The sequence below is a fragment of the Lytechinus variegatus genome, chromosome 11 (genome assembly GCF_018143015.1).
Source record: "Lytechinus variegatus isolate NC3 chromosome 11, Lvar_3.0, whole genome shotgun sequence".
Taxonomy (NCBI): Eukaryota; Metazoa; Echinodermata; class Echinoidea; order Temnopleuroida; family Toxopneustidae; genus Lytechinus; species Lytechinus variegatus.
The window spans coordinates 16872300-16934464 of NC_054750.1; the positions used below are offsets into that span (position 1 = coordinate 16872300).

General features: G+C 36.2%; 1 protein-coding gene across 1 annotated transcript; it reads left to right on the top strand.

Moving 5' to 3' along the window:
- The first annotated feature begins 4473 nt into the window (after positions 1-4473).
- Positions 4474-58675, top strand: LOC121423626 (receptor-type tyrosine-protein phosphatase T-like). Its single transcript, XM_041619018.1, has 29 exons — positions 4474-4592; positions 6921-7199; positions 9035-9295; positions 10184-10318; positions 11686-11835; positions 16039-16167; positions 16945-17112; positions 17823-17951; positions 18765-19034; positions 23122-23264; positions 23621-23813; positions 25489-25660; positions 26967-27052; positions 27835-28091; positions 29463-29550; positions 30800-30876; positions 31432-31468; positions 39579-39676; positions 39854-39976; positions 41285-41436; positions 42345-42480; positions 44445-44594; positions 45692-45785; positions 49206-49285; positions 50107-50235; positions 51349-51474; positions 53341-53516; positions 54747-54882; positions 57988-58675. Exons 1-29 carry the CDS (start codon positions 4520-4522, stop codon positions 58135-58137), a joined length of 4197 nt encoding a protein of 1398 aa, XP_041474952.1. The 5' UTR covers positions 4474-4519; the 3' UTR covers positions 58138-58675.
- Positions 58676-62165: the final 3490 nt, after the last annotated feature.

Below are 62165 nucleotides of genomic sequence, written 5' to 3' on the forward strand. Positions count from 1 at the left end.
GTGTGTCACCCCCCCACCGAGAATGTTATTTTGCCTCCTTATAGGATAAAAACCCTTGTGCCATTATTGTTCCGGACCCCATCCGATAACACTGCCCCAAGCCCCCCAAAAAGTTCTGAAACTGGGAACAAAAAAGAAATGACAAAAGGAAAGAAAGGAAAGGAAGATGAAAGATATATGATGTTCATTTTCTGCACACCATGCATGTCTAAAACAATCTCAAAGTTGCTCGGGGCACAATCCTAAAGTATCCTGTTCATACTATTATGACCTCTCCGTTCTCCCTATTTTTCTTTATATCCCCCCCTCCTTTTCTTTGCTCTCTCTCCGAGTCCCTTTCCCTTCTCTCTCTTCTATTTTTTTATCTTTTAAAGTTTTTATTGTTTTTTCATAATTTTGTATAAAAAATCAAATATAATTAATACAATATAAAAGAGTAGAATAAATGATATCTTCTATTTCATTTTCTCCCTTTTCTTATTGTTTTTTTTTTCTACTCTTCCCATTGCCGGCACTAAGAGATAGGGAGGAAGTCGGGGCAGTAGTTCCCAATGCTCTAAATAGCCCTTTATTCACTTTAATTTTGTTAATTTGAGCCCCCTTAATGTACATGCGCCGGGTCAAGCAGGTGTTTATCTTGTTACCCGAATCGAGTTCTACAAGTTAGGATAGGTGGTTACCCTGGCTAGGCCGTCGGGATATCCCTGGGGGCCCCTTGAAAAAAATACTTTTTTTAATTAAAAAATGGTCTAAATAGCCCTTTATTCCCTTTAATTTTGTTAATTTGAGCCCCCTTAATGTACATGCGCCGGGTCAAGCAGGTGTTTATCTTGTTACCCGAATCGAGTTCTACAAGTTAGGATAGGTGGTTACCCTGGCTAGGCCGTCGGGATATCCCTGGGGGCCCCTTGAAAAAAATACTTTTTTTAATTAAAAAATGGTCTAAATAGCCCTTTATTCCCTTTAATTTTGTTAATTTGAGCCCCCTTAATGTACATGCGCCGGGTCAAGCAGGTGTTTATCTTGTTACCCGAATCGAGTTCTACAAGTTAGGATAGGTGGTTACCCTGGCTAGGCCGTCGGGATATCCCTGGGGGCCCCTTGAAAAAACAATTAAATTAGAAATTTCCAACCCTTTTATTCACTGACTTTTGTCCCCTAAAAAATCCTCGTATTAGGGCAAGCCAGCTATTTTATGGTTGCCCGAGACGTGTTCCACCTTTTAAACCCCCTAGCTAGCTTTCAAAACCCCTAATTTTTTAATATCGAATATTGAATATCTGTCCAACTTCACACGCGTTTGAATATCGAACCTGAATATCCAACCAACTTCACAGTTTGAATATCGAATATCCAACCAACTTCACGCCGGTCATCGTAGATTAGACATCATGGGGCCCGTTTCTCAACACCGTTATAAGTCTAACTTCTTGACTGAATCGGAGATAGTGAGCTACTTGTCCGCTGTTTCACGAAGTCCTCTTTACCAAGTTCAGGCCCAACAAACGTAATCAACCATAGAGGTTGAAATTAAATCCCAAAACAAGTGGGATAATGTAATACAAAATACCGGTAACGATGAAAACCATAGCACATCACATGCTCGATCGCACTCGTCGCATGCATGCATCATACACGTGCGTGGTGGTAGTACGCCCTCTATTGCCCTCTCATTTCCAGTATGTTTGACGTGCTGTACTTTTATTTCTCAGCTCTACAGAATTTCTGTGCTCTCCAGAATTTCTGCAGTCTCTATTTTCGACGAGGTAGCGCTATTTGCGATGGACTATTTAATTTTGCGGTTGTCTGTATTTCTGAGGTTGCCTCTATTTCTGTTGTTGTTTATGTTTCTGAAGTTTTTGTGTTCTGAGGTTGTCTATATTTCTGTTGTTTATGTTTCTGAAGTTTTCTTAAATTCTGAGATTGTCTATATTTATTAGGTTGTCTACAATTCTCTGGCTGTCTATATTTTTGAAAATGTCTTTATTTCTGACGTCTCTATTATTCCTGTAGTTCTCTTCAATTCTGCGGTTGTCTATATTTCTGAAGTTGTATTTAATTCTATGAATGTCTTTACATTTCTCAGTCTTTCTCTATTCCTGCATGAACCTATATTTCTGTGATTGTGTTCAATTATATGGTTATCTACGTATTTTTTTATCATTTATTATTCTTTGCGATTGTTTTGTTTTTGTGTTTGTCCTTATTTCTGCACTAATGTTTGATTCTGTGAATTTCTATTTTTTTGTTATCTTAATTATTTTAAAAATTTCTTTATTTTTAGATATATTTCTGCATTTTAGTTTATTTTCAACGGTACATATATATTTCTCAAATCGGTAATTTTGGCACTTATGGCCGCCCATATCTTTCTGTCTCACTTCCTGGATGGTAGCCTATTCAGAACTCACTGCCAAGTGTTCGTTGGCTGGAGGTCATTTTTTTCCATTGAATGATTACCAAGAATTGACTAATTATGATTATGATCTGTTGAAAAAAATGAATGTTTGATTAATCATATCTGATTGCCATACATTGCACATTGATTGAGTTGATTTATTGAAGTTGATGCCCCGGCCAATTTTCTGAATTCATCATCAAATCAACATTCTGCACGATCTGGAATTCATGCGTACATGATTGTAATAGCAATCAGTCTCTTAACAGGAGGGGAGGAAGAGAGGGAGGGCCGGGAGGGGAAGCTATAAATGCTCTGTTGACCCTATTATTCCATCAACCTATACTTCTCCTACCTAAGTCCTATATTCCACCCCCTATTCTTCCGACTCCCATGAATTACATATGACTGAGATCCACATGATAAAGTTAAAATGCTTCCCCCAATTGTGTTCACTCATGCATTAAAGTTCAATTTAATAATTTATAAAATTTGCTTAAACAACCAAGACTAGTCACGATTGATCATTCATTTTCACAACACACTTAACTTTGCAAGATCCAAAGAATTTGCCTCTGAAACAGACAGAAATTGGAAGGCTAATTCCAGCCCAGCCTAATGGTTCATTACCTTTTGTGGTAAGTTATTGCTCGCTCAAACATGAAATTAGTTTTCCAACTTTTTGGTGTCATTTGAAAGTTGACTTTATTGGCTTCCATTCCCCCAAAGTGATATATTTTTGATATGGCAGCGGGTGTATAGTTTTTTTTTTGACGCACTGTAGAGAAATTTAGATAGATTTAGGGTTAGTCACCGTGTAATCATTACTTGGTTCTGCTTATATGTATATTGCTAGGACCGTTCGATAAAAGAACCAATATTCATTTCCTGGTATAATGTGCGGTCTACAACAAAAGTGATTCTGTTACGTAACTATAGGATCGTCATTCAAAATGGATCCCCAACCGAGATGAATCATACTAGGCCTGATCTGTATTTGTGCTAAAACTATACTTTATATCGATGATTTACCTCGCACCCTTACATCTACATTGTAAACACATCATAACAAATTTCTTGATAATGAAAAATAAATTATCCTGGCTTTCAGCTTGCCAACAAGGGGCATTCGACTCCACATGCGCAGCAGCAGTCGAGAGCGATTATTCAGCTTGAGACTTGGGCTCATACCCTTCCAACGTCACAGTCTAATTGTTCCAACGAAGAGCCGGACATAAACAAATGAAGGGGCACAACATATAGCTTCCTGAGCGACCAAAGCTAGCGAGTAAAAGTTTTAACATACCCTTTTAAAATGATGTTTTAATATTTGTGATAGATTTTGACACTAAAATACCGTAGAAAATAACATCACATCTTACCATTTGTCCTTTAAATTTCTTTCCTTTTACAACTGAAAACTTCTTTCCCTTGATGACTCTCATCAAACTTTTTGGGGCCATGCTGGCCCCATGAGCCCCGGCCGCCTTTATTCATCAATCAGTCCTTTAAGAGAAGAGAATAAACAAAAAATAATGATCGAAGGAAAACGTAATTATATTTGATAATATAATATCTGAATAAATTAAACTCGCAAAGTTAGATTTTCATTAAATATTATCATCGTTTTGCTCACTTTCGGCGTTCTGGAAATTCTGCCGGGAAATTCTGCCACATCCCTATGTGCCCCTCAATCCCTCATCATTTTTAATCCACATAATGCCCGAATACCGGTAAGCATTTCTTTTATTTATTCGACAGCTTCTTCAAAAGTGCAATTTTCTCTTTAGACACAAACCTCGAAGTCTCTATACCGGTATAACCCGATTGTACAGTTTCATATTTTGAAAGTGCTTCCATAACCTTTGATCCTTTTGCAGAACATTATACTTTCATGCAATGGACTATGATAATGCTTTTAACCTAAACAACTTGAACTTTTGATATTAAATTGTTCAAAATGTACATTTAAGGATTATATGTTTATTTGACTTCAAATCTCTTCATTTAGACGAGGTCATCAAAAAGGTCTCGTGGATGGAAACAAGAGACAAGAGTTGAATACAGAATTACAGACCAAGGAAGCTCCTTGTACAGACTGAGAGAGAGAGTGAATTCACGATGGAGATGCTGGTCCACCATTTCCGGGTGATATATTTACTGATTTTGAGCATTATCATATTCTTTATACCAGGTAAACCTTATAGATAAGTGTAAATCTACGTGACTCGCTTAAGGTATTAATAGAATTCGGTTGAAATCATCGCGTTAATTGATATTCAGCCACTGAAAATGTGACATCCCGAGTCATCGTCTCGAATTCTATAGCACGGTCCCACAAGTTGCATTTCGTGTAACGCTACTTTCCAGCTAACTTAGGTCTAGGGCCTTATTTGTTACTGTTAAGTGTTCGTTAGAAATGGCGGCTTACCTCTAGAATCCAATGTCATGTGATAATAATGACTTGTATGTGTGTTGCCTCGTTCTAACAATACAGTTAATATCCATCCATGATCTCCTATTCTCGATTATTACATTGGATTAATTGTAAAGTTACTCTGAAAAAAAAATGGTAAAATGCCAAAGTAGCCTATGAGTACGGTAACTTATTTCGATTTGGCGTAGCAGTTGTCTAGACTTCCCTGATCTGGCCCTTGTTTAATGAAACTTGTTACATTAAACAATGTGCAATAATAGTTTATAGCAGTAAATGAAATCATTCAATTTGATTGGCAGATACTAATCTAGATGTAGAAAATGTGCATTCTATCATGTCTATATGGGGCCCCTTTTCATGTTAAAGGCATTATTGTGGACTTTGTCACCATTCTACTAACTGGTGTTTATTTATTCAATTACGGGTGACAGTTTTATATGTCAGGAACTCTGCACCCAAGGCGAGCTCTGTTGAAAAGAGAGATGAAAAATATCACTGTGGGGTCGCTTCAATGGCTCAAATTTTCAGAGTACTTGTAATCGGGCCTGGGAAGAATGTCATGTGAATGAATCATCCTAATCTTTGGTCTAATTTACATCTCTGTAAACAACTCATTCATGAAGTATTCTTAGAGACAGACAGACGTACACGCACGTGGTGCCTTTTACTCAATGAAAAATTTCATCCATTGCCCACACCATGCCCCAACCCCCGCCTGTGGCACTGCCCATGATGTGAATAATATTTTGCACAATATTTTTCATTTGAAGTACCTCTCAAAATTACAATTTTTCATCATTTGAACATACAACTGGGTCTATTTTGGGAGACTAGCGACATCTGTGATTAGGTGATGGCACAAGTTGGAATGTTTTTTTTATTGTGTGAGTGGGGGAGGGGCCGGGCTGGCAATTTAAAGAGATTGAGTTGTTTTGCAACATGAAAAGAATCTTTGCTCCCACCGCTATCTTTCTTTCTTTCTCTCTCTCTGTCTCTCTCACACCAACACACAGTCAGATGGGGGAGGGGTCAATTTGTTTCGGAAGTCACGACCTTAATTGGATCAACGCACGTGGCATTTTCTTTTTCTCCAAAAAATTTAATTGGCCATCGAATGTCCAATCACATATCAGCTCAAGTCAGGTAGTTTTGAGTGTGTGTGTACTTTCTGTTTTAAGAACACAGACATGCAACCATTGAGGGAATGCAAGACCGGGTGGGATTAAAATTTTCAGACCTCTTTCAGGTTGGTGTTGACTGTGAAGCTAATACAATCATTGTTCATTTTTGACAAATTACATCGGTAACATCATTTCTAAACCTGTATCAAGTGTTAAAAAACAATTGTTATCATTGTTATCTTCTCATTTTGTTACTATTACTTGAGTATTCGAGTTATCCCAAGTGTCTAATCAGGATCTGCCGAACATTTGAACAGTGTGAATTTTGCTTATAAAAATCGATTAGCGATGATCGGCAGCAAGCCATTTGAACCATTCGATCAATTGATGTTTACTCCCAGGCATACTTGTAATTATAGATTGTCACCGTTGTCTGACAGTGACAGGGCCTGTGAATTAAAGATACAATAATGTGATTATCTTCACCCTATTCTCATTAATTTTTTATTATTTCATTGATGTTTCTAGTGGTACTTTTCCAATAATTTCGAATTTCATTTCAACATTAAAAATACATTCTCAGGCGTTTTGTTTCATATACCGGGACACAAAAGTATATAAACAGTATGTAAAAAATCACGTTATGGATAAACTTTTTTATCATTATTACATTTCTTATCAAGCCTCACATAATTGGTGTCTCTTGAATTGTATTTACTGTTCAGTCGGAAAGTACTTTGAGATTGTTCTCTCTTTATTTTGACAAAGACTTTATTGAAGTGTTTGTTTTATGCCTGTAAAAATCTCTAAAAAATTAGCTATTTATTATCTTAAAAAGCTATTTATCTCCGTGAAACTGACTAACCTTTTGATCATTCCTGTTAATACTCTTCCTAATAAGAATAAATAATCAATTACTATAAATTCACATTTGTAATTATAAGCCATTGATTTTCATTTTTAGGTGAAAGCGTATCTTTTATTGGCGTTACTTCCACACCGTATGGAGCTGGTCAGGTAGCAAGGTTTGCCTTCCTTGTAAGATCAGGCTCTTCCACAGCCTTACGAGCTGTCAAACTCGGTGTTAATCCACCATTGGAGACTGTATCGACATTGGACTATATATATGATCAATCAACATCCAACTTTGTAAGCACAAGTAGTAATGCAGTCGGAGCCTTTCTTGGAAAGGCAACAGCTGGTGATAGAGAAGAGACAACGATTATCATTCATGCTTCAAATAGTAAGTGAGATCACTGGAAACCTACAAGAAAAGCGATCTTCATGAGAAAGTGGTCTTTGTGGACTCTAGGCCCTTCTTTAACCCTATCTAGGCCGGGGGGGCCTCGGAGGCCCCCCTCAACAAATCGCGCGATATTTTCGCCGTGCGAAATTTTTTGACCGCGCCGCTCGCTGACTTTTTACTTTCAAGTCTTGCGCAACTTTTGAGACCAATTTTGCGTCACCCGGGTATGTGGTTCCGAAATTACGCAACATTATGTAAGTGCATGTCAGACCGAAAATTGCTCAAAAACGTGATTTCGTGTACAAAGTCAATGCAAATTGTGTTTTTAACCAAAATTCATAAATGTATGATTATTTTTAGTTTTGCTTATCTAAATGTATCCATTTTATGCTTTTTATGATCACAGAAGAGTCCCCAACAAATTTCATTGAAAAAAACAAAAGGTCAAAAAACAAAGAAATACATAAGAAATTGCAAAAAACAATATAATACATAAGAAAACGATTTGATATCACAATTTTTTTCATGTACACTTGCTAAAGACACCACAAACAGTTTCTATACCAAAAATTAGTACATTTGGAGCTTTATTTTGGGAGTTAGAGGAAAAAGTATGATTTCGCATACTAATTACGCATAAATTAGCATAATCACTTAATAACAATTCGCATGAAATAAATTACTATACGATCTTGTAGATTATGTCCCAGGCGCGATCGCGCGGTCGACGGCTGAGATCTTGGGGGGGGCCTGGGAGGCCCCCCCGGCCATAGGAACTCCCAAAATACCCCGGCCTAGATAGGGTTAAAGGTGTTTGTTATAAAGAAGATTTGTCAGTTTGGATAGATCACTGCACCATGTGTCATGTGGTGCAAGGTTTAAAATCTAATTGTCACCATATGAAAATAAATTAGTAAGAATCTGTATTTTAAATTTCAACCCAGTACTTATAGTCTGAAAGTGATGATAAAAACATGTTTCATATTAAAGGTCAAGTCCACCTCAAAAAAATGTTGATTTGAATCAATAGAGAAATATCAGACAAGCACAATGCTGAAAATTTCATCAAAATCGGATGTAAAATAAGAAAGTTATGACATTTCAAAGTTTCGCTTATTTTCAACAAATAGTTATATGAACGAGCCAGTTACATCCAAATGAAAGAGTCGATGATGTCACTCACTATTTCTTTTGTTTTTTATTGTTTGAATCATACAATATTTCAATTTTTACGAATTTGACGATTAGGACCTCTTTGCCTGAAGCACAAAATGTTAAAATAATGGAATTCCACGTGTTCAGGGAGGAATGAAACTTCATTTCACATGACAATGAGGAGAAAATAAAAATATTTCATGTGTTAAAAAACAAAAGAAATAGTGAGTGATGTCATCAACTCTCCCATTTGGATGTAACTGGCTCAATCATATAACTATTTTGTTGAAAATAAGCGAAACTTTAAAATGCCATAACTTTCTTATTTTACATCCGATTTTGATGAAATTTTCAGTGTTATGCTTGTTGAATTTTTCTCTGTTTGTTCAAATCAAGTTTTTGTTGGGGTGGACTTGTCCTTTAAGTTTTATTGAAATTTTACTTTTGAACTTAATTTCTGAGAAGTCATTCCAATGGATGTGCGATTGATGGTTATTATTAATGTTGGCTTATAGGAAACACTTTAATGTCCCTAAAACCTTGTATGTAACATACCCTCAGTGCATTAGAACCATGGATATGCATATCCCATGATTAGATAGACCAAACTCTCTTTCAAGTAAGATCTTGACCATGATATTTTATTTATTCTTAATCTTCTTTCTTTTGATAACCAGGAGCCTTTGAGCCATCTGGTGGAAAGGTAACAGTGATGGCCAACATAGGAGATAACATCACACTTTCAGTAGTGAATCTTGAAGGTGTTAATGAGAGTACTGTAGAGTGGCAACGCTTTTCGGACTTCTCGACTGTCCAGATGGGCGGTGTTGATTATACCATTGTAGATGTTAGACCGGAGGATGCTGATTATTATGGGACGTTTCAGACAGGCCAGAGAGCATTACTCAGATATAGTCTCATCAAGCTTATTGTCAGAGGTATGTGGCAGGGCTGCTCCAGCGTAGAAAAATTTTGCGGCCAAAGGGCAATTTCGACCTCATCACAATCCAAATCACCCCTCAAATTTCGCAAATGGAATGCTTTTGGGGTGACTCTTTTCTAGAGTAGACTCAAGATCTGTGACAATCAATATAAAAAACATTCAGATTTATCAATATTCTTCACAAAGCCAAATGATTATATTTTGCAGAAGTTTACCTTGTAGTTGGTACTAGTTGGTAGTTGGTACACAAAATGAAATCCTTTAAATGGAATAGCCCATAAATTCTACAGTTGGCCAAATGCAAAAAAAGCCGTAGGAATAAAAAAAATATACCCTGAGGTACACAATAGTATATATTTTTTTTAGATTATTTGCATTTATTTTACTCTGTAGAAAGGTTGGAGATAAATCTGTGACCTGTGCACTGCTTGGTCCAAGTTTGAGTCCCACTGTGGCACTCGTTTTGCCCGTATTCTGATAGCAAGTTTAACTTAAACTCAGGTTTGAAGTTGTGGTTTAAGTATGGACAGGCAATTGTTACATAAATCACTAACAGTAGAGATATACTTCAGCTCACTGGGCTCTCAAATCATTCATAATTGTCTAGGAAGTATAAATAGATGATTGGCTTCACCATCGATGAATCAGGAAAGAGCACAGTAAACACAAGAAACGTTCAACTTGTTGAAAAATTTGGTACTTTTGGCTTCCCATACTTAAACTACAACTTTAAACCTGAGTTTAAGTTAAACCTGACTTCAGAATACGGACCTTTGAGTCCCATTGTGGCACAAGTTTGTACACACCACCTCTCCTATCTTTGCCTTATACTGTCTTTCTGTGATCATATTACCATTTCTATTTTCTCCTGCTTTCTTCACAGCCTGTCCAGCTGGTTTATACAGCGCACCATTGTGTAATTTGGTGTGTCCAAACTGCTACAATGGAGGTGTATGCAGTGATGTCACAGGAGAATGCATATGTGCTCCGGGATTCGATGGACCAAACTGTCGTACAGGTAAGCATCTGTGTGTGTGTGTGCCTGGGATTTTATGGATGAAACTGCCTATAAAGAAGTAAGCTGTGTGATATCAGAAGGGAATGTAAATGTGCTCCAGGATTCAATGGACCAACTTGTCTTACAGGTAAAGAACATGTGATGTTACAGGAGAATATATATGCCCTCCAGAATTTGATGGACCAATACAGAGTAGAGCTAGAGGTTACTATGAAATGAAGGAAAAACAAACCCCCAATATTGAATTAAAGGCTGTGGTTACATCTTGACTAATGTCCCCACTTCTTCCTGCACTCCTGGGCTTATCCATATGGAGATGTATATATACTCTGGAATAGCAGTATAGTTGAGAGTTTCATTAGCTGTTTTTAGCTTCTTGTCTAAACTGATGCCATTCAAGTTAAAATCTGGACTGGAGCAAGAGGCAAGTTCTGAATATTTTTCGCTGCTGGGAGCACCAAACAACTACCACTGGTCATTTGTGTGACCCCATCAATGCATAGAATCCTTTGGCAATGCATCAGTCCACATTTGCCACCCTTCACCCAGGTGTGCTAAATGGGTACCTGGTAAGATGTAAACGTTACTGTAGCTTGTCCAGCACTGTGAGCGCCTCACACGGTGACTGGATGGAATACTCCCTAGGGAGTGGAGGATGTGCATATATTATGTGTGGGTATGATCGATTGAATCTGATGACCAGGGTAATTGTAATCTGCAAGTGCTTACACATAGATGTCCATGTCCCAAGTGCCATTAACCAATCTATTCTCACTACTAAATTCAATCTTGTGTGCTCATGGCAGTATGTAATTCCAAGTTCACAGGTTTATAGTAGAAACCCAAAGTTAGTTCAACTTAGCAGTGGCAGAATTCACTTTTATATACATGATTTTCCTGACTGTATGGCCTAAATTCACAAAGGTGGTTTTGAAAACCCACGGTTGAGTCCATGGTTTATGCAGATTTCCTGTATAAATTACGCTTATTTTACCGCGTATGATGAAAAATGTCCACTGCTGATGCGCGCTTTTGCCACAGTGTGCCAAATTGACGCCTGTTGCCGTGGTTATCCACGCTATTTTATTAATGAGTCCACTGTTTTGAATAATGAGTCCACTCTTCAAACAGTGGACTCATGAATAAAATAGCCTATATAACCATGGTAACAGGCGTCAATTTGGCGCACTGTGACATAAGCGCGCATCAGCATTGGACATTTTTTATACACGCGCCCGATACGTGGTAAAATAAGCGTAAAATTTATACAGGAAATCTGCATAAACCATGGACTCAACCGTGGGTTTTTCAAAACCACCTTTGTGAATTCGGGCCTGTATGTTTGGTCTCCTTATCTTTATTTTCAGAATGTGGCGAGTCTCAGTTTGGTTGGGACTGTAGTCAGTCATGTGGAGTAGGGAATACATTATCCTTGTGTTCAGGGAGTCATGTATGTCTCCCTGATCCGTACGGGTGCAACTGCCTCGCGGGATTCACCGGAAACCAGTGTGACCAACGTGAGTATTAAAATGAATCAAGTGATAATGATAATACTACGAGTAAATAGGAAACACTATTCACATATGTGTCATTACATGTAACATTTAAAAAAAAAGGTTGCATTGAACACATCGATGGATAACATTAACATATCAAACCATGCAGATGAAATGACATGCAATGACAAATAGAACTTCTGGTGCTTCTTGAAAGTGGGGATCAGTGTTGTAGTCAAGGCTCAAACCTTCAAGGCCAAGGCCAAGGCCAAGGCCAAGGCCAAGGCTTTAATACCCAAGGCCAAGGCTTCAATAACCAAGGCTGAGGCCAAGGCATGGAAACCCAAGGCCAAGGCCAAGGCCTGAAAACCTCAAGGCCAAGGCCAAGGCATTTCAATTGTACAATACATGGAAAAAAAAAATTAGACAACAATGCTTAGGCGGCATACATGACACACAGGACCAATGTATAAAAGGTGTGAGCGAGCAAAATTTTTGACCCTTGTACATTTAAAACGAAAATAATTTCATGATAGATCATGTAGATTTAGACATAAAAACATTTAATTATTGTTCTAGGCGATTCACATTGCAATAATTATTATTACCAAGGTGATCTGATCCTGGCATGCCCATTCTCAACATATGTCTTTCTCCTCTACCTGGTACAGGGGAGGCAGAATGTAATTTTTTTTTTGGGGGGGGAGGTCAAAGCAAAAAATGCACTTACAATATAAGTCAAAATGAAAATTTTGGTGCAGTTCAGCAAAGCTTTTATAAGGGATTTCCAATTGATAAGACAGATATTTTGATTTAGGCTTTAATTTCCCGCTATAGAAAGCATAGCGAGCAAGTGGTTTTGAAAAAAAAATCAATTTTGAAGTTGTAAAACTTGATTTTGGGTCAATTATGGTGCTAATCACTGTTAAAGGGCATCCTTGCGAGATGTTGTAATAAGATGTAATAAGAAATGAAATTTAAATATTTTGAGCTGTTTTTGTAATCATGAAAAAGGTGTGCATCTTACTAAACAAATTAACGCGAGCACAAAACACAAGCTGAAATTTTTACTGACCAGAAAAGGAAGCTGTTCTGGACTGCATTTAGTGACTCATAAATAGGATACATAACTTACCAATTAAATAATGCGAGCGCAAAGCGCGAGCTCAAAAATTTGTAATATTTCGACCTAAAAACTAGACATTCTAAGCATTTTTTTGTGTAAATTGAATGCGAACCTTACTTAACAATAATTTATGCAAGCACAATCCAAAATTTGTTGATTTTGAAACCTACAATTTTGCTCTGTATGCCATGCTTGGCCCCTCAAAATTTTTGGCTCATCATGCCATTGATGCCATAGCCCATTTGGAAATGACGAAATTGAAGTTTGTGTTCAAGTTTACCGAATCTTTTCAGAATATCATTAAGACTTAAAACATTCTTGTTGGTCAAAGAAAATAATACAAGGAAAACCTAATGGAATAGAAATCAACCTTGTTATCATTCTTTAGAGTAAGCTATTTTTAAAGTATGAAAATTGTTGTCAAAATTGCAGTCAGATCTGTCAGAATTATTCCTGTCATAAAATCAGTATAATCAGTGGTGTACCGTGGGTCACGACATTGGGGGGCACCAGCAAAAACTTGGAACTGCCTAGTGAGCTCGCAAAGTGCGCCCAGTTGCCAGGTATACTGACCTAATAGAGATATTTTTATAAGGACAGTGCCAATAAACGGACATGTATCTCACTAGTCAAATAATGCGAGCGCGAAGCGCGAGCTTAAAATTTTTGATATTCAAACCTAAAAAGGGACATTACAATCAATCTTTTGTAATCATGATACGTACCTGTCTCGCTAAATAATGCGAGCGCGAAGCGCGAACTGAAATTTTTGTAAATATTGACCCCAAACAGGAAGATTTTAAGGACTATATTTTAGGAATCTTTTATCTATTAAGATTATACACATCTCACCATAGTCATTTAATGGGAGTGCCAATAAGCGCTTCCTGATTTTGTTAGAATTACATCTAAACATGCACATAAAGCACTTGTAATCATGATTAACATACCCATCTCACTAATCAAATCTTGCGAGCGCAAAGCGCGAGCTGAAAATTTAGGAAATTCAGACCTGAAGAGTGGCATTTTAAGGCTTGTTTGTAGGAATTCAAGAACACCTTACGTAGTTCACTAACCAAATGATGCGAGCGCGAAGCGCGAGCTGAAAATTTTTGATATTCAGATCAGAAAACAGAAAAAGAGACATTTTAAGGACTCATTCTAGGAATTGATGGAGAGCAGACATCTTTCACCAATCCACTACTGCGAACGTAAGCACAGACAGGAAATGTTTTATATTAAGACCTTAAAATGGGACAATCACTTAAAGTATTCATGAAAAAGAAGCATACTATTGTTCATGTAAAAGAATAACTCTAAGTGCGAGGAAATATATTTGGTAGTTTGGTGTATATTGACTTGAAAACGGGAGGTTTTAGTATTACAGGATTATATATCTCGGTAAACAGACAATGGGAGCACCAGGAACAATGAAGACATAATATATGCCCTGAGCCAATTATGTTTCATTTATATGAAAAAAATGTTTCTTATGTAATGTAACATAACATAATTATGACATTATAATGAACATTAATGTCTTCTTTCCCACTACGTTTCTCTTCCTTTCTCCCTCTTTTCCTCCTTTTTTTTTAGTCAGCCGATAGGGGGGGGGGGCATGTTGGCACGTGCCCCCATGCCCCCCCTGTAATTACGCCACTGACTATAATCCTAATCATAATTATTATTGATATTGTCATTATCCTTATTAGTCATGATTACATCATATTACCAATAAATAATATTAATTTTCATCATTTCTCTTTGTTACATAATTATGTGATGATAATTGCAATTGATGGCACTGCTAAGTACACTTACTGCTTCTGCTGCGGCTGACTGGTAGTATTTAGTGTCATTAGATGTACAGAACAATTGAAACATTTATAATTACTTTTATAAAACAAATGAAAGTACAAAATACAAAATGCCTTGAAAAAGCCTTGAAAATGCCTTGAAAATGCCTTGAAATTTCAAGGCTCAAAATCCTCAAGGCCAAGGCCCTCTCAAGGCCAAGGCTTGAATGTTCAAGGCCAAGGCTTTGAAAAAATAGGCCTTAAGGCGCCTTAAGGCCAAGGCCGAGCATCAAGGCACTACAACACTGGTGGGGATACTAAAAAATTCATTAATACTCTTTGGTATTTTGTTTCATTGTCATCAAGCTCATTCTGCCCCACTGTTTCTAAAAATAAAGTCTCTTAATATTTATGATTTGTATTATTTTTCTATTGCATTAATTGGTTTCTTTTATTTCCAGAACAAACTACCTCTTAATATCCATAAAATGTTTACCCTTAATCACCGGATACATAATCACAATACTCGTTTTTAAGATTCATTCCACCTATGGCCAGTTAAAACTAATAACGTATTGAAATGTGTAAGACATAATTTCCCTGTAATTTGGAACTCCACCTCTCGAGATGTAATTGAAAGCAAGTCTGTTAGGTCATTCAAAAAAAGATTGAAGCAGTTCCTATATCTTAAGTATGTATAGTTATTTTTTTCTTGTAGATTGACACCTTTTTATGTTGTTTTTCTGTTTTTTTTGTTGTTTATATATCCTGTTTAATTCTTTATCTTATTGTTTCTCTATTTTATGTCATGTTATTAATGTTTTGGGAACTGCGCTTACACAAGGCCACTTGGCTTTATTTATGCAGTTCCCCATTTCATTTTCATTTTTACTCTTGCTTGTAAATATATTGTTTCTCATACCTTGCTTTATAATTGTTTTTATCGAGAATGAAATAAATATAAATTGAATTGAAAAAAAAAAATATGGGATACTGTGATTCTGAAGCGTTTGACGCAGAGTGTGAAGCAGAAGCTGGGTTTGACCAATTAGTAGCTCAAAGACCAGGTGGGTGTTTCATAAAGCTGTTCGTAAGATACAAATGACTTTATGCACGACTTGTGATCCTTTCTTGTGCTATCTGATATCCCTATGTAATTGAGTTATGACCCAAGAACAGGTTCCGGTCGTGCGTAACTTTACGAACAGCTTTATGAAACACCTACCAGTAGTTACATGTAAGTTGACCATTTGGTTTTAGATGAAGTGAATATAACTCAGTCTCTTGGCCTCTATCTCTTAGCTTGTCCTGCTGATACGTATGGAGCTGGTTGTAGTGAGACCTGTCACTGTATATCATCATGTGACAGGTTTACTGGTCAGTGTTCGGACGGTCAGTGTCAAGAAGGATGGTCAGGATCAAATTGTCAAGGTAACCCTAAACTCTCCTTCAATGTGCCTCAGTTTTAGCGTCCCATATATCCATTAATGGGCATTGTTTAGATCTGTTTACAAGAAAATCATAGTTTGGACTTTGGAGTAAAAAAAAACAGTTTAGCCATTCTCTTTAGCCATCAAACAGAAGAGCAATCCTTGCTGAACATTACAATCACATCACAAATTCTGCCAATTTGAAATCCCATTTGGTATGATGATTAGAATTTTTTGAAAATTAAAAAATAAAAATCAATAATGTTATGATTCTTTGTGCAGTCCTGTTCAAACATTCACCAAACTGCTTGTCTGATATTTCTTTCTCCCCCCTGATATATTCTCTTTGGGTTGGATTTGCCTTCATCCTTAAACCAATGGGTCATTAATTCAGTCTATAATAATGACATGTTCTATTGGTAGTTTCTTCTACATGTTTTCATGGATAGTATGGTTAGAAAAGACTGTTTTTCTGTTCTCCTCTTTCTCCTTTTCTTCCTCCTATATATTCTCCTCTTTATGCTCCTCTACTGCTGTCTTCCTTTCCTCATCCTTCTTATCTATCTCCTCCTCCTCCACCCCCTCCTTCTCTTTCTAATTCTCCTCTTCAATTATTTTCCTACTCCGCTTCCTCCTTCTGATTCGCCTTCTCCATTATATTCACTTTCTTGTCTTATTTTTTTCATATCTTCCTTGTTCTTGATTTTGTTCTCATTCTTCTTTGTATTCTTCCTCTTCGTCTTCATTTTTGATTTACTATGATTATTCTCTTTGATAGTTCCTCCAACATGTCCCGATGGTTACTACGGCGTGAACTGCACAGACCTGTGCCATTGTTTGGATAATGGTCCGTGTGATAGAGTCACTGCTATCTGCTATAGTACAGGTGGTCTCTGTATGCCTGGGTATGCATCCAATCAAGTTCAACTAGCCGACTGTCTGTCATGTAAGTATATGATTGTAAAGAGCATTGGAAAAACTGTGCAACCAATTGCAAGTCTGTTAAAGTGCTTCAGAGTTGATTGTTCGTCTTATATATCAGTTGAAAGTGATTGCTATCCTACTCTGTGCAACATATAGACCAGTATACATATAACTTCAATGTCTATAGCGTAAAGGGTTGTATTTATGCAGTACAGATTTTTAAAATTGATTGCAAATAAGCTTCACTGCAACATCCCGTGTGACAACGCATGGATGGGATTTGAACCCATGACCCTCTGTTTCCAAGTCCAGAGACTCGTCGGCTTCCAGCAAGAAGGGACTTAGGGTAATTTTTACAATCATTTTTTTGTTTTCAATATTGAAAAATAAAATCTTAGGTGATTCAATATGTAAAAAAATTACTTCAAAATTTCTAGTAAAACTCAAAAGATCAGAAAATTAAAAAGGGCATAACAAAAAAAAATGATTATAAGAATTACCCAAGTCCCTTGCGGGAAGCCGACAGACTGATCCACTGGGCCACAATGCTTTTCTCTTCTGCTCACTCGGTTGGATACCTTTAAAAGTTTTTGTCACCTAGTTACATCATCATATTAATGAACTTTTGTTTGGATTTAAATTGTGAAAAGTCTTTCATTTCATGGGAAAATGTTTATCACCCAGCAAAATCATAATCGACATTGAAAAATTCTATTTGTCTTTTTTTCTCAGACGAAGGATGTTTTGATGATTGTAGTAAGACCTGCCATTGTCAAGGTGGTGCCCAGTCATGTGACAATATGACAGGAGTATGTGCGGGAAGATGTCAGTCTGAATGGATAGGACCTTCATGCCAAACAGGTACATATCATCTTCACTCTGAAATAGGCTTGTTCAGACTAGGGACAAAAAATGTTTTCTCTTATGTTTTTTTTCAACTCAATGTTAATTTATGGTGACTATTTTGAATTTACTAGGGTGATATAGGACATATTAGTGGCTAATTATCCCTCTCTGCTCAACCCGTGTGGTTTTGTTTTTGTTACATCTTTTGGCATGCTGTGACAATAAATCAGCTATCTTTATTTTTGTGTGAAAATTTGGTGGGATATGAGGCAAAAACATATATATTTATATTTGCATCGCAATAGATAGCTGTGGACCATTTACTTTTGTCGCAAGGCAATAGTAAATTATTGACCAATCGACTTCTTCAAAACGTAGCATGTTATATTGGTACACAGTCAAACTCATAATACCATGAAACATGACACATGTACATGACACATGTCAATCATCTGGCCCATGCTTGTAGTTGGGATTCATTTTCTCAATCGCGATATGACTTTTACATTTTCGGGATGTTCAAAGAAAATAATTCCAGTTACAGGTAATTGAAAAATTTTCATTGAAAATGTGCAATTGATTAATCAATAATAACTTTAGGAAAGTAATCTCAACTTCCTTTTCAAAAAGCAAACCAGCAATTGAGTGCAAATTCGCAGGTAGTTGCAAGGCTTATGATTGATTTTCAGACCCAAAATTGACTTGCGATTGATTGCAAGTTTCATGCAGCAGCCCACTAGACAAAATTAACATAGTTACAATGATAATGTTACATGTAATTCCACAGATGAGCTTTTATTTTGGTTTCAATTTATTTTTAATCTTCAGGTGTTGTGCACTCGTCATATAAGAAGGTAAACCGAGGCCAGCCTCTCGATGTGATGTGTGTGTTCCATTCCCCAAAGAATATATCATCCTTGACTATGTCTGCCAGGCTTGGTACAGCCATTGGCCCTGTGGTAGACTCCGCTGACATCGAGACTGATGGACAGTTCTACAATGTGACGTTCACGATTACTAATGGAGAAACTCTGGTCTACTGTGAGGTGTCCGCTGATGAGGAATTCGCCTCCTCCGGAGTTAATCTTGATTATTTTGGTAAGATAGAATCAATGATGATTATGAATTTGTGATATTTATTTTTGTCTCACCTGCATAGCAGAGTGAGACTATAGGCGCCGCTTTTCCGACGGCGGCGGCGTCAACATCAAATCTTAACCTAAGGTTAAGTTTTTGAAATGACATCATAAATTAGAAAGTATATGGACCTAGTTCATGAAACTTGGCCATAAGGTTAATCAAGTATTACTGAACATCCTATTAGAGTTTTGTGTCACATGACCAAGGTCAAAGGTCATTTAGGGTCAATGAACTTAGACCATGTTGGGGGAATCAACATCAAAATCTTAACCTGAGGTTAAGTTTTTGAAAAGTCATCATAACTTAGAAAATATATGGACCTAGTTCATTAAACTTGGACATAAGGTTAATCAAGTATCACCAAACATCCTGCATGAGTTTCACGTCACATGACCAAGGTCAAAGGTCATTTAGGGTCAATGAACTTTGGCCGATTTGGGGGTATCTGTTGAATTACCATCATAACTTTAAAAGTTTTTTGATCTGATTCATGAAACTTGGACATAATAGTAATCAAGTATCACCGAACATCCTGTGCAAGTTTCAGGTCACATGATCAAGGTCAAAGGTCATTTAGGGTCAATGAACTTTGGCCGAATTGGGGGTATTTGTTGAATTACCATCATAACTTTGAAAGTATGTTGGTCTAGTTTATAAAACTTGGACATAAGAGTAATCAAGTATCACTGAACATCCTGTGCTCATTTTAGGTCACATGACCAAGGTCAAAAGTCAATGAACTTTGGCCATAATGGGGTATCTGTTGAATTACCATCATAACTTTGCAATTTTATTGATCTGACTTTTGAAACTTGGACATAAGAGTAATCAAGTATCACTGAATATCCTGTGTGAGTTTCAGGTCACATGATCAAGGTCAAAGGTCATGTGAGGTCAATGAACTTTGGCCACATTGGGGGTATTTATTGAATTCCCATCCTATTTCTGTAAGTGTATTGGTCATGTTCATAAAACATGGAAATAAGAGTAACCAAGTATCACTGAACATCTTGTGCGAGTTATAGTAGTTTCCAAAGTCAGCACTGCTGCTATGTTGAATCGCATGATGCAGGTGAGACGGCCAGAGGAAATCCATGTTCAGAGATACATATCACAATCATGAAATTGAATTTGACATTAGAATTTGACATAAGTAGTAGATATACATGTTTCTTCCTCATCTGGACCCCATAGCATGAACATTTCTATAAGGTTAACTTGCAATCCAATGGTAATAACTACCGGGGTAACAATGCCCACCAACCAATCAAATTCAAGGATTTGGTTGTTACAATTCAAGTCTAAGTTGTATCTTTTATGCAACCGGCGCCCAGACTGACTGCATTAATAATACAGAGATGCCAACCAGTACGATTTTATCGTATTTAGTACGATAAAACAAGTAAAATACGACAGTACGATTTTGGCCATCAAAAATACGATTTCCCGACTTTCTGTCATAGTCCAGTTTTTGTCCCATATATGTGTGTTGTGTATGTATGCGCCCGCCCGTGAGTGAGCTAGCAGTGAATCCATATCATACATGTAATTTAAATATCTGAAAAGCCAATCAAGTAACTTTAAATTTACGATAAGCACAGTTTCAAATTGCCAAGTGCGTCTTTTTTTCAGTACCATAAAAAGTGAGCTACGTCCGTCTTTTTTTTCCTGTAATACATGTACGCGCGTGCTTCCAATAGCGGTAACAGTTTTTCCCTACTTCATCACGTGCAATTTCTAATGCACACATTTCCAATCAGGATATCACAATTCTGTGATATAGTAGTTTGAATTGCACAGGAGATAAATCCCCGTTCACAACACAGGATATGCGAGTCTTGTATCCTCACAGTCGCCGACTTTGCTTGTCAAAACGGAGCCTTATTAATCCAAAATCAATAGTTGTGAATTATAGCTTTTTAATTTCTTTCTTGGTGAGGGGTAAATATCAGACAATAAATCATCAGACAAGGCTCCATCTAAAAAAAAAAATAGGAGGACGCCGTGCACGTGAGTGTGGTACTTGGATGCTGTTAGCTAGCCAGTTTGAGCTCATATATTCTCTGCCAGAGCTCTGGGTGAGAATTCTATCAGTAATGGCCTAAGTGATGGTGATTTTCTGTTTCAGATAGAGTTTAGATTTCATGTTAATTTTTGAAAACTGTAAAAAAACTTCATGATTTCTTCATTGTGATGAATATTTAAGTTATTAATGAATACATTTTTGTCTCACCTGCGAAGCAGAGTGAGACTATAGGCGCCGCTTTTTCGACGGCGGCGTCAACATCAATCTTAACCTGAGGTTAAGTTTTTGAAATGACGTCATAACTTAGAAAGTATATGGACCTAGTAAATAAAACTTGGCCATAAGGTTAATCAAGTATCACTGAACATCCTGCATGAGTTTCACGTCACATGACCAAGGTCAAAGGTCATTTAGGGTCAATGAACTTTGGCCGAATTGGGGATATCTGTTGAATTCCCATCATAACTTTTAAAGATTATGGATCTGATTCATGAAACTTGGACATAATAGTAATCAAGCATCACTGAACATTTTGTGCAAGTTTCAGGTCTCATGAGTAAGGTCAAAGGTCATTTAGGGTCAATGAACTTTGGCTGAATCGGGGGTATCTGTTGAATTACAATCATAACTTTGAAAGTTTATTGGTCTAGTTCATTAAACTTGGACATTAGAGTAATCAAGTATCACTGAACACCCTGTGCGCGTTTCAGGTCACATGACCAAGGTCAAAGGTCAATGAACTTTGGCCGGATTGGGTGTATCTGTTGAATTACCATCATAACTTTGAAAGTTTATGGATCTGATTCATGAAACTTGTACATAAGAGTAATCAAGTATCACTGAACATCCTGTTCGAGTTTCAGGTCACATGATCAAGGTCAAAGGTCATGTAAGGTCAATGAACTTTGGCCATGTTGGGTTTTTTTGTTGAATAACCATCATATCTCTGTAAGTTTATTGGTCTAGTTCATAAAAAGTGGACATAAGAGTAACCATGTATCACTGAACATCTTGTGCGAGTTAGAGTAGTATTCAAAGTCAGCACTGCTGCTATATTGAACTGCGTGATGCAGGAGTGAGACGGCCAGAGGCATTCCACTTGTTACAGAATTTAGACTCTCCCAGAATGAAAGGCATTTTCTGTGAAGATCTGCATTTTCAAATAACTTGTGAAAAACTTAAGGTACAGTACATGATCCTACAATACATGTACATTTAAAAATTTACATGTGGCCTGTGGCTATGTGCTGGAATTTGAATAGACTGAGTTAGATATTGATTTAATTTCTTCATTTCTTTTAACATAATTTATATGCAATCTAAGTTCACCTCACAGTCACAATCATACACAAACACTCACCCACATTCTAACCATGAAAAAAAAAACTTAAATTTTTTTTGTAAATTTATTATTTGATCTGAAAAGACTGAATTCTCTCTTTTTTATATTTTTATTTTATTCATTTATTTAGATTATTTTTTTTTTTTTTTTTTTTGGGGGGGGTTAATTGTTTGTGGTTCATTAAAGATGAAAAGTAAATAAGCCCATGTAAAGGGGATGTGGAGTGAGGGTGTCAAAACACACTTAAACATTTAAATGTGATTTCTTAGTTGTTTGAATAAGCCTATTACTTAACATGCTATTTCTGTACTAATTGAAAAATTGCAGGAGCTGCGCTTACTATGAACAAATTTGGAGTGTGGTTCACAGTTACATGTATATTCTTTTTTTTTTTAATTGCCCCTGGTTCCAAAAAAAATTGCCCCCGGTTCCTGTAAAAAGCTCGCGAGCCGGAGGCAATTTTTTTTAAAAAATTGCCCCCCGGCCTGCAGGTGCTTAATTCAAGGCTTGCTCTGGTCATATTGAGTTTTCGTGAAAATCTGATTTTTCACTAAAAAATATGATTTTTGAGGATATTCAGTCTGATTTTTTGTGTCAAGAGGTTGGCATCTCTGATAGTATTGAATTCCTCTAATCCTTACATAATCTCATTCTTCTGATATTATCTTTACTTTTAGTTCTTCCGACATTGATGATGGCGCCCTCTGTTGTAAGCTATACCACTGAGAATGCTACCATTGACTGGCTTGGCTGGAGAGCAGAGAATGATTCTCTTGATGGGGGAGATGGCCCTATCATCGGATACAATATATATTACGATGTAAGTCAGGTTTATTATATCATTTGTTTTGTCACTTTCCAGTAGATTATACCACAATCTCTCTTAGAGCTGCTTTAGCAGGTCGGTAGCAACATGAACATGGCTAAGTTTCTCTAATATTCATTAATGTATAAATCATAACACAGAATGTTTCTTTAAAACTTATATTATTGTGTTAATAGGTCGGCAGCAGCGTGAACATGGCCAAGTTTTAATTATTTTCTTCAATATCTTCAAAACGTTTATTATCGCGTCAATAGTTTGGTAGCAGCGTGAACAGGGCCATTCTTATTCATAAATGTTTATTATATAGCATAGAATCTTACCTTACTAAACGTTTATTATCATTTTATTAGGTCGGTAGCACCATGAACATGGCTGGGTTTGTAACATCTGATGAAGGCAACATGATGGGAAGCTACGTATACACCGTAATGGGACTATCTCCAGGGAACACGTATACATTCTCTGTAGCAGCGGTGAGAGAAGGCGAAGGAGGAGAGGGACCCAGAGGACCGGAGTCACAGCCAGTTACCTTACCATTACCAGGTTAGTTTGTAAAGAGCAAAGTTGCAACAAGTAATGATTTCATTGTTCTGTCTGTTTTATCACGTGCACAAGCGTATAGATGGTGAAGGGGCATGGACCCCAAGAAAAAAAACAGGAAAAAAAAGAGAAAAGGAAAATGGTGAAATGTGCTATCAATTAATTATACCAAAATATATCACAAAATTATATTTTCATTTTAAAAAGTTCACAAGTTTGCCATATATGCCATGTTAAATCTGTCTCCAACATTTTGGCTCACTACGTATGCCGTTGATAATCATTGTGTAAATAAATCTGGGACTGTGATCTCATGCCCTTTTATGTAGTGGCCAAGCTGCTCCATTTCCAAGATTTTGTTGCCCTCGGTGAAAATCAGTTAAGAACCAAGGCTGTAGGGCTATGTGCATTAGATGCAGTGTTCACTGATGAAAATCAATCAGATATTCATTATTAATTTGGTTTAAGTTTACGACGTGATTAGATTGTGATCTTTCTTAAAAACTAAGGAATACTTGGAAGTATGAGGTAAATATTTAATTTCTTGCAAATATTCCGAGATGAATATTTCTTGGAGTAGCGGAAGGTTTTGTTATCTTTATATCAGGGTGATTCTAGGCTTGAAAAATCAGCCATTTTCACAACATTTTTCAACATGCTGTCCAAATGAACAAAGAACTACAATTTGCTTTGTGGTAATATTAAAGTACTACTGGGTAGAAATGCAAAAATCTGACAACAAAAATATGTCGTCCATGGATGAATTAGAGCTTAAAATGTTGCGTGTCGTACAGGATATTTCTATGTCCCGTATGACACACAACACTTTCACCTATAATTTACGCATAATCATTTTTTGTGTTGGTTATTAGTATTACACTGTAGTTTTTCACATGACTACCCACAATAGCTTTATCATTGACAAATAATATTTTATTGCTCAAGCATTCGGCTAGGAAACTGGAAATTGTCAAAATGTCCCGTGCAACACGTATGGAATCGCTCATCATAAGACATCTCAATATGAATCAAGGAAACTTTTGAGGACCTTGGGGCTAACGAAGTTCAAAGTTGCTGTAGCATACAGGCTTTAAAATTTGTCTTAAATTTTTGTTTGTTCATTCATGTTAATTGTGTTGGTCTATTATCTAAACACTAAAAGTCCTACCAAACCTGTAGTGACCGGTTTTATTGAATGGTTCTTGGGCGATTCCATAGGTGTCGTACGGGACATTTTGACAACAATTTCTAGTTTCCTAGCCGAATGCTTGAGCAATAAAATATTCTTATTTGTCAGTAATAAAGCTATAGTGGGTAGTCATGTGAAAAACTAATAACCAACATAAAAAAAATGATTATGCGTGAATTATAGGTGAAAGTGTTGTGAGTTTTACGGAACGCAGAAATGTCCTGTGCGACACGCAACATTTTGAGCTCTAATTCACCTATGGACGACATTTTTTTGTCGGTTGTCAGTTTTTTGCATTTCTACCCAGTAGTACTTTAATATTACCACAATGCAAATTGAAGTTCTTTATTCATTTGGACAGCATGTTGAAAAATGTTGTGAAAATGGCTGATTTTTTTTTAGCATGGAATCGCCCTCTTGATGAGAATATGAATTTTAACTATTGTGAATCGTTAACTCTGACGTACATGTATTTTGATACTTGTGTAGCTCCAACGACATCTATGCCAACAACAGAAGAAAGCAAAACAACCACAGAAAAGGTGACGCTGGCTTCTCCTGCCAATGATCAGCTACTCTTGTACATCATTGTACCGGTTGTCATCGTCGTATGCATCATCATCATTGTTCTTGTCATGGTAGTCGTTGGAATTCAGAGAAGGTATGTGGAAAAGAGAAACATTTAGAGCATTTTCTCCTAGAAAGGACATTGTCACTCCCATTGATGGGAAATCATCCTCACAGTTATATATTTGAGAACTTCAACAGGGTGAAACACCCCTTGCATAGTGCACTATGTGACTACACTGAACATTAACACTGAGAAATCAAATATCATGGACGTTCTTTCAAACCATTGTATCAGTCAATTTTTGTCCCCCCCAAAATTTATGTTGAGATTTTTGCAGAAAATGAAAGTACAAGCCCTATTCTATACATAACTAAATTTCTAGGCAGCAATTCATTTTAGTTTCTGAGATATGTGGGGATTTTCTCGGCAATGACATAAAAAAAAAATATGGTGTTCTGTAGCAAAGCAAACAACAGCTACGTGCACTTGATATGCAATTGCGTGGTCAGTCAAACCGTCGTATTTGTACGGCATTGAGTTTGGACATGAAAGAGCAAGAATGTTTTGCCTGATTGTTGCCAGAGTTTTTGCATCCTCTGTGGCATTTTTGTTCAGAGAAATTCCAAACTGCTCGAACCAAAATTATAAGCATGCAGCTCTTTGGCAATATTTTCTCTGATTCTTGGTTTTGTGTAAAAATAAAGATACCAATGTCAAGCAATTGTCATGGTCTTTCCAACCATGTATTCTTCTAGCAGTGAAAATGTTGTAAGGCTGGGGAACAAAGTGTGGAAATTGTAGTAAACTCTAAAGTTGATCTTCCCAGATGCGGGTTTGCACTGTCGTATGTGTGATACAACGGTTCGGATGACCGACGACACAAGCACTATTTTCTCCAATCAACTGAGTCCCCAGATGGCTCTTGGCACAGCCACATGATCAGTCTTTGGTCTAGCCACTTCCAATGTAACGCACAACTCCACTAATGACCTAGACACTGGGTGACTTCAAGTTCAGTGTTGACCTTTTGGTGTTGGTGTTAGGTCCATTTTTACACGGACACCAAACATAAAATGAAGATGGTCCTGAAAGGCACTAGACCTAGTTGTTGAGATGTCAATAATATGATGTGGATCAGTTTTACAAACTCTGAATAAGTTTTAGAGCTAGGGGAAGCAATCCAAATTTCAACACCAACACTAACACCAAGGCCAACACTGGAATTGAAATCACCCATTGTCCTGCAGGTTCAAGTGAGACCTCATGATATCTGAATAAAATGTGATGTTCAATATTTAAAAAAACCTGTATTATTCAACCATTTAAACGGTTTGAACAGTATGTATAAGGAGAATAATTCTTTGTTCCCTCTACATGTATTTATTGAATTATACAGGAAAAGGAGAAAGATGTTTCATGATAGAAGGGAACGCATCGTTTTAGAAACTCAAGCTATGAATGAATATGACGATGAACGCCAAGGTGAGTAAGCTCATCAGTATCAATGATTCATTCATTATAGACCATGGGCCCGTCTTACAAAGAGTTGCGATAGATCCTATCAATCGCAACTATGGAAAGCCAGCAAAGTCAACAAATATTATGCATGTTTGTTCAAAAAAAATTCTAGATATGAATGTATATCCATAAATTCATTGATTTCTTGACTATTTGGTGTGTCCTCCTTTTTTTTACAAAGGACATTTTGCAAATTTCCTGTAGAAAAAATTATGACACTGATGGACTTCCATAGAGTTACGATTGATCGGATCAATCGTAACTCTTTGTAAGATGGGGCCCATGTCTCACATAATAGTTGTGATTGATCCAATCAATCTAAACTATGAAAACCAATCAATGTCCTACATGTAATTCTTTATACAGGAAATGCATGCAACAACCTTTTGAAAACAAATTGGAGCACTCTACTTTGATATGTAAATGAGTGTGCATTACAGATGTGCATGAATCATAGATGCTGTTGTGGCTGGCTTATCATACAGTTGGGATTAATCAGATCAATATTAGCACTTTACTTCTTGAATCCCGATGAGTAATGTTATCAGCAATTGATGGTTGGGATATGATTTACCTGAAATATAAAAAAGATTATATTCACTAACCCCATAGCTCAATGATAACATGATGTAAGTGAGCTTATACATCTAGTGTGACATACAATTTTTTGGGAATTAATGAATGTTCAATTCTTAACTGAAACACTTCATGTTGAAAATGGAGAATTTCTTTGATGTCCATTGCAGCTGAGAACCATAATGAAGCCTACGAAGAAAAGACATATTTGACCGCTAATCATGACAAGGACAAAGAGAAGCTCCAAGGGAAATCCCCTCAACGTCCGGTCTCCCCGCCCCCTGATGCTCCTGACGGTGGACCCACAGAGGGACCCCCTACTGCCCATCGACCACCTTCGCATAAACCTAAGCCCATTGTCGTAGCGGACTTTGCAAACTACGTTCAAAGGAATCGCAGATCTAGGGCATTTGAAGAGGAGTGGTCGGTGAGTATTCTTTGTTTTATCTAATAGAGGTAGAGGTACACAAAGTTTCTCAAATATCAATTTATTTAGGATAATTTATATTAATTTGATTAATGTATTTAATAATTTAAATCATCAAATAATTAACTCGATTGATTTCATTAATTAACATTCATAACTCAAATTGGCAACAGTTAAAGGAATGCTCTGGGCTTGAGATATCTACATCTCAATAAATAAAGTAAAATTCACAGAGCAAAATGATGAAAATTAGATCAAAATCGGATGAAAATAACAAAGTTATTGAAATTTAAAGATTTGCATTATTATGGTGAAACAGTTCAAGGCATGTCTTCGTGAATATTCATTAGATGTGCTGATGATGTCATATCCCCATTTGTTCTTTTGTATATTATTATATGAAATTCGGATTAACCAATAACTAAATCAATTGAATTGACAACTGCTTAAGTACATTGATTATTTCTTGCTGCAACTTATTTCATCATACTGGAGACACATCATTTACACATTTATGAAAAAAAAAAAAAAAAATCTGATTTCATATACTAACATATAAAAAAGGAAAGTGGAGATGTGATATCATCAGTCCACCTAATTAATATTCATGAAGATATGCCTAGACTTGTTTCACCGAAATAATGCAAATGTTTAAAATTCCATACCTTCATTATTTGTTATTTTGCTCTGTGAATTTTACTCTATTTAGATATATATATCTTCAGCTGACTTCAGCCCGGAGTATCCCTTTAAACCCAGTTACAGAGATTAAAAAAAAACACATATGCATGCAGCGCAGGTGAAATCAAATAAAAATTGCAAGATTTTATTTCAAGATGGTCAATTTTCATTTTTAATCCCTGTGATTTAATTTCATTACATTGCCAATTCAAAGAGAATGTAACCAATGCTTTCAATATATAGAATTAGGAAGACAAAGTACTTAATAAAATCTTCAGTTTCTCTATGTCTAGGACACCATGGATATATGCATCTCTTGATTATTAATTGAAGCGTCGTGGTGTAGCGGTTCTGACTCTCGCCTTGAAATCAGAGGGTCGTGTGTTCGAACCCCACCATGGCCTAGCGTGCTTTGGCAAGGCGTTAATCCGCACTTTGCCACTCTCCACCCAGGTGTTAAATGGGCACCCGGTAGGATGCGAAAGCCAATGTAGTATCCCTAGCAATTGAGTCTTGGAACTCTTGTTGGAATGCTCCCCATTGAGTGGAGAAGGTGCATACATTATATGCGGGCATGCAAGGATCCGATGACCGGGGTAATGATATGTCTGTAAAGCGCTTTATAGACATGTTGTTCCGTTGTATTAAGCGCTATATAAATGCAGAATATTATTATTATTTTCTTTGCAGTTACTGCCTCCTGATATCAGTCAACCATGTAAGATTGCCAGCTTACCAGCAAACAAAGTCAAGAATCGATATCGAAACATCCTGGCTTGTGAGTAGAGAAAAAAACTAATATAAGATGATGATTGTAATATTATGATAAGAATTGTTATGGTTAAGTATAATCGTTTTTTTGTAAATCCCTTTGCTGAACCATTTCCCCCTCTATCCAAAATAACAATGTTGTCTGAATCAGAGGTGTGCCCTTGAGAGTGTTTCACGAAGCATCTAGTCTGTGATTTTCACTGACAAATTTGCTCTAAGCCAATCAGATGCAATGATTTCAGTAGCTTATAACAATAGAGAAAATCACAGACTATTTGTTTCATGAAGTGCTCCATTTATCCTTTCAAATGTGCAAACACAGTTACATGTATTTAGAGAACCTCCACAATTGGAATTTTTGTTGTGATAATTGTCGGTTATTATTTGATTTACGAATAAAGTCTTTCAATCATTTTTTGAAATAATAATGATATATATGAGTATTATAATTTAATTAAATGATAATTAAATAAAAAATGGAGTCACCTGGGTCTATATTTGTAATACCAGAATAAGCATAGTTATGATCATCTAAAGTACTAGGCATGAGTACATAATTAAGCGATTATCAGACTAACTAAAGTTTTATGAATATGAACACCGATTAGTATTACTCAGGAAGGAAAAATGCATTTATATGTGGAAGAGCTATGACTTAAAGGTCAAGTCCACCCCTTGAAAATGTTGATTTGAATATATAGAGAAAAATTGAACTATCTTTATGCTAAAATTCCATCAAATTTGGATGTAAGATAAGAAAGTTATGACATTTGAAAGTTTTGCTTATTTTTCACAAAAGAGTGATGAGCAAATGTCCTTCACTCACTGTTTCTTTTGTTTTTTATTGTCTGAATTATACAATATTTCATTTTTTACAGTTTTGACAAAGGGCAAACTTTACCAAAACATATAGTATTAAGCAATGCTAATTCCACATATTCAGGGAGGAATTAATTGTTGTTTCACTTGACAACGAGGAGAAAATTAGAATATATCATGTAATAAACTACATTTGCAAACCAACCAGGATGTGCATATAACTGTTTTGTGAAATTTAGCAAAAGTTTAAAATGTCATAACATTCTAGTTTACATCCGATTTTGATGAAATTTTTGGTGTTATGCTTGGATTTTTTTTTCTCTTTTTATTCAAATCAACTTTTTGTTGGGGTGGACTTGTCCTTTAAGTAGTTTTTATTAAGATATTCTCTTTGGAAGAGAGTTTGAAGAGATTTGAATCGGTTGAATTATTTTCAGATGACCACTCGCGGGTGGTGCTTGAGGAAGTAGAAGGGTATCCAAACTCGGATTACATCAATGCATGCTATATCAATGTAAGTCAAGCATTCTTTATATATCCAGTTCTGTAGTGATATGTTCTGTAATTAGAATATGGATGTCTTAAATATGTTTGATTTGTGCATGAAGTGCAATATGCATTGCATGTTGATGTACATGGATATAAACATGCATGAATAATCCAAGGATATTTGATTTACATCTTCCTATACTGCGTGTTATCCAAATTCTTTTGATGAAAGATAATATCCAACTTAATGAAGTCTGCAACTTGATTTTGCATACCCTTTGTGCATGTACATGTAGATGTATATTTGAGATTATTGAATTTTGGTACACCCCCCATTTGCTCGCATACAACAAGCTAAGTAGGCGTTGCACAATCATCATCATTACATGATTCTGAACCCTATGACCTCTGAGATGATAAGACCGAATCAATTTTTGCAGGAGCAAATGTTGTGTCACCAAATATATCAATCCTCTTCATAACGTACAAATCATGCATCGTTATTGAAAGTAAAAGTCTTCTTGTACTATGTGATGTGATTTGATTAAATAAACCCGTCTTCCCTTCCCTTCCTCTACAGAGTTTTGATAAGGAAAACATGTACATTGCAACCCAAGGTATTGTGTGTAACCATGCATGTATATCTGTGTAGTGTTTATTAACCTGTCCAGTTGTGTATAATAGAGGCTATTCTTGGTGGCTAACCCTTTCTCTTTGATAATAACCTAGACTGCATGCTTACAATAGTCCCCCTTTTCATGCTTTTAGACGTTATCACATACATGTTTCAATGGATAGCATTATCGATCACCCCTGGGGCTCGTAACACAAAGCTTAGCAATGATCGTAGAACGCTTTTCTATGATTGATTGCATTGACTACAATGTACAATCAATCATAAAAATCAAGCATACAATTGATTGCTAACCTTTGTGTTATGGGACCCCGATGACACATTGATCAACAATAGCTATCTGTTGCCACTCAAAAACATGTGCTATTAAATATGTGAAATATGGATAGTTGTAATAATGTCATTGTAGATTATTACAGATCAGTGTTTATAATGGGCGGAGCTTAGGTTGCATGTAATGTATCACAATGTACAGTGTGCATTTATTTCAATTGTGACCCATCCATAGTCCAGGGCCCCGTCTTACAAAGAGTTACGATTGATCCGATCAATCGTAACTCTATGGAAATCCATCAGTGTCATAAATTTTTCTACAGGAAATTTGCACAATGTCCTTTGTAAACAAAGAGAAGCACAGTGATTTTTAAAGACAAAAATTAATGCATAAATATACATCATAGCTAGAAAATATTTTGAACAAACATGCAAAATAACATGTTGACGTTGCTGGCCATCCATAGTTGCGATTGATCGGATCAATTGCAACTCGTAAGACAGGGCCCAGAAGAGAGTGCAGTGTGCATTGTGAGGCAGGGTGATTCCATGCTGTGTCGTATCAGACATCCTACAACATTTTACATATTTTTGACACAAAAATAAAAGAACATTTTCTTTATTGATATTGATCCTCTAGTAGAACCAGAAGGGTGGAAAGAATCAAGACTTGACGCAATTACATATCCTATACAATTAAAAGTGGTATCGTGTTGTACGAGCTCCAAAAATAATTAGAAAAACAGAGAAAGAAAAACAACAAAAGCATGGATCTCCTTGCACCATATATTGCTCTGTTATTGAGGGAGGGGTGTTTAACGTGTATCACAACTGAACGATATGTTACTGATTGGATGTTGCAATGCTTATAAAGTTTGAATGTCATGTTTATATTGATCACGATTAGTGATCGATAGCACTGCATATATCATTCACGAATGGTGGTAACGTCTGAAAGTGTTCTTCGTGGGATTCCATCAGTGTATACCTGAGAGTCGTTTCATAACCTTTGGTAAACTCGGGATATTTCATTGAGCAGTTTGTAAATTGATGCTTCTTCTTCTTCCTGTTACTGCAGGCAAACTCCTCAATTGGGATATAATTGCTGCAGGCATGTGTGGCTAGTGGTGAATTTGAATTAATGATGTGCCCCCCGGATGAAAGTAGACATTTGAATTTTGTTAAGCCTTGTCTTAAAACCATCTACCGATTTAGCTTCACGTATGTCTACTGGTAGCAGATTCCATTCTGCCATGGTCCTTGGAAGGAAAGAGTACATAAAGCAATCTTTTTTTGTTGTTGGTCGGGAAAAAGAGATTGACGATGATTTCCGTGTCCTAACAGAATCTTGAGAGGGAGCTGTTAAGTATCGACCTACGTCGACCGAAGCACTATGATTTATAGATTTATATAAAAGTGTAAGTCTTGAGATAGCCCTTCTATCTTCGAGAGATTTCCATTCAAGTAACTTCAGCATCTGGGAAACACTACTGGTTCTCCTGTGATCTTTACAGACAAATCTAGCGGCTCTTCGCTGAACTGCTTCTAGTCTACTTATCTGGTCTTTCGTGTATGGGTCCCACACAGAAGCACAATACTCCAACTTTGGACGTACTAACACTTTATAGGCTGTTTCTTTTACATTTCGGGGGCAAGTATACAAGTTTCTTCGAAGGAGGCCTAAAACCCTATTCGCTTTAAATATGGTAGTATTAGTATTAACATGGTCCGACCAGGTTAAGTTGCTATTTATCTCGACAGCTATTAATTGTGACTTGTGACAACGTTTAGACGTATCCCATTCATATCGTAGGTGATTAGAAGGGGTTTCCTTTTATGAGTGATGTGCATAACATGACACTTATCGGTGTTAAATCTCATTTGCCATGTAGCTTCCCAATTACACAGAGTATTTATGTCCTGTAGTAGAACTTTCCCATCATCCTGTGATTTTATCTCACGGTAAAGTATACAGTCATCTGCAAAGAGTCGAACGTGTGACTGTATATCTTTGGGAAGATCGTTGACGTACAGTAAGAATAGCAAAGGCCCTAAAACTGTACCCTGGGGGACGCCCGATCTTACTGGAACAGAGGCTGATGCTTCGCCTTCTAGTACTACCCTCTGAGACCGCTTAGTAAGGAAGTTTCTAATCCATATATGGAGGGGTCCTGTGATGCCTGATTGTCTCAGCTTTAGAAGAAGTCTCTGGTGAGGGACGGTGTCAAAGGCCTTGCTGAAGTCAGTTATGATAACATCTACTTGGCCCTGGTGATTCAAAGTCTCCGCCAGGTCGTTGAAAGCTTCTGCAAGTTGAGTTTCACAGGAGTGACCTTTCCGGAAGCCATGTTGTTCTTTATTTAGTATTCCATGTTTCTCAAGGTGATTCATAATGTTTGAGTGGATGATATGTTCTAACACTTTACACGGAATAGACGTCAACGAGACAGGTCTATAATTGCTTGCTTCGGAGCGATCCCCCTTTTTGTATATAGGAGAGATATTTGCCCTTAACCAGTCCTCAGGAAGTTCTCCAGTATCTATTGACTTTTGGTAGATCTGTTTTAGAATTGGAGCAATGCTGTCTGCACATTCTTTTAGAACTGATGGTAGGATTCCATCTGGGCCTGGTGCCTTTTGTGGTTTGAGTTCTTTCAAGAGTTTTACAATTCCCTGGCTTGTTATTACAATTTTAGTTATACATGTAGATGGACAAGAGGAAGTTACATGTGTAGGTAGGCTGTGACAGTCCTCTTGAGTGAACACAGACTCGAACTGGCAGTTGAGGACATTTGCCCTCTCCTGCGGAGTTACGGCAATACTTCTTGAAGTGTTCAGAGAGGCTACTCCAGTAGAACACTGTCTTAAGCTCTTTATGAATTTCCAGAAGGACTTTTTGTTTTCTGTAGTTAGATTTTCCCCCATTTCGCGCAGATATACACTGCGTGCTTTCCTTAGACTTCTATCCAGGTTTCGGCGTAGGTGTCGGAAAATAGTCCAGTCGTCTGCAGATTTAGTGCATTTAGCTTTATCATATGCTTTCCTCTTTTGATTAATGAGTTTTTTGTGAGTATGTTTGAGCCAAGGCAAGTCGTTGTTTGACGAAATCAACTTTGTTGGTATGTGCTGTTTCATTGAAGAAGATAGGGAGTTCTTAAAACCTATCCACAGATCATTAACACTCGAACTTCTTATAACCTCGTCAGAAAGTGAATCTGCGTACTCATCCATATCATCACTTATTTTAGCAAAGTTTCCCCTTTTCAACAAATAAATTTCTCTACGCTTTACTTTGATCTTCTTGTGGGGCCATTCCACCAGAACAGAGACGACATCATGGTCTGAAATGCCTGGGAGTACCTCTATCTTTTGAAGTAAAGATGGAACATTTGTGAATACCAAGTCTAAAATGTTTTCGTTTCTTGTCGGTTTATCCACAATTTGATGTAAATTTTGTTCTTCGGCTATGCTTATCATCTGTTTACTAGTAGCAGGATATCTTCCTCCGCTTATAAAACAATTTTTTGACCAATCGACATCGGGAAGGTTAAAGTCTCCAGCTAGGAAAATTTGGCTGTTTGGAGGAAGTTTAGTAATTGCTGTCTCAAGGTCATTTAGCTGGTCCTGGTCTAAAGCCAATGAACCAAAGTGTTTTCTATAAAATGCGCCTATAAATAGAGTAGGGCGGCCTTTAACATGAATACTAGCCCATAACATTTCACAGGAGGCATGCTGTGAAAAAGTGTGCTCCTCCTTTGCAATTAAGTCTGAACGCACTGCTATTAATATTCCTCCTCCATTAGTGTCAGAGTTACGATCACGGCGATATACTTGATATGATGACGGTAATAAAAGTTCACATGAGAATATTGACCCCTGAAGCCATGTTTCAGTTCCAACAACCACATCCGGTTTCTCAGTTTCTAGTAATGCCTGAAATTGTGCAATCTTGTTGCAAACACTTTGAAAGTTAATGTTTAGTATCTTCAATAAGTTTCCACTTGTTTTTTTATTTGAACCATCATTCAATTTAGATTTGCGTGAAGAAGTTCTCTCGTTTCTTTTCGGACTTGATGAGTGCACTGGGTGTCCTATACCAGTATTTGCATTTGATGTGGGGGCACCACTGTCACTGCCAGAAGTAGATCTAGAGGAGTTTTTATTGGATCTACTTTGACTTTCAAGAGAGCACAGGGGTTCAAAAGAGTTCGACATCCGCAAATCAGTCAAATCAAACAACGAGCCAGAAAAATTTGGAAGCCCGCAATTGCAACATATCCAGGAGTAAGAATTGTGTTGCATGTGTACTCGGTATAATGCATCACTCATATTCACGCATCTAATGTGAAACCATACTTCGCATTCCTCACATTCCATTGCTTTTTGGTTTGACCTGACGTTTTTCCCGCATACACCGCATGGGTATTTACATGTAGCATTAGGTGCTTTAACAGTTTTAGGTCCAGGATTAAGTTTTACATCCCCGGAAAGTAATAACAGAGTACACATTCTTGTCAAAGAGTGCATAGTAGATCCACTCGATCCAAGTTTGTTCATAGTGAATGTAAACTTGTAGTACTTTGTGTGGGTGCCATCTTGAAAGTCACAGCATGAATACATTTACAGACCACTGAAATATGACAAGGTATTGTAGACTGATGCTGAAATATTCAAATGTTGATTAACATTTCGGAATACCATTTTCTTTTAATACCCCCAACATGTCATATATCAATTATTATTGGGTTTATAAAGCTTTTGATATTCAATTATTACATAATGTGTATTTATAACCAGCCACCCCAAAACCAACAAAAAGTCGCTGAAAATTGATTTGAGATTTTTATTGAGTTTGAACAAGCGTATCCTAAGCTTTAAAATGATATATGATTTGTCAGACTTGATCAACAATACCTTACTCAAATACTTGATTGCATGCAGAGAAAATAAAGCGAGAGTGTCATAGAATAATGAGAAAACAATGTTTATAGTCTGTGTTCACTCAAGCATGAGATATGCACTCAGTGTCATTTCAATGAAGCTTCCAAGCAGTCTGCAAAAACTTAAGTAAATAACACTCTTGTTTTCTATTCAACTTTTCAATGATTTTTACAGTATAAAGATGCAGAAATACTCATTCAGACAAGTTTTTTTTTATTTAGGGTTTTTGAAGACCAATTTACTATTGTTAATATTTACAGAGAACCTTCCCTTTCGACTTATTGGGTGGTTTTGGGGATGGTTGGTCACATATGAAGGTTTATGGGTATTTTAACATAATGATGCTGAAGTGGTCACTGTAATGTGGACCCATGTTTCATTTCCCTCATTCTCTTTGAAAGTGAAGTTCTTTCCTTGCAGTGTAAATGTAGTCCTACTATTAACACTTATGAGCTTTTTTAATAACGACACTCTTACACAGTGGCGCTGGAATGGTTAGGGACCCGTTTCATAAAGAGGTACAAGTGTTGTAACATTGCCATTATGGCAACTTCCATGGCAACAGGGCTCAGTAGCCAATCAAAATCAAGGTTGCCATGGTAGTTGTCATAATGGCAAAGTTACAACAGTTGTAACTTGTTATGAAACAGGCCTCTGGTGAGACAAAACTTCTGTCTAAATAATGGCTTGGCCACATAACTCTTTGACAGATCAGAAAGTTCTGGTGCCATTCCTCCTATGTTTTGGGTATGAATAGACTTTGTTCAAAATGATTGAATATAATTTTAATCAAAGATATTGTATTTTAGTTCAGGTTGCCTGTCTTTCTGTTAACTTGTAAGTAATCTTACTGGTCATTATGCAGTAGACTGAGTAGAGCGCGTCCTCAAGTGTGATCGTGACCAATGCAGTGATAAATTATATACTACATGCAACTTGGATTGCAAGAGTGATGCTTTCCCTCCAGTACACCTTGTTTGCATTTGAAATTTGTCCAACTTGCACACAGATGTTCTGTCATGATTATGGATGGCAACTGCCCTTCCCATTGACGGTTCTACTACCCCCTGTATATAAAAGTACCAGATCAATGACATTATATTTTCTTTTTATTTGCACATTAAGCTTTGTTGATACCATATCTCGGCAGAGCATAATGAAAAATATGCACAGTTCAAATTTGGTGGTAAACGGTCCATGTGGGTTCAAAATGTGGCTGTATGAATACCTACTTAGCCTAATTGATGTCAATGTTAATTGGTATGGTTCCAAACAGTAGTGAACCAGGCCGATTTACACCAATTTAAATATGGCTTCGGTATTAAGTTGACCATACCTTGGACCACTATGAACCAAATTGTTTATTTTTTTTCACCATGCTTTCCCCAAATGTACTCATTAAAATATTGAAGTGCATAAAGAAATTGATGATTTTTAATACAAGTTGATACTCACTAACTAAATCCAATCCTTTTCTGGACATGCCCAAACCAAGTGCTTTGCTGTCTACCCCTTTTCTTGATTAGATGGTTTTATATATTAAAAGTGATTAGAGCAGAAATGTAATGGGTGTTCTTTATTTCGTTTCCCCTTATTAATATTTCACATACAAGCCATTTTCTTGATACTATAATTGAAACCATGTATTAATTATTCTTTATGTTATCTTGCTGTGGGTTTGTAATATTGTTTTCACACTTCAGGTCCAAAGTATTTTACATGTCCTGTTTTGATGGAGAAAAAAGTGCAATATTGTTACATTATTCACCTCTCATGATCAGTGCAAGCGCATAATCCAACTCAAATGATACTATGTTACAACGTCATAAAGAGCTCACTGAAATTCTTCATTATTAATGAAGTAACTTCTGTTGATAATTCTTAATCATTTTGATAGGATATCATTCTAAAGCTTATGATCTTTTTATAACTGAAAAAATTAAAAATTGTTGAGAGCAACTGGCTTTCAAAGGTGAAGGGTCATATTTTCTTCATATAATTTGTAGTATACATGTACTGCATTGTATATGCACTGAATAATTGGAATAGTACATTTGTTACCTACCCACATACAAACAACAATTAGTCACCAGTAAATGGTCTGAGTAAATTGCCAAAATATGTATTTGGTCTTTAGAAAGGTTAAATTTGAAAAATAGCTTCAAATGGGACAAAGGAGTTTCAATTTTTCTGGACTGCTGAAAATTTTAACTAAGACTACATAGTACCGGTATGCATGTGTCAGCTGAAATTCTTCTACATCTAACCAAACACTTCTGTCTTTAAAATTTTTAATGTTCAGGATTTTCTTTTTAAAGCTTAATATAAAACTTCATTTTGGGGGGACTAGATGTGGGTTTTTGAGGTGGAGGGTCAAGTTTCTTCATTTATTTTATTGTTTATACTGTATTTTATGCCATGGATAATTGAAATTAGTATTTTTTTTCATAATCCTTGTTTTTCTCCTAACATCCCTGTCCTTGTTATTGATATGGTTTAATGATATTAATAATGTAACTTATAAACTGCCGATTCCACTCTGTAGAGTGCCCAAGGCTGATGTAGAGCTAAGAATTAAATAAAAAAGATTTTGTGAAGATTTCAATAAGACTCGACACAGATATATATGTTTTCAATGTCTACAGGAAGGGTATTCCACAATATAGGGCAGCATGAGCAAAAGATCCCCCCTCTAAGTTTTATTCAAATGTTTGGAATTACAAGCTTATGAGAAGTTGATGAGCATAGAAACCTTATTGGTTGGTACTTGTTGATAAAAGAAAGATTTTATTGGGATGCCAATCCATGAATGGAATGAAAAGCGAGCAACAGAATGTTCCTTATTAATGTGTGTGCTGTATTTGTACATTTTCATGCAGGACCAAACAAAGCATCTTTGTCCGATTTTTGGAGGATGGTATGGATGGAGAATGTTCACAATATCGTCATGGTAACCAACTTGTTTGAAGAGGGAAAGGTAAGGAGACTCATAGTGCATGGTAATGTGTATTGAGCTTTCATAGGAATAAAATAATGATCTTCTGGCATCAGGGGCCTGTTTCATAATGTACATGTAAATATCAAATTTGCAATATAAGTTAAAAACAACAATCAGTACATGTATATATGTATGGACTATTGTCTTCCTCAACAGGCTAAATGCTTACAGTATTGGCCCAGTGAAGGAGAAACTGCAACATATGGTAACATCCAAGTTACATGTCACCATGTTGATCTGTGCCATCGATATGTCATCAGGATTCTAGCAGCTACAAATGTGAGACATCTTCTAATTCATTGCATTCTTAAAGTCATAATTAAAAAAGGGAGATTAAATCTTATTAATTACTGACTTCATTACTATATTTTTTTTTTACATTGTAGTCCATTATGCCTTTTGAAACGGTCTCCTAGGATTGATTATAAGGAGGTAAGGAAAGTAGTAGGAAAGGTCTTTGAAGTACATGTACTACAATATTAGTATCCATTTAAAGGACAAGTCCACCCCAACAGAAAGTCGATTTGAATAATAAGAGAAAAATCCAACAGCACAACACAGAAAATTTCATCAAAATTGGATGTAAAATAAGAAAGTTATGACTTTTTAAAGTTTCACTTATTGAAAGAAAAATAGTTATATGCACATCGATATGCAAATGAGGAGACTGATGACGTTATCCACTCACTATTTCTTTTGTATTTTATTATATGAAATATTCTAAGTTTCTCCTCATTGTCAAGTGAAACAGCGATTGATTCTCACTGAACATGTGGAATGAGCATTGTTTATTACTATATGGTTCAGTCATGTTGACCCTTATTGTCAAATCTGTAAAAAAATGAAATAACGTATAATTCAAACACTATAAAATTATAGAAACAGTGAGTGAGGGACATTTGCATGTCACTGATTTGTGCATATAACTGTTTTGGGAAAAATGAGCGAAACTTAAAATGTCGTAACTCTCTTGTTTTACATCCGATTTTGATGAAATTTTCAGCATTATGCTAGTTGATATTTCTCTATTTATTCAAATCTACATTTTTCCAAAGTGAAATGAAGTTACAATGCCAAATAGAGTAATATGGTGAATTTTTACCCATTAAAAGTTAGATATTGTATTTTTCTGGTCATTAGGAAATACATTTCAGTGTAGTGCCTTCTCTCAGATTTTTTTCTTTGGTAAAATAGCCATTTTAGCACTTACTTTAAATATTTAGTAATTGGATATTAGAAAGACACTGGATAGTATTGTTTTGTATAAGCAATAAATAGTAGAAAATAACCATAGAAATAAATTTTCAGAACATTTCATGCTTGAGAAACTGTTTTATATAAACAAGACAAAAAATATGCAGATATATCTATTTTGATTGTGCACCCGATCAAATGAAATTATGATGTAAAATCCATAAATCTATCCAATAAAACATGTTCTAGTTTATATCCTTCACTCAAATGCATTGATATAATCTAGGAATGAAATGGAATAGTGACCATGCACTATTAGGGTTATTTACCAAAACTAAAGATAGGATTTAAATGTAATCATTCTATATTCTATTCTCTTATATATATCTCAAGGGCTCAGAATCAAGGACGTTAAAGCAATACCACTACCAGGGCTGGCCCGACAAAGGTGTACCAAAGTTTGCTGGTCCTGTCCTTAAGATGATTAAGGATGTCAATGAAAGCCAGGTAGAAGCAGGAGATGTACCATTGCTTGTACATTGCAGGTAACATCTCACGCACTTCCTTTGCCATAGAATACAATCCCCCTTATTACCAATCGCAGTGTATGGACCTTATGAATGTGATGTCATTATCTCATAGCGCCCTCCCTCAGAGGATATAGGAATACACATAAGCAGAGTTGTCAGCTGCAGATCACCAATGCTTGAAAGGCAATGGCTCCAGCCTCTAAGGGAGCGTTGCGATGACGTCAATGCATAAGGTCTTTAGCACAATAATCAGTCCAAAATGTAAAAATCAGACAGCCATTTGTCATCATCACTTGTTGTTTGACAAGCTGTGAGAATCAGGGGAGTGTTCCATCAACATATTTTGTCTGACAAGTAGTAGGATCTGACACCTTTCTTTGATTTTGATTGGCTGAGAAGCACCGTTACTGTGGTAACTATCAGATAGAACGGGACTTGTTAGATAAAATGTCTGACAATTTCTTTATGTGAAATGCTCACCAGACATCTTTTCCTGATTTTGACTGGCTGAGTAGTGCTAATGTCTGACTTTTCATTAGGTACTGTCAGATAATGAATAATATAGGATTTGTATAGCGCACGTATCCACCTTGCTAGGTGCTCAAGGCGCTACGGTATTACCCCGGCTATAAGCTAGTCTACGGATTCTGGTGCACACAGCTTTTTGAGGAATTACTTCCTGCCGGTATCCATTTACCTCACCTGGGTCGAGTGCAGCACAATGTGGATAATTTCTTGCTGAAGGAAAACACGCCATGGCTGGGATTCGAACCACTAGACCACGACACGCCCATAATGACAAGTTGTCAGTGTTATAGATTTTCATGAAACTGTTTCCATCAGAAAATTGATCGATTCTATTGCCAACTGGAACATATATACTGTATGGTGTCTTTCATATGTATTTTTTTCTTTTGCAACAGCGCTGGTGCTGGGAGAACGGGTGTCATCATCGCTGTAGATAGTATCTTACAGGAAGTTCAGAAGCGTGATCAAATTGATATCTTTAGTTTCATCAACTCAATGAGGAACAACAGACCGCAAATGGTTCAAACTCCGGTGAGTTCAGCTTTAAAGTTTATTATTTTTATGCCATTACATTCTACACGGCCTGGGGTCCCTTTGCAGAATGAGTTGTAATCAAACACGACTCCAGAAATGAAGCTCAACTTCGTTTTGAGCCACTCATACTCGACAATTTACGACTTGCTCTGAGAGATGCATGTAAACTTAACTCTTTCTGCCATGGCCCTCTGGTTCATATCTACTGTCTTGCCTATTCCTTGTTTTCATTTCTTTTCTCTCTTCCTCTCTCTCTCTCACTATTTTTTTTTAAGGGGGGATGGATGGGGCTGTGATATGTAAACCATGATATAGTAAACTATAGAGTGGTCCAATCAGCCATCAGATGGTAAAACGGTCTATCTCGAAAATCGCTGTTCTGAGAAAAATGAGTTTAAATTTTAGAGGTTTGAGCTTTTTTATGAGACGGGTATAATGCATTTTTAGCAATGGGAAAAGAAGAAGCATAATAATCACTAATAAGTGAAGAATTTTGTGCTTATTTTTGGGCTTTAATTACGAAATAAATGAGATTTGTGTGTAGATAGACTGTTAACCACAGCACATGTATGCACTCATACCACACATCATAAGAGGATAAAATGGTCTACATGTACATGTATCTTCTAGATAGACCATGAACCCTATTGCCATTCTATGGTAAAATGGTCTTAAAACCCCAAATAAGCACGAAATTCTTCAGTTATTGTGTTTATCATGCTTCTTGTCCCATTGCTAAAAATGCATCATACTCATAAAAAAGCTCAATCTTCTAAACTTTAAATTCATTTTTCTCAGTACAGCTGTTTATGAGATAGACTGTTTTACCATCTGACGGCCGTGTGACGTGGCGGTAAACTGGTCTAACTCGAAGATAGACCATTATACCATCTGATAACAACAATTAAAAAATCTCAATTAAGAAGGTAAAAAGGTTTAAGTAAAAGACAACTCGTTTTACCTCCAAACGATATTACCAAAAATGGGCTTAATCAAAGATAGACCATATTACCATCAAATCTGAAGGAAAAATACAAAAAAGTACCAAGATAGCATAAATTATCTCTAAATCAAGACATGGAGGAATTTTCTCGATAGCACCGTTGGAGAGAGTGCCCTCACATTACCAGGAAAGTGAATTTACCTCAAAAAGTCAAATTTTCGAGTTAGACCGTTTTACCATCTGACGGCCGCAATGCCATCCGGTCTAATGTCCTCATCTATAAACATCATTTGGTCTATGAGTGTGTCTTCTGTCATCGATTTGTCCAGACCACATGGTTCACTTATCAGTTTGTCCATTGACCATTCCTTCCAATAATTTAATGATAATTAAAGCAATTTATTAGGCGCCATGGCCATCTCCTGAGAGATGCTCAAGGTGCACCAGTGAAGGGGGGGGGGCAAACAAAATAACAACGAAACACAGAAATTTTATACTAAAATCATTGATAGAAAGATTATATACATGTAGGTATGTTTTAAGTTTAATCTTAAATGATATGACATACTGGCTATAACCTCTTAATCTTTAATTGTTTTGTTCAAACACATTTTCTTCCAGTGACCATGTGGTCAACATCGATTAGGTCCAAATAAGCTTTGGTCTATTATCCGCCTTGTCCATTGTCACTTTGCCGAATATCATTTTTAGCCTTTTACCAGTCTGACTAATACCGTAATGTTCTTATTTACACTCAGTCCAATAATCATTATAGGTAAAGTCTAAACCCATTTGCTCCATTGATAATTTGGAACAACATTCATTAAGCATAATATTCGGTTGGGCTAGAAAAAGTTTGGTTCAATTTTTTTTTTCAATATGGTACATGCATAATAGTTGTTTGAATTTGGATGTGAGTGTGAACATAGAGCAACAATTTGAATTTGAATTCGAAATCAAATTGAAATTGAAAATGATTTTGAGATTGGAATTGAATGTATTCTGCATTTCTCTTCAGGAGCAATATGCTTTTGTACACGAGGCTGTGTTAGAGGGACTCCTGTGCGGGGATACCTTGATGCTTGAGGAAGATATCACTGAGCAGGTAGAGCAAATACAGTGGCCCAACCCACACACAGACAAGTCACCATTACAACAAGAATATGAGGTAAGCAATACCAATTAACCTGTTGTCTACTGGAACTGGATGCTCCCTGTATAAAGTCTATGGGAATAGAAGCATTCAGTCGCCACCAGATTAAGATTGAAGCTAGACTGCTTAATCTGGCTCCTAGATTTTCGCTGGCCAGGTGGGCCATTTCATAAAGCTGTTTGTAAGTTAAGAGCGACTTTAAGAACAATTAGTGATCCTTTCTTATGGTAAATGATATTTTCATTGGCGATGGTTTAGTGCATAAGAAAGGTTCACCAGTCGTTCTTTAAGTCGCTCTTAACTTATGAACAGCTTTATGAAACGTCAACCTGTATGTTTCCCTGATGGGGAAAGTGTCAGTTTGTCAGTTTGTTATGACCAAAACATGTACTTACTTGTAGGAAGATACACCCTACATGTACACCATGAAGATGTCTGCAAATACTTGTAATTTGGTAATTTCTTTCTTTGCACAGTTTATGGGAATCAATGTCTTATGTGAGGTGCATTGTAGTCGGTCATTACTCCAAACGGAATCACATGTTGCATCACCCTACATACATGTAGGTCTTTTGTAATTCCCCTAGGCATTGTGTACTGCACCGGGATCACCTTAGTCCATGAGGGTTTTTCATAAAGCTTTTCTTACATGTAAGTTAAGAGCGGCTTTAAGAACGACTGGTGATCCTTTCTTGTGGTAAATGGTATATTCATTGGCGAAGGTTTAGCGCGTAAGAAAGGATCACCAGCCGTTCTTAAAGTCGCTCTTAGCTTCCGAACAGCTTTATGAAGCGGCCCCCAGGAGGCAATGGAATGAAGGTAGCTTTGTTGAGACTATAATAAATAATTTTTTTAAATACCTGAAGTAGTCTTGATTGATGGATTGTCTTTTAACCTGTTGTTCACCGAGTGATTTCAGTTATGACACGTTTTTCATAAACTCCAGCTAGCATATGTAAGTGCTCAGTCTCCAGCGTATTAATAAATTCTTCTCTGAACCTTCAATGATATGTTTCTCCCATTTAATCAGCTTTCATTAGAATTATTAAACTTGAGGCCGATTGGACTTTCCTGTTTAATCATTTAAATGTATCTTTTTTCTTTTTTTTTAGATATTAGACATAGTATCATCCAATGTGAATCCCAGCTCATTTGGTAGCAGCCCTGAGAATGTGGCTAAAAACAGATACCCACATATACTACCTGGTAAGATTCTTATACCAGTACTTGTGTGAGAGTTATTTATCAAAGGTCAAGTCCACCCCAGGAAAATGCTGACTTGAATAAATAGAGAAAAATTAAACTAGCATAGTAATGAGAATTTCATTAAAATCTGAAGTAAAATAAGAAAGTTATGACATTTCAAAGTTTCGCTTATTTTTCACAAAAAGTGATTTGCACAACTAGGTGACTCAGTCGATGATGTCCATCACTCACTATTTCTTGAATTATACAATATTTTATTTTTTTATACATGTAGATTTGACAATAAATGCTTACTTGACTGAACTATATAGTATTAAACAATGCTAATTCTACATGTTCAGGGAGGAATAAATCGTTGTATCACTTGACAATGAGGAGAAAATGAGAATATTTCATATTTCATATAATAAAATACAAAAGAAATAGTGAGTGGATGACATCATCAGTCTCCTCATTTGCATACCAGCCAGGGTGTGCATATAACTGTTTTGTGAAAGTTAGCAAAAAGTTTAAAATGTCATAACTTTTTTATTTTACATCCAATGTTGTTGAAATTTTCAGTGTTATGCTTGTTGGATTTTTCTCTTTTTATTAAAATCAACTTTTTGTTGGGGTGGAGTTGTCCTTTAACTTCCTAATTAATAAATTTGGTCTATTTTTTTTCTTTTTTGATAAACTAACGAGTTCACTTACATGTATTATTTGTTTAAGTAAGTGGTTTGTGTGTGTATTATGTAAAAAAATGCAACAGACGCATTTCGTTTTTTGTTCATATTTCTTCATCTTTAATTTTCATATTTCATCCATGCCTTTTTGATCTCTTGACATACATGCAAATCAAGCCTTGAAATAAGCACCTGTGAGCCGGGGGCAATTTTTTTTTTAAATTGCCCCCGGCTCACGGGCTTTTTACAGGAACCGGGGGCAATTTTCTGGAACCAGGGGCAATCTAAAAAAAAAATATATACCTGTATATAACGGTGAACCACACCGCAAATTTGTTTATAGTATAAAGCGCAGCTCCTGCAATTTTTTAATTAGTAAATGAATAGCATATGCTAAGTATTAGGCTTATTCAAACATTTAAGAAATCAGATTTAAATGTTTAAGTGTTTTGACACCCTCACTCCACATCCCCTTTACAACCACACACACATGGGCTTATTTATTTTTCGTCTTTAATGAATCATGATCAATGAATCCCCCCCCAAAAAAAAAATCTAAATAAATGAATGAAATAAAAATTAAAAAAAAGAGAGAGAGATGGAGAAAGAGAATTCAGATCAAATAATAAATTTAGAAAAAAAAAATTAAGGTTTTTTTATGGTTTGAATCATGGGAGTGGGTGAGTGTTTGTGTGTGATTGTGGCTGTGAGGTGCACTTGGATTGCATATAAATTATGTTAAAGAAATTAAGAAACGAAATCAATAAATAACTCAGTCTATTCAAATTCCAGCACATAGCCACAGGCTATGTACATGTATTGTAGGTTCACGTACCTTAAGTTTTTCACAAGTTATTTGAAAACGCAGATCTCCACAGAAAATGCCTTTCATTCTGGGAGAGTCTGAATTTGGTGAAAATGTATTCATTAATAACTAAAATATTCATCACAATGAAGATATCATAAAGTTTTTTGACAGTTTTCAAAAATTAACATGAAATCTAAACTCTATCTCAAACGGAAAATCACCATCACTTAGGCCATTACTGATAGAATTCTCACCCAGAGCTCTGGCAGACATGAGCTCAAAACTGGCTTGCTAACACCACACTCAAGTGCATGCGGCGTCCTCCTATTTTTTTTTTTAGATGGAGCCTTGTTAGATTATTTATTGTCTGATATTTACCCCTCTCCAGGAAAGAAATTAAAAAGCTACAATTCACAACTATAAGCTAAGTTATTTTGGATTATTAAGGCTCCGTTTTGACAAGCAAGGTCGGCGACTGTGAGGATAAAAGACTTACACATCGTATGTGCTGTGAACAGGGATTTATCTCCTGTGCAATTCGAATTACTATATCACAGAATTGTGATGTCCCGACTGGAAATGTGTGCATTAGAAATTGCACATGGTGAAGTATGGAAAAACCGCTACCGGAAGAACGCGCTCACATGTATTACAGGAAAAAAAAGACGGACGTAGCTCACCTTTTATGGTACAGAAAAAAGACGCACTTGGCAATTTTAAACTGTGTTTATCGTAAATTGAAAGTTATTTGATTTTGGCTTTACAGATATTTAAATTACATGTATGATATATGGCTTCATTGCTCACTCACCTGGAAAATATTTGCGCCCGGTCGTCAAAATTTTGATGATTTTGGGGCTTCATGGGCGCAATTGATGGCGTTATGAGCGCGAATTTGCGCTCAGCGCCCACTTATTTCAAGGCTTGATGCCAATGTATATTACCTAAGATAGGAAAGTGTTTACAAATTAATGCTGCATTAATGAATGATTTTCTACAAATTGAATTTCTAACTTCTTTAGGCTTAATATTAGGTTGAATGATAGATAGTACATGTAGGTCTATTTGTTTTAATACAGATTTTGCTAATACAAATGCCTTTCGTTCCATTTTATGACAGGAGATATTTCTTATTTAATTGTTTTCCATGTTATGATCAACTTTTTATGAATGATGATTATATAAAGTTCCAAATAAAATCCATTTTAAGAATAATTTTGCTTTGACTACAAAGTGTGACACTGCATTCGCAAAAGCCAGAAGGAAACAGAAGCCAACATGGTCATCAGTATTTGGGTTACAGTATTCCAGTTTGCTGAAGTGGTTTATGGTACACCATGTGGAGTGTAATATAACAGTGGATAGAAGAAGAGAAGAAATTGATTGGCGAGAAATGGAGATTTGAGAGTAGAGTATTCTTTCTTGAAAGTATTCCTGAAAAGGACTGTAAACCAAAAGGAAAGGTTAGTGAGAACAGCTTGAGTAGTAGAGCTGATGAGGAGATGCTGGCTTGAGTCGGCGAGTAGAGATGATGAGTAGAAGAGAGACTCGACGTTTCGGACAGGTTGACTGTCCGTCTTCAGGACAGTCTCAAATCTCCACTTTCTCGCCTATCTATTTCTTTTCTTTTATCCACTGTTTCTATAACACTCCACATGGTGTACCGTAAACCACTTCAGCAATTGTACATGCCACCATGCAAACCTTCAAACAACAGTATTTAATTATTATTAAACAGTATTATTGTTTATTAAAGTTGTGCATAAATTTGTAAACAATTCTATGAAATGAGGCAAAAGATGTGAACCTAGTAACGTTATCTTTTGATCGTTTTCTATTCATGATGATGATGATGATGATGATAACTGATAATGACATATATTTTTGTGTTGTACCTTATAACTAAAAATGACACCCCTGACTAAGTTATATATTTTTTTTCTATAGAGGACAGATGTAGACCATATTTGATGACCCCTGTAGACCAGGCTGATTCTAATAACTACATCAATGCCAGCTTTATGTCTGTAAGGCTATTCTACTTTTGATTATTCTTTTATGCCATATATGTTCATAATTTTTTTTCGGTTTGAATCAATAAACTTTCACTCAACTAATTGGTAGTGTTATACTATAGGTCTCTATTCGTAGATACACCCTTTTTGTGTGTGAACTTTTTTGTGAATTTTTTTCTCAGTTTGGATGACAATATCTTGTTGTCCAATTTTATAGATATTATGGTTTGCAAAAGCTTTGAAAGAAAGATGTGATTTATAAAAGAAACTGTACATGCAGTGGCTTTTAGACAGCAAACAGAATATAAGTGTGAGGATGCTTGGGCTGAGTGGTCTAAGGAGCCTGAATAGTCACATAAAAATATGGAGTTCAAACCTCGCCAACAGCACCTGAACAGTCTTGAGCTTTTTTTCATTTCTGCGTTCACAACACATTATCAAAATTATTTACATTGTTTGCAACATACAAAATATTCCATAATGTATACAATATAAACATAATACATAATTAGAAAAAAAAATGGTGTGGGCATATACTTCACATTTTAATAATAATAAAAAGAAACAAACAAATGAACGCAGGAGACCGCCATCATGAGCGGTTAAGCTTGGAAATGATGGGGGCCTCATAAAAAAAAGTTGAAGTTTATCTTTGGTCTTTTGTCCTGCATGGAATGAATTAAATATATATCAAGCATAATAGGTTTCAACATGTGCACATGGTTCTTATAAAAATCGTAAATAAAATGAAATAATAGGAGTGATAGGAAACGCTAAATTCTATTTCAATTTCATATCCTTTTGAAATTTCCCTTTTGTTTGATCTCCATTAGGGTTACTCCAAGAAGAATGGATTCATTACAACTCAGATGCCTCTTAATAATACTGTGGTAGACTTTTGGAGATTAGTCCATGACTACCGTATATCAACCATTGTTATGCTCAATCAACTCACTGACAAGGTTAGTTAGTTTCATTATTATTGCTTGTAGATGTATGAGTTACAGGGTTCCCACACTCATGGAAAATCCTGGAAAAATTTGTTGTCATGGAAAGTCAGGGAAAAGTCTTGGAATTTTGAAAATTTGTGAAAAAAACATGGAAAAGTCATGGAATTGCATTTACCTCTTGGCTATGGCAGCTTTCCAGTTTGTTGTGTCTCACAACTTTCATACTCTGTGATCATACTCTGCTCTTATAATTGGTGTTCATGACTTCCATTCTTTCCTGTTTGGTGACATCCCAAATTCTACATAACTCCCAGGACGTCACGGGAAGTCATGGAAAGCAGCAATCTAGTCATGAAAAAGTCCTGGAATATTCACAGATTTCAAATGAGCTAGGAGTTTGTTTGATATTGCATTTTATTTTTGTCCTATTTCATGAATATTGTAGGTGGCAATTTTTTTTTCAAGAAACAAGACACAAAATTCATGCATGTAAAGCACACCAGAACTTCTTCCTACAATTTTTTTTCATTATAACTTGTAGACATGAGAGGCAACAGCATTTTTGGACATCCGTTGATGTTGTGTTGGAGAACAAAGATATTGGATCTACATGTAGATTTGTTTGTGTTGAGTTATAGAAATTTCATCTTGTACTAGGATGGTTTACAAAAACTTATATTTATCTTAGTAAACAGATGTCTTATTCTGAGCCAATCAACATCAAGGAAAGTTGTCAGATTTGACCGATAGTGTTAATAAAGTGATTTCATGAAAATCCATTATTTCTATGCAGAAATCGGATGATTGCAAGATAAAATAGGAATCTTGCTAAGGGCAGCAGCGTATAGTTTTTGAGATCAAATATCTGTTGGCTGTAATTTTGCATTAATGATAATAATGACAACATATTGTCTGGAGTCAGTCTCCAAATTCCTATGTAGAACTCGTTCTAGACAATAGAATGCTGCCTCTTATGTTATAACTTTAAATAGAAATTTTCCCCGAGTTAGCATCAAAATAGGGCCCTGCAATGACATACAGTATCAGGTACCTATTTATTTGCAAGCCAGAGAATTCTGTCATAATTTTGTCATATTTTTCATATCTGATTTGCCATTTATTTAGTCATGCAGTATATACTGGCCTGTCAACACTAGAAGCGTGACCTTTGGCCCCTTTACAGTGGGTCACAAGGGGTCAGAGAATATGAACAGGGTCAAAGTTCGGACGTTAGAACTCCAGTTCAAAGAGGTGAGTAATCTTTCAATATCATTAGTCACTGTTATTTATTTGCCAATGTGAACATGACAAAGTACAAAGCAATTGACAATGAAAAAGAAAAATGCTAAATGCTAAAAATGCTTAAAAAATGCAACTACCAGGAACAGAAAATGTGAATTTAGTCAATGTATTCTGAGGCTTTTTGTCAAAATTTCAGAGAAAGAAAACATAACATTACAGTTCATACATTGTCAGCACATCATAATTATTTTAAGACATTACACAATTGTTTTTCATATTTGAAGACATGTTAGGAGCAAGTAACATGTCCCTAATGTTCTTAACATAAATGCCAGTTATGGTAACTATCTAAACACGAGTTTGGGTAAAATCCATTAAAATGACCAGCCACTTTTTTGTTTGAATGAAAAATAAGTGCAGAGTGATTCTTTTTGAATGGATGAGAAACTGACTAAATGACCATGGAATACAAAATACGTGTACAGACTTGCCAACCAGTACGTTTTTTTTTTTTTACAAAATCTTAATTTATTGAGAAAGATCATCTATATTTGTCTCCATTTCATAAAACTTACACAAATATGGTTATTAGATCGATGTAATTTCAGGTAGCTTGTTTTTTTTCCCAACCATTTTGTTAAAACCAGGGTGAGATATACACTGTACACTTGTTTAAATGTTTTTTTTTTCATCTGCAAGAGCAGTGCGCATTTTAGCTTGCATGCAGCTTGATTGAGCGCCGTGATGAGCGAGTGCGCCACACATTTTATTATGAAATACACTTTTTTGGGGGAAAATACACTTTTTATCACAGAATACAATTTTTCATTCCCCGAGGTTGGCAGGTCTGATGTAGGTGTCCATTCTTTCCCCAGGAATACACTCTCCCGCCTGTGTTGATGATTTTCTGTGTGGTAATTTTTTTTTTTTTTGCTTAAATGAATTTTATTTCTATCATGACTGGTTGTCTCCTCCATTGGAACATGTACATGCATCTCCGGTCCAGAGCTGCCAAGTAGTACGGATTTTCCGTATTAGTATTGAAAAATTAGAAGAATACTGATGGTTTCACTCAGATTTCTAAAGTAACAGCTTTATGTGCTGTCCTATGGTGTTTCTTTGAATATACTGATTTCCTCATCAAATACTGATTTTCAGCTTTAAAAATGCTGAAATGTTCTTGTTTAGGCTGACAGCTCTGCATCTTTCATAGATTAAAGATTTCTACTTACTAGGGGAATCCAACTCAAATAAAACTTATTTTTAGAGGAAAAATAAAAATCAGACCAGCTGATAGGTGAAAGTTTGAAGAATATCGGACAAACGATAAGAAAGTTATGTATTTATAAAAGTTGTAAAAATTGGTAATCACTATACCTACGGAGACTTCAGATTGGTTGCATACATGTACATGTATGTGATGTCATAGTGATGAAAGGCAAGCACTACTCTCCCATGTACTCCAATACATTTGATGGCTAGAATGTCATTTTTTCAAAATTTTTACTTCAAATTATATTTTTCTTTCATGAGGACATGAAACAATATACTACTTGAGTTATATTTACATGTAGATTACTACCCTAGGGGAATGGGTAGGAGCAAACCGCAAATCCCTGATTATTAAGTACCTGGCCTATGGGAAAATAGTCCTTGCCCCTTGTCATAATTTACTTCCAAAGTTGCCAATTTGAAATCTCCATAATCTTAGGGATCTCATTTTGAAGCAACCATATCTTTCTTATCGATTGTCCAATTTCTTTAAAACTTTCATCATTCTGTTTTATTTTATTTTCTCTTTTCTATCACAACATTTTATGACCAAGGCTGGATTCCCCTTTAATGATTATTAATTCATTCTTGTTAAACTTCCAGGAAGTTCATGAGATCCGTCAGTTTGAGGTCCAGACGTGGCCTAGTTGGGTCAAGTCCGACGGTAGCCAGGTCGAGGTTGATCAGTGTATGGATTCAGTCCTTCAACTCATGGAATACTTGCATAGATGTGAGAGCCAGAGGAAGGGAGATGGGCCACCTATCCTAGTCCATTGCATGTAAGTATGGGCTGATTATTGCGCTCGGTGGACGGAAGATAACAATTCAGGTATTGAATTAATCGCAACATGCATTGCATTAGAATCTATAAACATGGTGACTATCTTGTGTTTGTGTGCCTAATGGTTCCAGTACTCAGTGAGTAATTGCTCAGTAATTGTTTAGAAAACCAATCATGGTATTTGTTTAGTACTGGTGGGTGTTTCATAAAGCTGTTCGTAAGATATGAATGACTTTACGTACGATTGGTGATCCTTTCTTGTGCTATCTGATATCCCTATGTAATTAAGTTATGACCCAAGAACAGGTTCCAGTCGTGCGTAAAGTCGTTTGTAACTTTACGAACAGCTTTATGAAACACCTACCAGGTCTTTTTCACACGCAGTACACATACCCACATGTACGAATGTGTGTTTGTGATTTTCAGCATAATGGATTTTCAGCTGCATGTGTCAAGGCGACCGCACACCTTACGATCGGTCTGCGACCCGATTTCAGAATAAAATGTATTAGAATTTGATGCTAACATTGAGACTTGGAATGTCTTACTGTGTAATGTTCTAAATCATCGTACGAATTCCTATGTTCAAGTCTGTGACTATGCTATCATCCTACTTAGAATAAAAGTGAATTTAATATCTAGTCGTAATGACAACATAGCAGTCTTACGATTGGCTACAATTTGAAAATAATTTGGCCTTTACTCCAAAATAAAGGCTTGCAATCTTTCAAAATGGTTATATTGGTATTATTTCAATTAATTCAAACCTCAAATAAAATGGTGCATGTATGATCCATTCATATTTTCAGAAAATGAGCAAAAAGCGATTTGTTTCAAAAATCGGATCGCGAACAGTCGCAAGGTGTGGGGTGGCCTTTAGAGGAACCAGTTCATAAAGACCATCTTCTCAGGGAGACCTCTTTCTTGTCCTCCTTTTGGTGTCCATTGATGTGATTAATCGTATCTTTAGGAACTCTTTTTTTTAAGCTGACCCTTACCATTCCTGCCTACTGCTCTAAAACTATGGAATAAAATACCCAGATATTTGCAAAATGATCAGTTTTCTTTGTAACCTTTACAGATGAGCAATGTTAGTTCAAAATATACATGTATAGCTTTATATTGAATACCAGAACCGGATGATTCCTGTACAAAGCCTATGGGAATTACAGAATGCATTAGTGAACAGGTTTATTCACATAATGTACATTTATATCTTAATACACAGGAGTGGAACAGAGGAGACAGGTGTATTTTGTACTGTCATGAACTGCTTAGAACAACTCACCAATGAGGGCGCTGTTGATGTCTTCCAAAATCTCAGGCTTCTACGACTTTCCAGGCCTAATTTTGTCCCCGACATGGTGAGAAATTTCTATTTAATTTCTTTAAACTTTTTGGGGCTGTAGACTTGTCAGTCTCTGTCTACTGGACAGTTTTTTGTTCAGGTGTAAGTTTGATCATTTAAACAATTATAAAGATATTATAGGGAAAGTGGTCAGAATATGCAGTGGAGATTTTTTCAATCATTTATTATTCCCAGGCAGTAATGAATGATATAAATGTCATTGGATTTGCTTAATTACATCTGTACAGTAAGAGATTTGTGACACAATTGGATATCCATAATTGAATCACTACTTGAGACCAGAGGGCAGAATAAGGGCCATTAGAGACGTTGTTCAAATGTGTTAAGCGCTATCTAAATGCGTAATATTGTTATTGTTATTAACTGGGCGTTGTGGCGTGCGCCTGTAATCCAAGCTGTGGGGAAGTTACAAATTGATGCAGAGGTTCGAGCCCTGGTCATGTCTTTCGGATGGTGACGTTAAAGGTCGGTCCCAGACGTAAATAATCATATCTGATTGATACACGTCTGACAAAACTGCAATACACACACATTATTATTAACCAAAATAAAAACGTAAGGAATCAAGACGGACATTTCTCAAGTCTTGCCCATCACATGCGGTAGAATCACAGGGCGCGGTGTTGATACAAGAAGTCAATTGATTTGGAAACATTGATTATCAAGCACCTATGAGTTGATGTATGTTCTAAGGTATTGGAAATGGTAAAATGATACTGTTGAAAAGAAAAGACTGCAGTTTGGATCTGAAAATCTCTAAAATGATATCATTTTTAGATTAAAGCTAAATAATAGTAGTTGCAGTAAAACACTAATTTCGTGAGAATGTCTGTAAAACCAAGGTTAAGTATGACTATATCATTGTGGATCTAGATCTTGTACAGTTACATAAACTGAACTTTGTGAAATCATCAAATCTAAGCTGAAATATGATCACACTGAAGATCGCCAACACAGATAGGCATACGTGGGACCGCGTATTATTATTGCTGGAATAAAGACCCAATGGAAGTGACCGAATCCGCGCTTATTTTGCTTATTTCTCAGCAATTACACAATTTCTTCTAGAATCCTTTGGCACATATTTTTTATTCATACAAACAGACACTTGGGCGGTCATTATATTAGATTCTGTAAAAAGTCATTTTGAGAATTTGGAATTTATCTTTAAATGATAAATTGTTCCCAAGAGAAGATGCTGTTGCAGATAGAGCTCACTCACTATAGGCGTGTTTTGGGGGTCTTTAGAAAAAGCTGATGTGCTCCTCTCAGGCTACCAGCTGATGTATATAAGGCATGACAAGGGATTGTGAATGTTTGGGTGCCGTACCATTGAAAGTTTTGCAAGTGAGAAGAGGTATTTTAAATTCTATTCATTTGTGGATAGGCAACCAAAGATTTCTTCTAGCTCACACGAAAAGATGTCATGCTCTTACGTTAGTTATCATGGCTTAACCCTAAAAGGACTGGGCTATTTGAGATGTATTGAGGGTTGGGGAGGCCACCGTGGCTCTCCTGATGATTTCGGCCGCACTGAAATTAGGCACACATATTCTTTGCCACACAAACTACAAGCCATTATAAAAAAATTCTTAAAATTTACTCTTTATTTTATTTAATACCCAATTTCCCTTGAAATTTTATTTTGTTTTCTAGAAGTCATCATACCCGTATGTCGCAAATTTGGTTTCAAAAGTTGCGCGAGACTGGGAAAAAAGTAAAAATTTTGTGGCTCTGTCGTTTTGCGTTTTTGGAATATCGCGTGAAGCGTTGGGGGGGGGGGGCATCATGGCCCCCAGTCCGTAGGGTTAAGCAGTTAATGAAGTCCTAAGTACAGTACAAGAGAGTGATCATTTCTTGAAATTGCCCAGATTTCAATTTAAGTCAGACTTAGATCTCTGTTAACCCCCATTCCCGTCCTTATCAATTCCCCCTTGAAGGTAAATGCCAGTTTTGGTAACGATCTCAAAATTACTTTTTACAGAATCCAATATAATGACTTTATAAAGGATGTACTTTTTGCCCCCACACTACGTGTTTGGAGTTTGACTTGAGCGAGTTGTGGGAGGTGGGCCAGTACAAAACCCAATGTTAGTGAAGGTAAAGCTGACATCCTTGACATAACAATTGAAATATCGTTGTACTCGTTTAGGGGGTCAATTCAGGGAATACTTGTCAAGAGTAATGTTTTGTTTTAAATACTTGTTAAAGGGTATAGGGTTTTGCATGCGATCGCACTGAAATTAGGCACACATATTCTTTGCCACACAAACTACAAGCCATTATAAAAAAATTCTTAAAATTTACTCTTTATTTTATTTAATACCCAATTTCCCTTGAAATTTTCTTATTTTGTTTTCTAGAAGTCATCATACCCGTATGTCGCAAATTTGGTTTCAAAAGTTGCGCGAGACTGGGAAAAAAAGTAAAAATTTTGTGGCTCTGTCGTTTTGCGTTTTTGGAATATCGCGTGAAGCGTGGGGGGGGGGGCATCATGGCCCCCAGTCCGTAGGGTTAAGCAGTTAATGAAGTCCTAAGTACAGTACAAGAGAGTGATAATTTCTTGAAATTGCCCAGATTTCAATTTAAGTCAGACTTCGATCTCTGTTAACCCCCATTCCCGTCCTTATCAATTCCCCCTTGAAGGTAAATGCCAGTTTTGGTAACGATCTCAAAATGACTTTTTACAGAATCCAATATAATGACCACCCAAGTGTCTGTTTATATGTGCCGAAGGATTCTGGAAGAAATTGTGTAATTGCTTAGAAATAAGCAAAATAAGCGTGGATTCTGGCACTTCCGTCTGGTCTTTATTCTAGCAATATAATATACACTGTCCCACGTGTGCGTATCTGTGCTGGCGATCTTCAGTGTGATTGTTTTTCAGCTTAGATTTAATGATTTCACAAAGTTCAGTTTATGTTCCAGATCTAGATCGACGATGATATAGGAATACTTAAGCTTGGTTTTACAGACGTTCTCACGAAATCAGTGTTTTACTGCAACTACTTTAATTTAGCTTTAAGGTCACACTAAACTTTTTTTCTGAAACATGCCCATCAACATATTTTATATAACCCTTGTGTTATTCCTTCTACAGGATCACTATCTTCTTTGTTATCGGCTGCTTGCTCGTCATCAGACGTTGTATGGTTCAGCGGAGGAGAAGGACTATGATAATCGCATCCCTTCAGAGGGTTTGTATGAGAATGTTGATCATGGTATACAATCTTTAGCTTCAGAATGCTAGTCTCTGGACAATGAAGAGCTCATCCCATTTTCATCATTATGTTATTTTGTTTAGTTTTAGACATTTATATTGTATGATTGCACAGAAGAAATATATTTATTGTACAGGCTTATTTTCTTTTATAAGTTCAAAATCCAAAGTAATTTTTTACACATACTTATATTCTCCAAAATGTTCTGACATTTCAATGTTTTATTTTTTCAATGCTATCAAATGGCTTGATATGCTCATGACCATTAGTTTGTAATTGTCTGATCAGGAGCTAGGGGGGCCACTTCCAAGAAACACATATTTTTTATGTACGTAATGCAATAAGGGTGTCAAAACACTCTAAAATACTGAAAAGGGGTATATATTTTGCGATGAAAGCTTGATGTTTGCGGTTGAATTTGTGAGGGCATAAAAAAGACTAAAATGCTTTATAAAGGATGTACTTTTTGCCCCCACACTACGTGTTTGGAGTTTGACTTGAGCGAGTTGTGGGAGGTGGGCCAGTACAAAACCCAATGTTAGTGAAGGTAAAGCCGACAGACATCCTTGACATAACAATTGAAATATCGTTGTACTCGTTTAGGGGGTCAATTCAGGGAATACTTGTCAAGAGTAATGTTTTGTTTTAAACACTTGTTAAAGGGTATAGGGTTTTGCATGCCAATATTTTATAAGGGGTGCATTTTCAGAATATAGAAAGTACTTGTTTAGGGTGCTTTTTGAAACCCCATGGTCGCGCCTGGTATCCTTTCGTAAATGAAGTGCCCCCCCCCCTGTTAAGGAATATTGAATTATTCCAATTTTCCTTCAATAATCTAGCATTTCAGATGCTCTTCCACTTTTCATTTTCCTGTTGTTGAATTTAGTTTCAAGTAAGTACCAATAATTATTTTACAGTGTGTGAAGTCAAACAACGGATAAGTGTCATTGAGTAGCTTTTTCACCTATGTCATTGTAAATTGACTTTTTTTTCTTCCATTGTATTTTGTAACCTTTGAGCATGATTGAAATACCTACATGTATTCAGAGTAAAAGAATATTTACTTTTGTTATTCATATTTACTTTTCCATTATGGAAAACAAAGTTAATAATTTTGAACTTTACAAGGACATTTCACCTCAGAAACAAAAATGCTCAGTCATCGATTGTCTTCATGCCCATCATTAATGTTTCCTTGCTTTCGTTTAGTTTTAGACGTTTAGATTGTGTAATTGCACAAATACTGGGGGTATATGTATTGTACAGGACTATCGTCTTTTAAAGGGTCAAATTCCAAATTATGTTTTCACTTTTCACACATACATGTACTTGTATTTCCCAAAATGTTCTGACATTTCAATATTTTTAATGCTATCAATTGACTTGATATGCTAGCAACTGTTTTTGCAATTTTCTGTTCAGGAATATTCAGAAGCCAGTTTGCTTACGATTACAAATTGACTTTTTCTTTATTTTTCCATTGTATTTTGTAATCTTTGAGCTTTATAGATCCACATCCGTTAAGAGTCAAATAATATTTATTTATGTTATTCATATTTACTTTTCCATTGTGGAACAAAAGTTATGCATTGAAAACCTTCGAGGACATTTCACCTTAGAAAAAAAAATGCTTACTCATTGATCGTCTTCATGCTCATCATTAATGTTTTCTTGAATATTGTTGTAGTTGCCTCTGGAAACCAAATTTCTGTGTATTCATGTTTGCATAGACCAAATCAATTATCTCATGTCTTGTATAATAATAATGTAGGTATATTTACCCAGGGAAGCCACTCCAGTTCTGTAAACTGTTCTCCCAGCAGACCCTGCTATTGTTATTACCCCGGATTTAGCTGAGCTGCCTAGGCGCTCAAGCATTCAAGGAATTTCTTCCTACTGGGTACCCATTCACCTCACCTGGGTTGAGTGCAGTACAATGTGGATAAATTTCTTGCTGAAGGAAATTACGCCATAGCTGGGATTCGAACGCACGACCCTCTGTTTCAAAGTCAGAAGACTAATCCACTGGGCCAAAACGCTCCACATCTCGTATCTTGTACATGTATTCTCACCAGAATTGAAAGCCTTGACAAAAACTTACAATCGGCCATGGACACAATGGCCCGAATTCACAAAGGTGGTTTTTAAAACCCACGGTTGAGTTTATGGTTTGTGCAGATTTCCTGTATAAATTACGCTTAATTGAGCGCGTATCGGGATGTGTATAAACAATGTCCAATGCTGATGCGCACTTTTGTCACAGTGTGCCAAATTGACGCCTGTTGCCATGGTTATCCACGCTATTTTATTCATGAGTCAACTGTTTTTATATGTGACAAAAGCGCGCATCATCATTGGACTTTTTTAATATAGACAGTAAAATAAGCGTAATTTATACAGGAAATCTGCATAAACCATGTACTCAACCGTGGGTTCTCAAAACCACCTTCGTGAATTTGGGCCATCGTGAAATCCTTTATGAATGATACTTTTTTCAAAGTTTGTGAATGCTGCTTACCAAGACACATGTATATGTCCCATTAATATCTCAAGTTTGATAGATAATGAATAGCAAATAAATTCAGACCTATGGTTTTAAAAAGACACCATTGATCAATAACAAATTTGAAGTAATTATGAGACATTATTGATTTTTGAATATTTGACTTGCACTCATTCGCAGGTGTCTTGCAGTACCCCTTTTTAATATTTTTTACAAATGCCAAGCAATTCAGCATCGTAATGTGTCAGAATCAAATGGTATTGTATTACAAACATGATCAGTATTTGCATTGTAATTTGGTGATATTTAAACATTCCAGACATAACCAACCACCCCCCCAAAAAAAAAAGAATAAATGAATTAAAAAATGTTGAGCATAGTTCAAAGCACAAAGGTTCAATATATCATAAGATTTATATCCACATTTCAGGGAAATACTGTATTTGTTGATTATATTGTCATTTTAATCCCTGAATGATTACCTCACATTGGTTAAGGTATCAATATTATACATGTGCCCTTGATCATGATTATTTATGTTTATCATATTTATTTGAAATTTTTGATTTTGTAGGCATGAGGTCTTACAAAGAGTTACAATCGATACGGAACACCTCCACTATATGGAAATCCATCAGTGTCATATTTTTTTTCTACAGGAAATTTGCACATACCCTTTTTTAATCAAGGAGAAGCATACTGAATTGTCAATAAGACAATGAATGTCTGAATATACATCAAAATATTTTGAACAAACATATATCCTAGATGTTGGTATTGCTGGCTTTCCATAGATGTGGTTGATGGGATCAATCGCAAGTCTTTGTGAGACCGGGCCCTTGGGTCAAATGTGTGCAAACTCCCCTGGCAAATCCTATGAAAAATTTATTTCCGAAATTGCTGCGTCTATCATATCTTCCGAAATATTTGCGCGACAATAACTATTTGGTTTCAAACAAAATATAGCATTTCATTACATATTACATGGTCATCTTATATCATTATAGAGCACTTGTATCTTATATGATTCTGCTGAGGAAAGTACATCAAGGGTTAATCAGCTGTCTCCTTTTTTAAAAAGCCCGATACCAGAGAGATATTATTTCATGGACAGGCAAAAAAGGATACAAGCCTCAACATTTAAGTAAACATTGCGATAAAGTTGTATGAAATACTTGTTGAGATTAACATTCATTCATGCCCAAATTACCTAAGGTTGTTTTTTTTAAGAAGAACTTTGTTAAACTTTAATTTCTATACCAATTCTATTTTGGCAGCACAAATATTTATTGAGATTAAGATATGACAGATATAATGATTCCGGCAAGTTTGTGTGGTATTTGACGAGGTGTAAGTAAACTTTTAATCTCAACTGTACGTGTAGATGTGTGAAAAAACTCCTAGTGATGTAAGTTGTAATCTTCAGAGACACCTGTGAAGTTTCCCAAGTTGTTTGTATTTTTGAGGTCACTGAACTTTTAAAGACTGAGCTGTTATTCCAGATATTATAGGAAACTCCATTTGCAGGATAAATGAAAAACATTCATTACAAGA

Coding starts and splice junctions, on each gene's coding strand:
- LOC121423626 (XM_041619018.1), top strand. CDS start 4,520: ATGGAGATGCTGGTCCACCATTTCCGGGTGATATATTTACTGATTTTG. Junction 4,593..6,920: donor TATCATATTCTTTATACCAG/GTAAACCTTATA, acceptor TTTCATTTTTAG/GTGAAAGCGTATCTTTTATT. Junction 53,517..54,746: donor CCTATCCTAGTCCATTGCAT/GTAAGTATGGGC, acceptor CTTAATACACAG/GAGTGGAACAGAGGAGACAG.